The sequence below is a fragment of the Pituophis catenifer genome, unplaced genomic scaffold (assembly GCF_029215685.1).
Source record: "Pituophis catenifer annectens isolate HBS135680 unplaced genomic scaffold, rPitCat1.0.hap2 SCAF_13, whole genome shotgun sequence".
Lineage (NCBI taxonomy): Eukaryota > Metazoa > Chordata > Lepidosauria > Squamata > Colubridae > Pituophis > Pituophis catenifer.
In genome coordinates this window covers 7,017,215-7,078,162 of record NW_027256893.1, presented here as the reverse complement: position 1 = coordinate 7,078,162, position 60,948 = coordinate 7,017,215, and the positions used below count along the sequence as shown (strand labels likewise).

Here is a 60,948-nt window from a genome sequence, read left to right as displayed (position 1 = left end):
ATATATTCAGATTCATTGAGAGAGAACTATCCCTCCGGGGGTCATTGGTAACATCGCCTCTCTAACCCACCAAGGACAAATATTTTATACCCCTCAAATATGACATCTTTATAAATAAGATTTTATCGATATATTTCTCAATGAATTACTAAAGAGCAAAGATAGGGCTTGCCCAGTCTACATTTAGCATAAGCACTTTCTTTTTTTAACTCCGTTATTTATTGTTTTATCGTAGAAAATAAAATACAAAACTGCAAACAAACAAAATGAAACAAAACAAGGATATACATTCAACCCTACCGCCACCACAAACATAGTGTACAAAAGTAAAATAAAAAAAAGTAAAAGTAAAATAGTGTTTAATAAAGAATTATTTAAAAAAACAACAACAATAAATTCCACAAGTTTTTTACAACTTTTTGTTAATCTCAAAAGAAACATCTCTGGCTTCAGGTGTATATTAATATTTAAAATTTTCTGAGTTAATGTACATATTTGATTGCAATTTTTTATGTTTATTTTTTTATGTGACTAAGCATAATAAAAAATCTTCTCTTGTTCAACATAAAAAAAAATAGTGTACAAAAGAAAAGAGGAAAAAATGGTCAGTTAAATTTAACTTTTAACATGTGGGATCCACCCCGGCTGGATGCTGAAAGAAAAGAAAAAGTTAATTCTCCTCTCCTTTTATTTATGTATATATAAAAGAAGGAATAAAAAAGCAGTCAACAAGCTGAGGTAAACATTACGCTAATCTTCAAATCCCTCTGTTAACCATCTGTTGTTGTATTTAGTATGTAGAAAGTCCACAAATGGTTTCCAGTCTCTTGGAAAGCTGTCTAATCCAGTATCTCTAATCAAAGCAGTTAATTTTACCATCTCTGCTAATTCAATCAATTTTAAAATCCAGTCGATATCCCTTTTTCTTTCCAGTCTTAGGCAAGTATAATCCTCGCAGCCGTCTCCATGCGAAGGGATAGCACTCCAAATTGTTTTTCGATTGGCTTGTCCATCATACCATAAAGAAAAGCTTCAGGATTCATTAATATTTGCATCTTAAATATTTTTTTTGCCTAAAGCACTTTCTAATTTTTTTTCCCCTTTCACCTCTTGTACCCTCTCGGAATTCAGTCAAATGATTTCTGAGCCACAATTAACAAAGCCTCACCTCTGTAATTTCTGCATTCGCTCTTCCTGTTTTCTCTGTGGTGAAGTAAAAAATGAGGGAATTCTTATTGCTTGGCAAAGAAGCCGTCTTCATCCATACATTTTATCAAGCCATGGAGACTTCTGTGTAAGGAAAAACATCCATACACAGTTATCTCATTACACCCTCCACATCAGAGGTGGTATTCAGTTGGTTCGCAACAATTCGCGCGAACCGTTGGTGGAAATTTGGCCAAGGTAGTGACAGCTGGCTGGCCACGCCCCCAAACCACTCCCCCGGTCACTGCTCACTCGCTCGCCCCTCCCACCATGTTCATTGCCTTTCAAATCCAATGGGATGCGCATTCACGAATAACATGGCGGTGACAGCAGCAGCTTTTTCTGCGACCTTCAGTACTTTTGGGCAGTCTGCAGCTGGGGGCCACCGAAAACTCTGGTCAGCTGTCCTTCCGGACTCTGGACTAGCCGTCATGGAAGGTAAGCAGCCTGAACAAAGAGGCAGTGGTTGTGGAGGAAGTGGGGCAGGGGACGCTAAAGGAGAGGAAACGGGGGTGACTGGCGAACAGGAGGTGGGGGTAGATAGGTGGAAATTCCCCCCAAAAAATATTTACCTTTTCCTGTGGGTGTGGCTAGGTGGGGGGGATCATGTGACCGAGTGGGCATGTGGGTGGGTGTGATGTCAAGTTGGCCACGCCCACTCAGTCACATGCCCCCCATCTAGCCACGCCCACCAAACTAATGAAAATTTTTGAAACCCACCACTACTCCACATGTGCAACTCACAATTTTCCAGCATGCTCAAAGTATTTTTTGTTTAAATTTCCTATCCATCATGACTCTGACAAGAGCACAGAGAAAGGTGACAAAAATGATGGGGGGGGGGGGGGTGAAGGCTAAAACATATGAAGGTTTGCAGAAATTGGGTATGTCTAGTCGAGTGAAAAAAGGAACTATGGGGTGACATGATAGTGTTCCAAGATTTGAGGGGCTGCCACAAAGAAGAGGGGGCTCAACCTATCCTCCAAAGTACCAGAAGGCAAGACAAGAAGAAATGGATAGAAGATCATCCAAGAGGGATCCAACTGAGAACTAAGTGGAAATTTTCTGACAGTGAGAGCAATCAACCAATGGAATAGAAGTTGCCCTCAGAAGTTGTAGGAGCTTCATCACTGGAAGCTTTCAAGAAGAGACTGGACTGTCATCTGTCAGAAATGGTGTAGGGTCTCCTGCTTGGGCAGAGGAGTTAGACTAGATGACCTACAAGGTCCCTTCCAACCAGGGGTGGGTTCTAAAAAATTTTATTACCGGTTCTGTGGGCATGGCTTATTTTGTGGGCGTGGTTTGATGGTCATGTGACAATTCTTTAGTATTTAGCAGAGGTACTGGTCTACCAGGCTTTTAACTTCTTGCAGAGCTGTACCGGTCTACCCATTTGTTCTTGGAGGCACCGGTCTACCCATTTGTTTTTGGAGGCACCGCATTAAGAATAACGCAGGGGCAGGCAGCTCCCGAACAAAAAGAACTGGTTTGGTGATGTCATATCGTCACCGCTACCGGTTTGGCCGAACCGGGAGGAACCCACTACTGCTTCCAACTCTGTTAATCTGTTAATCAGATCAAGATCAAAGATTTAATCTGCTCCATTGGCCTAACGTTTTAAAGCAAAACGGCCATCTAATGATCTAACCAAGTAACAAACCCAGCCTCTGTAAACCATAGTGGGTATCTTAGCACAGGGGTGTGAAACCAAGCATTTGTGACTTATCTACAAACTGTGCTTAAAATTGGCTCGCCAACGAAGCAGGAAGTGACTACGAATGAATATACTGAAGGATCAAAGAGAAGGCAACACAAAATACTGTACTTGTACGGAGCCTGATCAAGGCATATGTTGAAATGAATAAGGAATGTCACCGGTTAGATCTCATCTAGAACATTATGTCCAGCTTTGGATGTTTAAGAAGGCCAAAGATACGAAGGGTCAGGGTCAAAGAAAAGGAGCAAAACCAGTCACAAGCAGAGAAAACAACCTCCAGAATGGCTTCAAGTTGGAGAAAGGAATGGACCTGGCAAATATTTGTCACAGGGAAGAGAGCAAAGCAAAGAAAGAAAAGCACCAGACCAAGCTAGACCTAAAACAGGTTTTACTTCCTAAAAATGTTCGAAGACAGGGAAACAATGCTTAAAAGAAAGGACATTATTCACACTCAACTCAACTCTGACCCTATTTCCCCCCTCCTCTCAGGCTGTGTCATAAATCACATTCTCCAACGAGGCACTTTCACGCCTGTAGAAAACACGCCTCACAGGCCAGCTCTGGTAATCTGAGATCCAACTTTGAGGAAGGTATGCGTGGAATATGCTTTTGAACCTGGCTGCCAAACTGCTCAGTCAGTTCTCCCCACTTCCTGTCCATAGCAACTTGAGAGCAGACCAGAAATGCATTGCACGTTGACACGGAGCTTGGGAGACCATTTTCTCTGGCAGAGTGCTTGAGCCACCACAGGTGCCCCCGATATGAGTGACATCAAGCTGACCATGCCCACCCTGGCCACACCCACTCCCCCCTGCCCCGAGGTCAAATGCAACCCTGATGTGGGCCTCAATGAAATCAAGTTTGACACCCCTGCTTTAATACATTTTTCTTTTTTCAAAAAATCACTTGGGACCGCTTCCTATTTTAAAAAAATATCGAGGATCCCAAAACAACTTTTGTTTGTAGATCAATATTTACCATATTGAAAATTAAAATTGGCACATTTGCTGTCTCATTTCAGGGTTGTTTGATGAGATTTTAATTGTCAGCACGTCAAGAGGCATTTATCCTAGTGCTGACATAAGAAGAAGAATGCAGGCGTCTGCAACGGGACAGTTGCCTTTCACCTACTTATTTCCTCGGGAGATAATGTCCCCTAGGAGATGGATGGGAGGGGGGAAATTCTTTGAATTGGAGCAGTAGATTAGGGGTGAATGATTGGGAAGATGGCCAATGAATGCAGAGGAGTGGGGGAAGGAAGAGGAGGGGTTTTGGGTCGGCACGTCAGTGCCGGCTGCAACAAGTCGATGTAAAAAGTGCTGTGCTTAATAAAATGGAAGTTTGTTTTATAAAAGACTTTGTTTGCGATGCAATTTATTTGAAGACAGCCTGAAAACCTGACATTAATCTTTTATTATTAATAGGAAATAACTTTGATTTCGCAGACCCCTGAGAAGTTCTCTGGGGATTCCCAGAGGTTCTTGGACCATATTTTAAGAAACAGTGGCTTAATGTATTCAGTATACCAAATCATTGCAGTTTACTAATGCCAGTGTCTAAATACAGCTGATTGGTTTATTCAATACAGAGTGAACAAATATTATGGCTTAGCAAGAAGTGTGAATCCAAGCAGAATGCATGTGCAAATATTTATATGTGCTTGGAGACAGCAGAAATGTATTTAAAAAAAACCCTTATCCATCCAACAAAATTTGAATCTCAGAAAAGATCTTCCTAAATTAAAAAAAAAAAAAAGTTGACTTTCTAGAGTCTCTAATAACCCACCTGATCCAATTGAATATTGAAACTTTTCCTTCAATAATAGCTACAGTTGATTCAATATTCTTCAAAATCTTTTCCACTTCAAGTCTTTGGAGTGATACAATGACAATCCCAATGATTTAGACATAGCTTTATGATAGTTTCCAGCTGGATAAATACCAACAACTATTTTACAGGAGTCTTCAGGGGGAAAAAATTGAATAGGAAATGACATTCTTATAGAAACTACTTGGAGAGAATGTTAGCATAATAAAGGAAGCAAACTTTTGAGACATGCATGTCCCAAATCTGCCCAGAAATTTTAATTAACTGGCCTTAATTATCTTGTGAACTGGATGGACTGAATTTGCACGTGGTATGTTGAAGTACTTAAGGGAAACAAGTGTCTAATAGCAACTAACTGTTGGTTCGCAGACTCCTTTTATATATCACCCAAAACTAAGAAAGTTCTGATCATGGCCCGTGACAGAGAAATTAAAAAAAAAAAAAATCTAGAAGCGCTTGAATATTTTTTCCCACAAAATGGAATAACAGAATAACAGAGTTGGAAGGTACCTTGGAGGTCTTCTAGTCCAACCCTTTTAGAGTAGAGTAGAGTAGAGTAGAGTAGAGTAGAGTAGAGTAGAGTAGAGTAGAGTAGTGTAGAGTAGAGTAGCGTAGGGATAGGGAGAGAGAGAGAGAGAGAGAGAGAGAGAGAGAGAGAGATAATATCTGGAAGAGACCTTGGAGATCTTCTAGTCCAGCTCCCTGCTCAAGGAGGAGAACCTAGGACAAGCTGAGTCCTAAATATCAATCAGAATGGATCTGGAAGCGAACCCCAACCAGGAGACCCTATACCATTTCAGACAAGTGGTTGCCTAGTCTCTTCTTAAAAGCCTCCAGTGATGAATCACCTACAACTTCTGAAGGCAAAGCTGTTCCACTGGTTAATTGTCCTCACTGTTAGGAAGTTTCTCCTTCATTCCAGGTTGCTTCTCTCCTTGATTAATTTCCAACCAATGTTTCTTGCTCAAGCAGGAGACCCTATACCATTTCAGACAAATGGTTGTCTTCTTAAAAACCTCCAGTGCTGGAGCACCTAAAATTGTACCGGTATTTCAAGAACAGGTCAAAAACACTTCAGATGAGGTCTTCTAACAAACATTCTTATCTTGCTCCAGATATAAATGCAAACTGGCAAGGAGTCTGGTGGCGCAGCAGACTAATAGCCTGTTATTATCATTCAGCTGCCTGCAATTACTGCTAGTTCGAATCTCCCCAGGCTCAAGGTTGACTCAGCCTTCCATCCTTTCTAAGGTAGGTAAATTGAGGACCCAGTTTGTGGGGGCAATAAGCTGACTTTGTATAAATATACAAAAGTATGAAGGCTATTGCTTAATGCACTGTAAGCCGCCCTGAGTCTCCAGAGAAGGGCAGCATATAAATAAAATAAAATAAAAAAAAAGCTTCTTCACCTAAGTAAGCATATTAAGAACTTTCCAATTTAAGAATTGCAAGAAATACATTTTTTTTGGAAAAACAACTGTATCTTGATATGAACCTTGTTTTATGTTGCATCAACTTCAGAGGAAGAGAAAGGAAATGGAGAAATGGAAAAAAAAATATGTTTGCTTTGGACTGGAGATAATCTTATTTATGTCTTCTTAACCACACCAAAACAGTAGTTTTAAAAGTCTACCCCTGACCTTTTAAAATCATTTTTCTTTTTAATTTTATTTTTATAACACAATATAACAATACAAGACATACAACATTTATAAACAAGCTCTCTTTACAGCTATTGCATGGTGATCTTCTTTGTTATTCACAATTTCCCCTTCTTTCTCTTTGTATTATTCCAATTTACTACTTGTCCCCGACATTTTAATTACTATATATACAATATATTTCTCTCATTCATATCTATTTCCTATTTTTTTTATTGTAACATATCCTTTCTTTCTTTTTTAACATTTCTATCTTTCCCCCCTAATTTTCTTCTTCATTTTTCCTTCACTCCAATCATTTGTACCATTATACCATTTGTACCTATAGTATTCTGTATCCTCTTTTTCTTTAAGTTCTTTTGTCAGTTTGTCCATCTCGGCACATTCCAAGATTTTTTTTATTAGCTCTTCTTCAGATGGTACATTTTCTTTCTTCCAATTCTGGGCATAGACTATACGAGCGGCAGTTAAAATATGTAATATTAAATATTTTATTTCCTTCGTATATTTTTCTGTGAATTTTTTTTAAAATTTGATTTATATTTATTTATTTATTTATTGCGATTTATATGCCGCCTTTCTCCCTAGGGACTCAAGGCGGCTTACAAAATGACAACTTCAATACAAATCACAATACAATATCAAATTAAAATCAGTAACCCAATTAAAAAACGATTTAAAATTATACCAGTGTACCCCCAAACGGATCAGTTTAATTGGCGGAAGAGCCACGTCTTCAGCTCGCGACGGAAGGAAAGAAGGTCGGGGGCTGTCCTGAGCTCAGTGGGCAATCCATTCCAGAAGGTCGGGGCTCCCACAGAGAACGCCCTCCCCCTGGGGGTCGTCAGCCGACATTGTTTGGCCGATGGCACCCTGAGGAGGCCGACTCTGTGAGAGCGCACAGGACGATGGGAGAACGGCTGGAGATGGTCCTGCAAGTACCCCGGGCCTAAGCCATGGAGACTTCTCCGGAGACTCAGGGCAGCTTACAATGTGTTAAGCGATAGCCTTCATACTTTTGTATATTTATACAAAGTCAGCTTATTGCCCCCACAAACTGGGTCCTCATATTCCTAGTAAGAACATCTCAGGTTTTCCATTTATCAGTTGTTGTATTATTTTCTCTATAATCATAAAATCATTTTTCTTATGCCACAGGATAAAAAATGACAAAAGGGTAGCTTTGTTAGGTTCCTGAGAAATCCATAACCACTCTTATGGATTCTAGATAAGGAAAGATTCTGTACTTTGGGTTTTATAAAGATCCAATTCTTCTGGGAAAAAATGGTTTTTTCCTTCTTCTCAGTCTTGTACTCAAAAATCCAACAATGATCACTACCAAGAAGATATATTTCTCCATCTCCAAGCTCAGAGATGTTCTGGGAATCACTGCTACCATATTTACACTTGCTCCGAAGCTGGAACTCATAAAATGCATATACTTCATTAACAGATTTGCAAAGAAAATACAGACTGTCACCTCGTCTTAGGAAAAACAGACCGGGCACTCAAACCACAGTCATCTACAATGGCGAATTCCAAATATCAAAACTCATGCTAGCGAAGCTGGGGAAACAATGCAATTCAGGGATGAGAAAAGTAAGGTCCCTTCACATAGGCAAGAAAAAGCAAATGCACAGGTATAGAATAGGTGGCACCTGGAAAGGATGCGAAAGGACAAGATGAAATGTCATTGCCAAAACTACAATATTTTTTAAATTATTTTTTAAATAATTCAATTGAATGGTTGGTTGTTCCGCAGCGAGTTGGCTACGGTGAGTTATCGTGTAGCAAGTTGGCCATGACAAGTTGTCTCTGTTGTGGCCTGCCGGCCGCCGGCTCCTTCAGCAGCCAAATCAGAGGAGGAGGAGGAGGAGGAGGAGGAGGAGGAGGAGGAGGAGGAGGAGGAGGAGGAGGAGGCAGCGTGGGAGTCAGAGTCAGCATCAGGGCAACCTGAGACTCCAAGGGGGAAGAGGGAGTGGAGTTGGCACAGAGAGAGAGACGGGGCGGAGCCTGGACCATCCATCAGCCCTCAGATGGAGAGTCAACAGCCCCCAGCTCTGGAGGTGGCTGATGAGGAAGAGGAGGAATAGCTGGGTCCAGTGCCTGACACACGGATGCTCAGAAGGCAGAGGAGAGGAGAGCAGTGGAAATCTATGGGCCAATCCTTGGGACGGAAGAGCCACTGCTGCTAGTGAAGCCCCACCCTAGCTCTGGAGATAAAAGGCAGGGGGTGGAGATGAATAGATGTGGCAGACAACTATTCATCTTCTGGACGGATGGACTTGTTAGCCTGCGGTGAGAGAGAAACCCTTTTGCACTCCTAATTAAAGGAATCTTTGAGTTCACTTCAGAGGGTTTGTCGTGCTTGGAGGAGCTGGGTCAGAACAATCTCATTCCAGTATGGGAAAAACCAGCCAACACGAGTTGAGAATGAAGACAAGCTAGGCTAAATTCTTAATTCTCTTTTATGGTTTCTTATTGTCAGCTGGAAAGAAGTTGGGAGTTCTCTGCATTTGAAGAGTGTGGGTGATCCCAAGCCATGCTGAAAGAATATGGGGTTGGCCAGATATGCCAACGGCGATTCTCCTTGGAACAAATGATCGCAGCATTCCTAAATCTAACCAGGGAATATCGGCGTTCAAAATCTTTCCTTACACATTGCTTCTTCCCTCCCTTCAGCACCTGCTCCGCAAATTACAGACCAGCTGGGGTGTGGGTGGTAGGTGTCAAAATCTGGAAGATGAAGGATTTGGTGTTGCAATTGAAGCCCCATCCTTTTGCCTATTGAAATCATCGCTTGCAGTAATCCAAGAAGTTCCATCTTGACAGGAACAAGGAGGTTTAAGAAAATTGGACATGGTCCTGCTTGCATGAAAACAAGAATTACACATCTTCCACTCTGCCACAGCATATTACCTCAGTAATATATTTGCTGGCCTCCCCAGTCTGATCTCCTACAAGTACCTGTGAAGAGTTCTGTTCTACCTACAGGCAGAAAGGCGGGAATTGGAAATTCCACATCTGGAGGGCACCAGATGTGGCACAGCTGTTTTAGAAACACTATTTAACCAACTTGGATGGTCTGTTTATGCAAACATGGTTCTCCCTGTGCCAGCAATGGGGTTTTTTTCCCCCTGCCAGGTATTTTTTACTTTCAGACATCTGCTGATTTTATTCTGGAAGAGAGAGAGGGGAGAGAGACGGAGGGAGAGAGGGAGGGAGGGAGAGAGAGAGAGTGTGTGTTTGAGATTGCTGAAGTGTGATATTTTCATCGTTTAATATGTGAATAATGAGCGATATGGTGGCCTAGTAATGAAGATCCTCATCTTCCATTCAGGAAGTTAAGAGTTTAACTCTAGGTAGTGGCAGATGTTTCTCTCTCAGGACGCAAAGAGAAAATATCTGCTGTGAACTCAGCATAGGAGTCAGGAAGGGCATCCGGTCAGTAAATGCTCAGCTCCATTTAGTCACCCCGACTCTACCCTGAATTAAGGGATGACAGAGTCGTAAAAAGAAAAAGAAAGCTAAATACATGAATCCTACTAATGAAAGAGAAATAAATGCCATTGATGGTGCCCATTAATATAATACAAACCAATTCTGCAATGGACTGCACCAGGCAGTCTTCATTTATAAAAAAATAAAACACAGGTTTAGAAAACCAAAATATAATATTGGCATGACTCAGAGCCATTAAAAGGCTTTAAAATAAAAGACTTTATTATTTGCTCGTAGATTAAAGACATGGGGATGAAGATATTTTTTTGACTGAAATGTCAAGAGGCAGTGATACTGAAATTGTTTGCCTTTGTCTTGAAGGAGGAAGCCATTTCTTCATATTTCTTTTTTCATTCTTTTTTTTTTAATTAATTAATTAATTTATTTTTTAATTTGATTTATATGCCGCCCTTCTCCGGAGACTCAGGGCGGCTTACAATGCGCTAAGCAATAGCCTTCATCCTTTTGTATATTTATACAAAGTCAGCTTATTGCCCCCACAATCTGGGTCCTCATTTCACCTACCTTAGAAAAGATGGAAGGCTGAGTCAACCTTGAGCCTTGGCGAGATTCGAACCAGCAGTAATTGCAGGCAGCTGTGTTAATAACAGGTGCTTAGACCACTGTACCATCAAGGCTCTTCTATTCTATTTTTCTCTTCCTTTTTTCCTCTGCACTTTTAATTTTTAAAACGTTTTTCTTAGGGTTTTTAATCTTTGTATTTTCAAACAGTAATAAAAAATTATTTTTTTAAAAAACGACTTTGAAAGGGCAGGACTTCCACCATTTCTTATACAATTGGTTGGAATTTTATTTTTCTCATATTTTATGAAGTAAAGCCTTACTGTTCTGTGTGGATCGTTTATTGTAGTTTATTCAGAAAAAAAAACCCGGTTAAAGAAAGTTGGCTGAATAAAAGGCATGGACGCAGTCTAGACTTTTTTTTTAATTTTTTTTTAACCGTACGATTTTTGAAATGACAGACACAGGATTTACATGTGCACGTTTACATTGCCTGAAAATTAACCCACACATCTTTAATTCATTCTGATATAACTTGCAGGAGATCTCCTAGCACCAAACCTGCTTCATTTCACAGTTTTCCATTATTCTCTGATCCATTGCCGATGAATAATCCCAGCTGCGCTTCCACATTACTCATCGGAGAAAAAAAACCCTGAATTCTGACTCTCTCTCGTCTTTTGTGCCACCTTGATTTCAGGTGCAGAGAACCAAAGATATAATTTGCTCCGGAAAGTGGGCCAACTGCCTTGTTTCTTGCTTGAAGCCATTAGCAACATCACTCACTTTTACTCCCAGTGGTTTACTGGGAAAGCCCTGTCCTCAAATGACTTTTTAATTCCCCACAGCTCCACAAGCCACTTTGGCACAACGCAAAAATTAAAAACCTTGTGCTCTTCTGCCTTTGAGGAAAAACAAGAAAGGTTAGAGCCTACTCAGGCCGATATCATGCTAAAAAATAGCAAATCTTGATGCTTTTCCTTCAGGTAAGTGGGCAGCCCCGTTCTTTTTCATCCAATCTAGGCATTTATTGACTTATTGATTTAAGAGGATGGACAGCTCTGAAAAGTAACGCAAGGCATCCCTGTTGGACGGATAAGGCCACAGTGTAAAACTGAGTTGAGATTTAGATTTAATTCACTGGGTTCGCCTGGAGCCTTCTCAGCAAATGGCTGCCTTTACTGCTGGATAATACGGTCACCACGGTCTCAGCAGCCTGTTCCCCCAAACTCAGACAAGTGTCAATCAAAGCACGGGTCCGGCTTGTCAAAGTCGGGTATGACGCGATCATTTCGTAATCTGCCCTGGGTAAAAGCTGCTGGGCGCGTAAGATGTCCAGGAGGTGGTTTAAACGCCCTTCGGTCATGGAACTTAAGATGGTTTCTCGTTCCAAGGTGAGGATGGAGCTGTTTTTTTCTTTGCAGGTAGGACCTGAAAGGCAGTGGAGCAAAGATTGTGAGAATGCAAGCGTGAGACATTTCTAATGTCCGAGCAGTGGTGGCGCAGTGGTTAGAATGCAGTACTGCAGGCTACTTCTGCTGACTGCCGACTGCCAGCAGTTTGGCAGTTCGATTCTCACTAGCTCAAGGTTGACTCAGCCTTCCAGATTGCTGGGAGACAATATGCTGACTCTGTAAACCACTTAGAGAGGGCTGGGAAGTGGTATATAAGTCTAATTGCTATTGCTATTGCCCTTCCTTCCTTCCTTCCTTCCTCCCTCCCTCCCTTCCACCCACCCATCCACCCATCCACCCATCCATCCATCCATCCATCCATGATGCACAATGGTTAGAATGTAGTATTACAGGCTAACTCTGCCCACTGCCAGGAGTTCAATTCTGGCCAACAAAAGGTTGACTCAGCCTTCCAACCTTTCAGATTGCTGGGAGACAATATGCTGACTCTGTAAACCACTTAGAGAGGGCTGTGAAGTGGTATATAAGTCTAATTGCTATTGCTATTGCCCGCCCGCCCTTCCTTCCTTCCTTCCTTCCTTCCTTCCTTCCTTCCTTCCTTCCTTCCTTCCTTCCTCCCTCCCTCCCTCCCTCCCTCCCTCCCTCCCTCCCCCCTCCCTCCCTCACACCTGCCTGGCTTTGCACACATTGCGCTATAAACTATGATTTATAAATCACATTGGGGTTGTGCAATATGTTAAGTCACAACTATTATGATTTAGCACACCGGAAAGCAAGCAAAATAAAATGAGTATTACGCTGTCGGTGTTTCTCTTAACGAATCAATTAAAGTGGAATGCACCGTCTGTTCCTACCCACAATCCTGGTTTAGTTTTAATTCTCACCTATTAATGAGCTGTTGGGCCAATTGTTTGGACAGTTTTTGCGACAAGTCGGTTCTCCCATGGTTTGTGGAAATGGAGCCTGGTAACCTTTGGACTCATTGCTGAAGGGCTTAGTTTTATTGGTGCTTATCTTTGAATGGGGTGGAAGAACAATGGATGGAAGACTTGATCCATTGCTGGCACCTGTAGATAGATCTGCAAGAAAGAATGCCAAACAATAAAGGACATGTTGAGAGGAAACACATGAATTGTTTTATTGGTCAGTAAATGGTAGAACATCCATCTATTCAGTTCAATTCATACCAAAAAAGGAATACATTGCATAGAGTTTGCTTGTTTTTTAGATTTACAACCAATCAAAGATTCTCGGCGGCTTCCACAATATGTAACAGAAAAATTAAAACACTCACAGTATAACTAAAAGATCATAACTTCACAATCACAACAATTGAGAAAATAAAAATCAAGGAAGGGATGAAGGAATAGTGATAAAATACGTGTGATGAAATTCGTGTACTGAATGAAGGAGAAGAGGAGGAATGTTGACACAGCTTCAAAGCTTTTCTCAATGTGGAAGTCTCAGACTTTTGATTCCCATCCCAGAATCGTGCTACACAGTGAAGGTCAGGTCTTGCTGTCTCCTGACCATCGTAGGGCCATAACAATTTTTTTTTGCTAAATATTTTTATTGTTTTATATCACATATTCCATTTCTATGTTGAACATAGTGTGTTTTCTAGGTGTCCAAAGTGTTAACATATAAACATCATCATCATCATCATATATACATAAACATATATACAATAATAGAGGGACGCGGTGACTCAGTGGCTAAGACGCTGAGCTTGTCGATCGAAAGATCGGCAGCTCAGCGGTTCGAATCCCTAGCGCTGTGTAATGAAGTGAGCTCCCGTTACTTGTCCCAACTTCTGCCAACCTAGCAGTTCGAAAGCACATAAAAAATGCAAGTAGAAAAATAGGGACCACCTTTGGTGAGAAAGTAACAGCGTTCCGTGTGCCTCTGGCGTTTAATCATGTCAGCCACCTGACCACGGAGACGTCTTTGGACAGCGCTGGCTCTTCGGCTTAGAAACGGAGATGAGCACTGCCCCCTGGAGTCAGGAACAACTAGCATGTATGTGCGAGGGGAACCTTTACCTTTTTTATATTCGATAAAATCAATCGTTATTGAAAAGTATACTACCACCTAGCCCTTACACTATGGAAACTGGCTGCCATTGGCATATCTTTGCTGTTGTTATTCCCAACAGCTTGTAGGAGATTTGGGTGTCATGTAGCTGTAAGTATGTTTTTATGCTTTTAAATCTGTTTGTTTTGAGTTAATAACAAAGCTAAAATCTCTTTCTTCACTGGTATACTCATTGTCTCTAGATCCAAAAGAACCAATTGCTTGGGCACCTGACAGTGGTGAAATCCAAATTTTTTTTTACTACCGGTTCTGTGGGTGTGGCTCAGTGAGCGGGGCTTGGTGGGCATGGCAGGGGAAGGATACTGCAAAATCTCCATTCCCATCCACTCCAGGGGAAGGATACTGCAAAATCCCCATTCCCTCCCCACTCCAGGGGAAGGATACTGCAAAATCCCCATTCCCTCCCCACTCCAGGGGAAGGATACTGCAAAATCCCCATTCCCACCCCTCTCTGTGGTCAGCCAGAGGTGGTATTTGCCGGTTCTCCAAACTACTCAAATTTTTCGCTACCGGTTCTCCAGAACCTGTTGAATTGCACTCCTGCCGTATACGTCACTCGTCACTTCCCGCCTGGACTACTGCAATGCTCTCTACATGGGGCTCCCCTTGGGGTGCACCCGGAGGCTGCAGTTGGTCCAGAACGCGGCCACGCGGGGGATTATGGAAGCGACGGGGCGCTCACATAAAACACCTCTCCTGCGCGAGCTGCACTGGCTTCCTGTGGTCTTCCGGGTGCACTTCAAGGTGTTGGTGACCACCTTTAAAGCGCTCCATGGCTTAGGGCCGGGGTATTTGCGAGACCGCCTGCTGCCGCCAATAGCCTCCCACCGACCGGTTCGCTCACACAGAGAGGGCCTCCTCAGGGTGCCGTCGGCCAGACAGTGCCGGCTGGCGACCCCCAGGGGGAGAGCCTTCTCTGTGGCAGCACCTGCCCTCTAGAATGACCTACCCCCTGAGATACGCACGATATCAGACCTCCTGACTTTTCGTTGGGCCCTGAAGACACACTTGTTCCATCTAGCTGGGCTGGCTTGATCCCATCCCCTTAGTTTTTAATCGAAATTCGGTTTTAATTGGGTTGTTTTAAATTCGGGCCAAAATTATTTAATTGTTTTTTAAAATGTTTTTTAAATTTTATATACTATGTTTTATCCTGGCTGTACACCGCCCTGAGTCCCGCAGGAGAAGGGAGGTATAGAAATATAATAAAATAAATAAAATAAATAAAATAAATAAAATACGTAACATTAGAAAAATATCTTGATGTTTCAGATTCATTATTTTTTTTTCATCAGATTTTCTAATGTCTAGGAAGCAGCAGTCCAATCCATGCATGCATATGGAATCAGCAAAGTGTTTGTAACATGCATTGGGGAGATTTCCCACTTTTTTTTACACCTACACACAGACACACAAAATGAGGTGTTCCTGATCTAATCTTAAAAACAGAGTAGAGGAGAAATCAGATGGGAAATACTCTAGGATGACCTTCAAACCCCAGCTTTGTTTGTTCAGACCTGTTTTACATCCTGCTGACATGTGACACTCTTGTTAGAAAAATAACTTATAGGACCGGCAGACAAGTTTCAACTATCCACCTATTCCTCAGCCCAGAGAGTCTGGATGAACTCGCTCGAGTTCAACAGTCAGCCGCAGAGCCAACTAAAGAAGAACAATAAATATCTGGACACCCAGAGGAAGGATGTTGTAGATGATGATCATTCTTTGGCTAAAGGGAAACAATATACTTGTTGGGATCTTGATTTCTGGGTATGAGACTGGCTCCATGTCTTAAACATCCAGATCATGGATGTCCCAAAGATGTTTTTTTTCCCAAAAGTGAATGGGAATCTCTTGTTTTTTTTTTTTCCTTTGGAAACATTTCACTTCTCATCCAAGAAGCTTGGATTCATTCATGCATGTAGAATCAACAAAGAGGAATCGCCACCAAGAAAGTCCATTGTCTTTTTGGAAAAAGCACCTTTGGAACACTGGCTACATGTCTTAAATTCAAAAAGGGTCTGTTTATAGGTTTATCGGGGGGGGAATTAGAGCGTAGAATAGATATCTTCTGTTGGGCTTCTGCCAATGACATTTTGAACACAATTCTTCGATGACCAAGTCAAACCAGGATAGACATGGTTTAATCCAAGGGTTGGCAATCTTAAACACTCAAAAGAGCCATTTGGACCCGTTTCCCACAGAAAATAAAACACCGGGAGCCACAAAATCCTTCCCGTGCCTGGCTATTTCCTGAGCGACCACAAAACTAGCATATGTAGTTGAATTAAACGTTCTGTTTTCTTCTGAAACTTTTCTTTTCTTGGATTGATCCATGGTTGGCCTACCGGGGGTCAAAAAGCTCAATAAATTGCGTGCCAGCGGGTGTCTCACATTGGCGGTTATTGACACATATTTTGAGAGACAGGGAGCCACAGCAGAGGGATGAAAGAGCCACATGCGGCTCCAGAGCCACAGGTTGCTGACCTCTAGTCTAATCTTTGCGGTTGGATTGCATGTTCTTTAAAACCACTCGTCTGGTTTGCAAAACCGGTTAGCCAAATGGCCTAACGACAGTGCTTGCTTTTCCTTCCCACTCCATTCATTTTTACGTTTTTAGATAATCTTCTATTTTAATTTCTGTTTCACCCTTAACACTTGTGGTTCACCGTGAACACTATTTTAGGTGCATTGTTAGCATTCGATAATGATTTATTTTCTATTTTCCAATTCAATTAATCATGACGTTCTGTCTGGTTGCATTTCCCAAGGAGAAACTGCATTCCACAAGGAGATTTTTTTATATTTTTTGATAATCTTCTAATTTCTTCTTATTTCTGTTTCACACCACAACAGTTGTGGTTCACCATTAACACTATTTTAGGTGCATCGTTAGTATTTGATAATGATTTATTTTCTATTTTTTCTAGTACAATTAATCATTATGGTCTGGCTGGTTGCATTTCTCAAGGAGAAATTGCATTCCACAAGGAGAATTCACATGCCAGGGGTGGGTTCTAAATTTCTTTACTACCAGTTCTGTGGGCGTGGCTTATTTTGTGGGTGTGGTTTGATGGCCATGTGACAATTCTTTAGGATTTAGTAGAGGTACTGGTCTACTAGGCTTTTAACTGCTCGCAGAGCTGTACTAGTCTACCCATTTGTTTTTGGAGGCACCGGTCTACCCATTTGTTTTTGGAGGCACCGGTCTACCCATTTGTTTTTGGAGGCACCGGTCTACTCATTTGTTTTTGGAGGCACCAGTCTACTCATTTGTTTTTGGAGGCACCGGTCTACCCATTTGTTTTTGGAGGCACCAGTCTACTCATTTGTTTTTGGAGGCACCAGTCTACCCATTTGTTTTTGGAGGCACCAGTCTACCCATTTGTTTTTGGAGGCACCGGTCTACCACCACACTGCCTTTTAATACTGATCAGCTGTAGGGCGGCCCTTTGAATCCCCGCGGCAAGAGTTTAAACGATTTTTTTCCTTCTAGCCGATCAGCTGGGACTCGGGAAGCAGTGAATAGATTGGGGGCGGGGCCAAATAAAAGGTAAGAATAATGTGTGGGGGGTGAGAGGGCCCAGGTCCCGAACAAAGAGAACCAGTTCAGTGACATCATATCGTCACCACTACCGGTTCGTCCGAACCAGGCCAAACCGGGCCGAACCAGGAGGAACCCACCACTGATATACACCCATATTCACAAACCATGGCCTTTTCATATCATTGCCAACGTCTTGCTGAATTAGATGTGTCTCTGACATTTCCCCCCAGTCTCACTGCACCCTTGTTTGGACTCAACACCTCCCACTTAAACTGGTTTAAGAATTAACACAAACATTACCTCTTCCTAAGGCTGTCTCTTGAGGTGTATTGCTGACAAGGACTGTCTGGTTCAATTTATTCCCTGGATTTCCTGTTTCGCATGATAAGCTCTGCGGTTTTAACACAATTTCCTTGTTGGGCACATTGTTATTCTGAGGACAGATGATCTAAACCAAGCAACGAGAAATGACATCATTTGCAATAACAATATCAACCAAAATGCTTCTCTTTCTAGAGCTGCACATATTTAGAAAGTTGTATGAGTTTTAATGAGAAGATGAAACAAACCCTGGTATACCGTAGTAGCCAAAATTGTGGAAATCTTTTGGGAAAAGTGTAGTTTTGAAGTTTGATGGCTAATAACACCACTTTTTTTTTTTTTTTTGGAATTTCAAGATAATCCTATTCCACTGCTGGAATGGCCTGGGAATAGCCCAGACCTTCACCCAATTGAAAATCTATGGAGCTGACTAAAGAAACTTATTAATCAGAAGCAACCCAGCAATATAACCCAGTTAATAGAAGCCATCATTCCATCTTGGTTTCACATGATAACAGCTGCAGAACTCAAAGACTTGGTTCACTCCATGGGAAGACCTTGTAAGACTGTCATTCATGCTAAAGGTTACCCAACTAAGTATTAACTGACATGGTGATCATTTTTGTATATCTCATTTTTTCTATGGGGATCATTTTTGTATGTCTCGTTTTTTTCTACGTGTTTCACTTTTCTTCTTTATACTGTAACTGCTATTCTAATAGCAAATCCTTCATAAAAGTCATTGCATTACATTCTTGATTAAATTATCTTTCCATTGATATATCATTTTATGGTACTACTCCCCAAAAAAGTGGGTGTTATTAGCTAGTTTTAGAAAATATACTTTTCCCAAAAGGTTTCCACAATTTTGGCCATTACTATAGGTAAGTTCTTAACTTACCAGCCCAATTGAGACCACGATTTCTGCTGCTAAATAACACGGTGGTTAAGTAAATTTTGCCCCATTTTATGACCTTTCTTGTCACAGCTGTTAAGTGAATCACTGCAGGTGTTAAGTTAGTAACATGGTTGTTACGTGAATCTGGCTTCCCCTCTGCGGGAAGGTCGCAAAAAGGGGATCACAAGACTCCGGGACAATGCAACCGTCATAAATATGAGTCAGTTGCCAGGCATCTGAATTTTGATCACATGACCATGGAGATGCCACAATGGTTGTAAGTGTGAGAAATAGTCCATACTATGAACCACTTCCTGGTCATGAAGATTTACTTCTACCTAGCAAACTCCTGGCTACTGTGAAAATATCCACATTGCCATGTTCTACATCCAAAAAAAGATAAACATTCTGGTACCGTGTTTCCCTGAAAATAAGACCCTGCCTTCTATGTTTTTGAACCCTGAAATAAGCGCTTGGCCTTATTGCCATGTGCTCAAAAACCCGATTGGGCTTATTATCAGGGGATGTCTTATTTTGGGGAAAACAGGGGAGAGAGAGAGAGAGAGAGAGGGAGAGGGAGAAGGAGGGAGGGAAGGAGGGAGAGGAAGAGAGAGAGAGATGATAGATAGATAGATAGATAGATAGATAGATAGATAGATAGATAGATATGGATAGATACCGTGTTTACCCAAAAATAAGACCCTGCCTTATATTTTTTTGAACCCTGAAATAAGCGCTTGGCCTTATTGCCATGCGCTCAAAAGCCCAAATGGGCTTATTATCAGGGGATGTCTTATTTTGGGGGAAACAGGGGAGAGAGAGAGAGAGAGAGAGAGAGAGAGAGAGAGAGAGAGGGAGAAGGAGAAGGAGGGAGGGAAGGAGGGAGGGAAGAAGGGAGAGGAAGAGAGAGAGAGAGAGATGATGATAGATAGATAGATAGATAGATAGATAGATAGATAGATAGATAGATAGATAGATAGATACCATGTTTCCCCGAAAATAAGACCCTGTCTTATATTTTTTGAACCCTGAAATAAATGCTAGGCCTTATTGCCATGCGCTCAAAAGCCCAATTGGGCTTATTATCAGGGGATGTCTTATTTTGGGGGAAACGGGGGGAGAGAGAGAGAGAGGGGGGGGGGGGAGGGGAGAGAGAAGGAGGGAGGGAAGAAGGGAGAGGAAGAGAGAGAGAGAGAGATGATAGATAGATAGATAGATAGATAGATAGATAGATAGATAGATAGATAGATACCATGTTTCCCCAAAAATAAGATCCTGTCTTATATTTTTTTGAACCCTGAAATAAGTGCTTGGCCTTACTGCCATGTGCTCAAAAGCCTGATTGGACTTATTATCAGGGGATGTCTTATTTTGGGGAAACAGGGTATTTTCCAGAATATTTAATCCCCAGAATTGTGGGTATATTTGTACAGATATTTGGGCTGGTTTGGCACCGTATATGATTTTACCAGATAAAGGAAAAAGATTCTATCACGTTGGAAAAGTATTGGTATTCGCCCAAACTCAATTCATGTATGCGATTGCAGGCACCATCTTGATTTCTGCTTCGTCGTGAAGATGCCCCTGCTGTAGGTAGTCCTTGACTTACAACTGGTTGCTTATTGACTAATCAAAGTTAAGACAAACTCTGAAAAAGGGATTTATGGCCCGAATTCAAAGTTTTGACATTCAAGCCAAATTTTTTTACTACCGGTTCTGTGGATGTGGCTTGGTGGGTGTGGCATGGCTTGGTGGGTGTGGCTTGGTGGGCGTGGCAGAGGAAGGATACTGTAAAATCTCCATTCCCACCCCACTCTAGGGGAAGGACACTGTAAAATCTCCATTCCCTCCCCAATCCAGGGGAAGGATACTGTAAAATCCCCATTTCCTCCCAATCATCTGGGACTTGGGAGGCAGAGAATAGATGGGGGTGGGGCCAGTCAGAATTTTTACTACCGGTTCTCCAAACTACTCAAAATTTCCGCTCCCGGTTCTCCAGAACTGGTCAGAACCTGCTGAAACCCACCTCTGATTCAAGCCCTCCTCGGGGCGGTGTGATTGCATTTTAGGTGTTTGTCAGCTAGCCCACATTTACAACTGTTGGGGAATCCTGCAGTCAGGTGACCACAATTTGTGACGGTTTTGCCAGAAACTGGAGTTTACTTCTGGCTTTCAGCAAAAATCTCCCCACAGCAAAATCTGCTTAATGACTGTTTAACGACAGCTGCAAAAAACTTCATAAAATCAAACGTGGTCATGTGGCGTCCTGCATTACGACCATCCTGATGTCAGCCCTGGAGGCCACCTTTTCTTTTGGATCTTCAGGGCTGACACATTTTGTGCTGTGGGAAAGTGGGAGGTGGGGTTGCATGGATTTGTAGAGGTATTTAGCCATAACAACATTCTTTTCTCTGAGAGTCAAGGACGTTCAGCCTGCACCTGGAGAGGCATGACTGGGAGGCATCTCCAGTTGGGACAGTGGATTGATAGGACCATGTGATGGACATGTGGGTGCAGGGGAAGGGACTTTGACTTTCTTTTGGGTGGAGAAAACCTGGGAGCTTTCAGATTCGGGTTTTCCCAGATGTGCCAATATGACATCTCTAATAAAATACGATCTTTGAGGAATTGCTTGCCTCAGAGTCTTACTTGGTTGGGGGGGGGTGTTACTTGGAACCCTGAAACCTGACCTACGACCAGAATTGGGCGCTTACTTATGGTTGTATGTAGAGGACTACCTGTAATCCAATATGAAGGACAATAGTTAAATTTAATGCAAATTTCCTAAGCTGTCTTCTACTCACCTCTAAATTGCGCATCCCTGTTTCAAGCAGGTGAGAAACTGGACCTTTAGCAGCATTAATTGCACATTCCTGAAAGACACAAAGGACGCCGTGAGATTATGTTTCTTAGACTTCTGCTTCTTAGAAAACATCTTCTCTTCCATTTCGTCACCTAGCGATAGAAATTTGGGGCTTCATCTCATCACGAAGATGAGATGAGCAAACTAACATATGAGATAAATGAGAAAGAGGATTCGGAATACTGTACAGTGTGGGGACTTTGGTATAATTGGATGGAAGATCGCACAAAGAAGGGATAAGAGATAGTGTAAATATTAGAATAAATGGGTAAATTATGTGACACTATAATAAAAGAATGTATCCAATTTGTATATAAAGTAAGACTGTCTAACCGATTTTACTTGCATTGTACTAGAATATAATTCAATAAAAATTTATATTAAAAAAAAGAAATTTGGGGCTTCATTCTGTTCATAAGTTAAGGACTATCTGTACTTTCAAAAAAGCTCGATTTAATTTCTCATGCTGAAGAAAGAAGGGAAAATGCCAGCATTGCTATAGCGGATGGTATCGTATGGGGTATTTCAAGCACAACAGGGGAATGATCATGATTATCCTAATCATAATTAGAGGATTTTGTAACCAAGCCTTTTTAAATGGTGGTTTTTGAAACAAAATGATCCACAGCCAAACAAAAGGGGATCCCAAACCCTCTTTTAGCTCACCTTGGCATGAATCAAGTTGTAAACTGCATCAGAAATCACCTCCTTTGAAAAGGTACCGAGGATGTCCTTTAGAAATGCTGCACATTCTGTCAACAGAAAAAGTCAGGAATGATATTTCATTTGAGAATAGAATAGAATAGAATAGAATAGAATAGAATAGAATAGAATAGAATAGAATAGAATAGAATAGAATGCCGAATGGGAATGGGAATGGGAATGGGAATGGGAATGGGAATGGGAATGGGAATGGGAATGGGAATGGGAATGGGAATGGAATGGATGGAGTGGAGTGGAGTGGAATGGAGGAGAAGAGAAGAGAAGAGAAGAGAAGAGAAGAGAAGAGAAGAGAAGAGAAGAGAAGAGAAGAGAAGAGAAGAGAATGCCGAATGGGAATGGAATAGAATAGAATAGAATAGAATAGAATAGAATAGAATAGAATAGAATAGAATAGAATAGAATAGAAGAGTTGGAAGGGACCTTGGAGGTGTTCTAGTCCAACCCCCTGCTTAGGCAGGAAACGCTCCACCACTTCGGACAAATGGTTATCCAACCTCTTCTTAAAAACTTCCAGTGTTGGAGCATTCACAACTTCTGGAGGCAAGTGGTTCCACTGATTAATTGTTGTAACTGTCAGGCAATTTCTCCTTAGTTCTAAGTTGCTTCTCTCCTTGATTAGTTTCCACCCATTGCTTCTTGTCCTGCCCTCAGGTGCTTTGGAGAACAACTTGACTCCCTCTTCTTTGTGGCAGCCCCTGAGATATTGGAAGACTGCTATCATGTCACCCCCAGTCCTTCTTTTCATTAAACTAGACATACCCAGTTCCTGCAACCATTCTTCGTATGCTTTAGCGTACAGTCCCCTACTCACGTTCACATTTACAAAGCTTCCCTCTCATCAGTCCTATCCATATAATCTTTGCTTGAGTGTGGTTTTTTTCTTGCTTTCAAGCCAGCAAGACTTTCACAGAGCTATCTCAGAATAACAAAGCATTTCTCTAGAGCAGCGTTTCTCAATCTTGCCCACTTTAAGATGGATGGACTTCAACTCCCAGAATTCCCCAGCCAGCCATCACTGTTTTTTAGGAGCAGGGAATCCCCAATTCTAAATCAGGTGTAAGAAAAGTCAACTCTTTTTCAACAGTTGAGAAGAATATTACCTGCAGCCCTGGGTCTAAAGTGAGGTTCTTGGTGCCAGCAAAGAAGCATGAGCTGCACCAGCCTCTTCCGATGAGGCAAGACACTTGGTAAGAAGGCTGCTTCGATCCCTGGGCGCAGACCATTGCAGACCCCAGTTATAGCTTGAAGCAAAGTCTTTTTTCCTGTAACAAGACAAAAAAAGAAAAAGTCCTGTACAGAAGAACACTGCTATTATACCAGCGATGTCCAACCATGGCAACTTTAAGACCTGTGGACTTCAACCCCCAGAATTCCCATGGCTGGCTGGGGAATTCTGGGAGTTGAAGTCCACAAGTCTTAAAGTTGCCATGATTGGAAACATCTGGCCTACACATTTATACTGGAACAGATATATAAATGACATGAAAGGAAGTTTTTTTAAAAAAAACCCACAAGGGGGCAGCATTAAACCAAAAATCAGACTTCTTTCTTTCTTTCTTTCTTTCTTTCTTTCTTTCTTTCTTTCTTTCTTTCTTTCTTTCTTTCTTTCTTTCTTCTCTCTCTCTCTCTCTCTCTCTCTCTCTCTCTCTCTCTCTCTCTCTCTCTCTCTCTCTCTCTTTCTTCCTCTCTCTCTTTCTCTTTCTTTCTTTCATTCTTTTTCTCTCTCTTTCTTTCTCTTTCTTTCTTTCTCTCTCTCTGTTTCTTTCTCTCTCTCTTTCTTTCTTTCCCCCTTCTCTCTTTTCTTTCTTTTAAAAAAGCAGTTCTTCACAGAACTTGTACAAAGTTTCAGCCACAGATAATATTTTTGCAGTTTCCATATTAATAATCTGGCTGATTTCTAATAGGCAGAACACCGAAACGCACACGAGTGAAGCAGTTTAGAAGCAATCCCTTGTCACACGTGGCCCAAAGCAAATGCGTGGCCCCAAAAACAGCCAAGCTTTCTCGGGAATTCTGGGAGTTGACGTCCACAGGTCATAAAGGGGCCATATTTGCCCACCCCTGCCTTAGATTGAGCATTTTATTAGATTGCTTACCTGTCAGTGGCTTTTGTCGACTTAGGAGTTCCCAACACATCATCCCAAAACTAGACACAAACAATGAAAAGGAAAACCAGGTGTTATTTGGTAACATCACAGTTTCCCCAGCCCGATACACCTGTTATATTGGGAGTCCAAATTCAAATGACTCCTCAGCATCTCTTCACCTCAGAGAGCCCCAAAGACCTTTCATTTCAACCCCAAGCTACAAATATTCTCCTTTATTGATAAATATGAGCACATCCTTTTGTCTGAAGGAATTATTGTCCCCCTTATCAAGTTCATGTGTAGTATTAGTAAACCAGTGGTGAAATTCAATTTTTTTAAATTACCGGTTCTGTGGCCGTGGCTTGGTGGGCATGGTGCGGCTTGGCGGGTGTGGCAGGGGAAGGATACTGCAAAATCTCCATTCCCACCCCACTCCTGGGGGAAGGATACTGCAAAATGCCCATTCCCTCTCCACTCCAGGGGAAGGATATTGCAAAATCCCCAAAAACTCTCGCGACAGTTTCCAAATGTTACAGAAGCTGAGAATTCTTGGATTTAACCAAGTCTGTTTTGATTCAAAATCTGAGGGTACAATGCAGTAAAGACTAAATTCTTGGCCGATCTGTTGCTTCTGAAGAAGCCATAAGTGAGACACAGCAATAACTCTCCTGCACTTGTTATTCCACAAATAACAAAACATTCCTTCTGTATTTCCATCCTGCTACACTTCCCACGCCTCCAAACTCAGTTTTCCTCACAGCTGGAACACAGCAATCAGTAACAGCATCTTGATGAGGAAGAATCAGTTCCAAAAATACTCATTACTCCATTGCTAGGAGTCAGTAGGAAAATTTACGACTTCCTTCTTCCTCCAGTTTTGAAATCTAATACAAGCTTTCTATGAAAAGTAAAGAAGTAACTTGGTTGGGCTCCTGATCAGACGGTGCACCATCTCTGGAAGGTTCCAGGTTTGTTAATCCTGCCATATAGTCGAGCCTTGAACAAACAATGCCCTAAGATTCTTTTTTTAAAAGAAAGACTCACCTATAAACATCTCCTTCTTGTGAGAATTGACCTCCCTGAAGTATTTCAGGAGACAGGCAGAGCAAATCCCAGCAACTACCCTCGTTACAGTTCTGCAAAGCTGCCCTCAGCTGCTGTTTTCTCCAGGTGGGTTGGCCAAAATCTGAGATCTGCAAAACAGGATTAGATTAGATTAGATTAGATTGGGATTGGGATTGGGATTGGGATTGGGATTGGGATTGGGATTGGGATTGGATTGGATTGGATTGGATTGGATTGGATTGGATTGGTATCGGGATCGGGATCGGGATTGGGATTGGGAATGGAATAGAACGGAGAGGAGCAGAGTGGAGCGGATCAGAACAGAATAGAATGACAGAGTTGGAAGAAACCTTCTAGTCCAACCCCCGTTTAGGCAGGAAACCCTTCGCCATTTCAGACAATTGTTTGTCCAATCTCTTTTTCTCCAGTGTCGGAGAATTCACAACTTCTGGTGGCAAAGCTTTCCACTGATTAATTGTTCCCACTGCTAGGAAGTTTCTCCTTTGTTGCTTGTATCGTTACGATTTATATTGATATTGTTTCCTGATTGCTTATTTGTACCCCATGACTATCATTAAGTGTTGTACCTTATGATTCTGATGAACGTATCTTTTCTTTTATGTACACTGAGAGCGTATGCACCAAAGACAAATTCCTTGTGTGTCCAATTACACTTGGCCAATAAAGAATTCTATTAGATTCTATTCTGTTCTGTTCTGTTCTGTTCTGTTCTGTTCTGTTCTGTTCTATTCTATTCCATTCCATTCCATTGCTATTCCGCATTCTATTCTATTCTATTCTATTCTATTCTATTCTATTCTATTCTATTCTATTCTATTCTATTCTATTCTATTCTATTCCATTCCATTCCATTCCTATTCTGCATTCTATTCTATTCTATTCTATTCCTATTCTGCATTCTATTCTATTCTATTCTATTCTATTCTATTCTATTCTATTCTATTCCATTCCATTCCATTCCATTCCTATTCTGCATTCTATTCTATTCTATTCTATTCTATTCTATTCTATTCTATTCTATTCTATTCTATTCTATTCTATTCTATTCTATTCTATTCTATTCTATTCTATTCTATTCTATTCTTTAGTTCTAGGTTGCTTCTTTCCTTGATTATAGCCTAACCTTAACCCAATGGAAAATCTATGGAGCCGACTAAAGAAACTTGTGAGTCAGAAGCGATCCAGCAATAAAACCCAGTTAATAGAAGCCATTATTCAATCTTGGTTTCACATGATAACAGCTGCAGAACTCAAAGACTTGGTTCACTCCATGGGAAGACGTTATAAGGCCATCATTCATGCTAAAGGTTACCCAATTAAGGATTCACTGACCGGGTGATAATTTTTGTATATCTTGTTTTTTCTATGGTGATAATTTTTGTACATCTTGTTTTTTTCTACGTGTTTCACTTTTCTTCTTTATACTGTAACTGCTATTCTAATAGCAAATCCTTCATAAAAGTTATTGCATGACATTCTTGATTACATTATCTTTCCATTGATATAGAATTTTATGGTACTACTACTCCAAAAAAGTGGTGTTATTAGCTAGTTTTAGAAAATACACTTTTCCCAAAAGGTTTCCACAATTTTGGCCACCACTGTATAGTTCAGGAAGAGCCCTGGGTGCAATTAAAGTTTTATTCTGATACCAAGTCCAAAGGAATGCGGGGGGTGGGGAAAATGTTTGAAAAGCCTACCTTAGCTCTGTATTCAAGATCTAACAACACATTGGAAGGTTTGAGATGGTGATGAAGGATAGGAGGCTCCAAATTGTGAAGATAGCTCAGACCGATGGCAACATCTGACAGGATCCTTATGCTCAAAGGAACAGGCAGATCTGGATAGAGTTCACGCTGGGGGAATGCAAAGTGTTTATTGAATACACTGTTTTTTGAAAACATTGATTTAACACGTGGACCATATTTCCATATTAAACGTATTTAGAGATTTGCAGGGAAATCCTGAGCTCCTCTTTCTGCTAGTGAAAATCGATAAATTAACCCAGAATGTTTTGCTTCTTGTGAGAAGCTGGTTTGGTGTAGCCTTTGCAAGCTAAGACGACCGACCGACATTTGTTTTTGATTTAAGAATGGTAGCTTATTTGAAGGAACTAGCTGAAGTCCAATTCTGGTGTGCTAAGATGCCGAATCTATGCCCTGTCCTATTCAAAGAACTTCTCTTCTGGGCAACAGCACCTTATCTGAGCCTCTTTCTCTTTATGCTTCATTGTCAGGATCCCAAAATCAAGAAAGACATCTGGTGTTTCTTCCCAGTAGATTTCTTTATTATTACAGCCCTGTAGACAGAATCTTGCCAAACTGAAACATGCTGCTATCTACAATAAGCCTGTACTCTGGGAACTGTTAGGGAGGAGACGTCCTCACCCTCTTTCTCTCACACAAACTATCAGAACTGAGTTGCCTCTTACTCAATGGGGAAATCCTCTGCGGATTGCCACTGGTTTGCCACTTGCACATGTGCGATGCGCACCAAACACACTGCATGCCAAACGCACACTTCATGTGAAAAAAAGAGGCTTAACAAGGTAAGTAGAACAGCGAGGGGGAAAACAGCTGTGCCGCGCAATTTAGATTTGCTAGAAAGCAGGATTTTTTGCTTTCTAGCGAATATAAATCGCGCGGCACAGCTGATCGTCGGAAATACAGGTTTGAACGAACCGGTAGCTTTTTTTTACTACAGGTTCGCCCAAACCCACCCAAGCTTTTATCACTACCAGTTTGCCCGAACCAGTGTGAACCAGTAGCATTTCACCCCTGCTCTTACTCCTCTGGAATGCAACCCCTCCCTCCAGGGAATCCAGCCACTTACTACATCCCATCTCACCCCTCCAAAGGAGACCCAGCCAAGGGTTTTTTTTTTCTCTTGCCTTCTCTGACTTACATCGTGAATGAGCAAAGAGAGAGATCCATTGTGCATCCATGTCGTTGCAACCCCAAGGAAACCTTGGAACTGGCAAACACCCAAAAGCGGCAAGAGATGGTTGCATTGTAAACGTTGTGTGCTTGCTGCTTCTTGAAGCAGGGCCTTGAAGTCTCTGCAAGGGGGAAAAAGATCTGCATGTCAGACCGTTTCAACAGAACAAGACAACTTCATTTGTTACTGCAAAATGATCTATCCGTGTGTGCTTCCATTTTCCCCCTCAAAGTGGTATAGTTGTCATGACAGGAGGGACACCATGGCAGCTGCATCTTTGTGCCTCAGTTATTAAGTCTTCTCGTTCCATTCCATCATAACTGTCACTGAATGAGTGGTCCTTAACCAAGGACTATAGCAGTGATGGTGAACCTTTTCAGCACCGAGTGCTGAAAAGGCAGTGCACGTGCGTGGCACTAAGTGCCAAAAAGAAAGCATTTTGTGCACGCTTGTCAGGGATGCGTCCAGGAAGAGGAGCTGCCCAGGGGGCATGCACATGCCAGATAAGGTACTTCTGGTTTCCAGCATGCGCATGCATGCCGGCCAGGAAGTTTTCCAGCTACTGCCGCGCATACGCATGTGCTGATCAGCTGGCAGCCCACATGTTCTGCATTGGGGGGGAGGAAGTGTTTATCTCAGACTTTTGAGATGGGAGGGGCTAGAATGAGGGGCAGCACCAATGAGAATTCTCCCTGCTTGAGTGTCATCGGTCTCCGGGCATAGTCTCCGGAAGGAGGAGAGACAATTTCGTTGTATACATGATGTACAATGACAATAAAGGCTATACTATACTATATTAATTCTGCAGAGAGAGAAAAGCGGAGAAAGTAGAAGAGGGGATCTTTGCCTCAATAACCAACTTGGGCTTCTTCCCTCTGCGGAACTCTCTCTTCCAGTGGATGAAGTCAAGGGAGACTCTGCCAGGAGACCGATGACGCTGCAGAAGGGAGAATTCCCATTGGTCCTCCTTGTTTCTGGACACCCCCAATTCCAAAGTTTGAGGAAGCCCCATTCCCGGCTCACAGACCAGCTCTTCCGGTTTCCTGCACTGCCGCATGCACTAAGGCCAACTGATTGGCGTGTGCACATGTGCACCAGAAACCCGGAAGAGGAATGGGAGATGCCGCCCATGCCAGACAACATGGCTCCACGTGCCACTTTGGGCCACGCGTGCCATAGGTTTGCCATCATGGGACTATAGTAACTTTTCTTCAGGCTCCTTGGAAGAAGGGTGTGCATGAGGATAAAAACCAATCAAGATGGTATCCACAACACAACACACACAAAAGGGGGACAGGGCTTCAATCACATCATGGACAACCTCTTGAGTTTTCTTCTTTAATTGTCTTAAAAAAAAAACTTTTCATGGAAAGGCAAAGCACAAATGGACTGCAAACAACGGCATGATAAAGTAGCAACAATCCTGCACTGCAAGAAATACCGTTTGCCTGGACGCAAGAACTGGTAGGACCAGAAACCAGACACAGTAATACAAAACAAAGAAGCTAAAATGCCCTGGGACTTTAGAATTCAAACATGCGGGCACCTGCTGCTTAACACACCAGACTTAACAATTGCCAATAAGAAAGAGGGGAAAAAAGTCTGGGTAATAGATGTGGCAGAACCTGGAGACAGCAAAATAGAAGAGAAGGAACTGAAGAAGATTAACAGAATGCAAAGACCTGCAAATAGAAATGGAACGACTGTGGCAAAAGAAAGCAAAGATAGTTCCAATAGTCATAGGTGCCTTGGGTGCAATCCCAAAACAATTGGAGCAGTACATGAACATTATTGGCATTGACAAATTCACCATTAGTCAATTGCAGATGGCAGCTTTACTCGGAACAGCTTACATCCTGCAATGATCACTCTAACACCTGAAACATCTGCCTTTGCCAGGTCCTTGGGAAAGACTCGACAGGTGGACAACAGTGCCAGATTCAGTCTGAACATCTGGCTGACTGTGCAATGAATCATAATAAAATTTTTAAAACCCAACCTTTCTCCTGCTCTCTGGTTGCTCAACAGCTTCACAGAGACATCTGTGTTCCAAGCCATGTGGAAGGCTTTCAGCGAGATGCCGAAGCCTGTCCGACTCAGGGAAATGTTCTCGAGATCTTTCTGGGAAATGATGGGCACCAGCTTGGACATTTTAGGACAACTGAAAAAGAAGTGAAGCTGTTACAAAAAAGAAAAAGAAGAAGAGAAGAAAACTAAAATCGCAATGAACCAAGAGCCTTTATTGTGGACACTTACCCGCAAAATCTACAATGTTGCAACTGAATGATAAAGCCCCCAAAAAATGTTTATATAAAGTGATAGTAAACAAAAGTACAACTATAGGGTAATAGCAGGATGATAAGAAGTTGGCCTAGACAGCAAAAGGGGAACTGAAGTATTTATGTGCCGTTAAGGTCTTCAAACTCAAGACACAGCAACAAAAACCACAAACAGGCACAAGGTTGAGTCGTGACCGGCTGTTCAAGTCTGCAAATCTTCCTAATTTGCGACATCAAAAAAGGGCAATGAAAGTTATCTTTTAAACTCAAAATAATCCTGTATTAGTCAAAATCAGGATGTCTTACAATCATGTGTTGTAGGACAGTGAAAATGTGCTTGCTTTTCAAAATTGGAATGCAGCCACAGAAGGTTGAAAAGTTCTTTGGAAAAGCATCAAAGCAGAATTGAAAACCACTGAACCCTTTTTTTCTTTTCTTTTCTTTCGTTTTCTTTCTTTCTTCCTCTTTCCTCCCTCCCTCCCTCTTTCTCTTTCTCTTTCTCTTTCTCTCTCTCTCTCTCTTCCTTTCCTTCAGAATTTAGGTCTTTTCCTTCTGGAGCTGTGGAGAAAGCTTTTTTTTTTTTTGGTCATCCTGTTTACTGAAGATTGTCACCTCCTACAGCTGATTGTGCAAAAAAACAAAAGCAGAACCAACCCATTGCAGAATCTGTACAGGCTTAAGGGCATTGGTGAAAGAGCTTGTGAGTACAGCTTGCACAAGGTTCTAAACAAAGAAGTGGATTTTCTAAAAAGTTTGACAGAGTTGCTTGGTAGTGAGATGGGCAGCATATGCAGTAAATTAAGTACAATATTTTAAGTACAATATAAAGTCTTCTGCTTGGGTGGGGGGTTGGACTAGATGACCTACAAGGTCCCTTCCAACTCTGTTAATCTGTAATTCACAGCCTGGTTGTGTTCACAAGGGCCAAGAAACTTAAAAAAGGCATTGCAAGGACTGTCCATGGCTTGATCTTATCTAAGGGATGCCAGGAGGGAGAGCATTTGAGGAAAACTTAAGAGAAAATGAGCTCACAGTCTGTAATCCAGAAGCTTTAATCATGCTTAATCTTAATCTTTCTTGGTTTAGTTTGTTTCAGACAAACAGCAGGAAAGAGAAAGCTGGCAGAAGAGAGAAAATTCCCATTAGGTATGCTGGATTCACTGAACCAACATGTGATCTGCTTAACAACCATGAAGACTTGTTTTACAGCCATCTAAAAATAAATCAAGTTTGGTCACATGATGGCCCATTTAACGACTAAAATTCTGGTCGTAAATTGAGGAATACTGATACACAAGTAGGATCCGTCTGAACAGCCATCTTATGTGGGCTCCTTTATTTGAAATATAAATACAATGCCTAAGCAAACCGATGTTTGAACCGGTATATAAAAAGAAACCAAAAGGTTTGATAATATTTTGGACAGAAAATAAAAATAATTAGAAACAATGTTGGATTATACCCAGTAAAATCATAGGCAGTAAAAATGCTCTTATAATTTCTCATTTTTTGAAAAAAAAAAATCCCCTAAATATCAACCATACAGTCCTGAAAGTGTCCAAGTTGCCTGAATTGGAAATTTCCCAAGGAAAATTTTGATTCTGGAAACTTTTGCAGAACCTATTTTATTCTGGAAAAGTTTTCAACACGTTCCCGGTGTTTCCTTGTCCCTGAGCCAAAGGATGGATAGTTTTAATCTAGGACTCTATGTTAGGTAATGATTGGCTTAGCATGTTGCATGAATCCAGCCTGACTGGTTAGTTTTGATGAGGTGCTGTTCAATGCCAGTCCCCAAAATGGGTCAACTCAGCACCCAAATTAAGTCTGGGTACTTAACATAATAAGCACCTCAGATGAAGTCAGGATGGGAAGCTAGAAGTTGGCTGGACTTGGAATACAGGAATAACAGGCTTGGGAGATCTTCTAGTCCAGGGGTCTGCAACCTTAAACATTCAAAGAGCCATTTGGACCCGTTTCCCACAGAAAAGAAAACACCGGGAGCCACAAAACCCTTCCTGTGCCTGACTATTTCCTGAGTGGCCACAAAACTAGCATATGTAGTTGAATTAAACATTCTGTTTTCTTCTGCAACTTTTCTTTTCTTGGATTTATCCATGGCCTACAGGGGGTCGAAAAGCTCAATAAATCATGTGCCAGCGGGTGTCACACATTGGCGGTTGTGACGCATATTTTGAGTGACAGGGAGCCCCAGCAGAGGGGTGAAAGAGCCACATGCGGCTCCAGAGCCGCAGGTTGCTGACCCCTGTTCTAGTCCAAACCCCTGCTCAAGTAGGAGACTCTATACCCATGATGGCGAACCTATGGCATGTGTGCCAGAAGTGGCACGCAGAGCCATCTCTCTGGGCACATGAATCATTGCCCGGCCAGCTGGTCTTCACATGAGTGAGAGTACTGGAAACTGGAAGAGCAGCTGCCAGGTGCGCATGTGCACGCTGGAAAAGAGCAGCCACCCGATTTCCAATGTGCACATGTGCACCTGCCAGCTGGTCTTCATGCATGCATGCGCACCAGAAATCAGAAGACCAGATGGTCAGTGCTCATGCGCGTGCCAGAAACCAGAAAATCAACTTCCCGGCGCGCGCATGCATACCGGGTGGCTGATCTTCCGGTTTCCGGCATGTGCTCCCATTTTGGTACTCAGTCCCGAGAAGGTTTACCAACACTGCTCTATATAGGGTGCCGTCGGCCAAACAGTGTCGACTGGCGGCCCCCAGGGGGAGAGCCTTCTCTGTGGGGGCACCTACCATCTGGAACGAGCTCCCCCCAGAGATACGGAAGATCCCGGACCTGCGCACGTTTCGCCGTGCTCTCAAAACTTTTCTATTTCAGCAAGCTGGCCTGGCCTAACTCCCATCTTTTAAATTTTTAAATTTTTTAATTCGTGATTTTACAAATTGGGTGTTTTAATCTGTGTTTCGGCCGAAATATTTAATAATTTTAAGGGATTTTTTTAATATTTGTATTATCTGTATTTTATCTTGGCTGTTCACCGCCCTGAGTCCTTCGGGAGTAGGGCGGTATAGAAATTTGATTAAAAAATAGAAAAAAAAAATACCATTCTCGACAAATGGCTGTCCAATTTCTTCTTGAAAATCTCCAGTGCTAGAGCGTCCACAACTTCTAAAGGCAAGGTAGGATATGACCAGGTTGAGTCCAAGGGAGGAGTCATCAGTCACGAGTCCCTTCGTGCCCACAAGAGCTCGAAGTCCATCCGACCTTGAATTCCTTCCACCCTTATCCCAAAGGTGCTTTTTTTTCAAGAGGTGACTGGACTTTCTGTTTTTTTCTTTGAAGACGTTTCACTTCTCATCCAAGAAACTTCTTCAGCTTCTTGAATGAGAAGCGAAACGTCTTCAAAGAAAAACCAGAAAGTTCAGTTGCCTCTTGAAAAAAAAAAAAGCACCTTTAGGACAACCATGACCTGGATGACTGAGAATCTCCATAGACTTCCATTCTTATCTACCGCCAATTTCCTTTGGCTGTTAGTAGTTCAGATTCTTGCAAAAAATCCATATACTCGTTTGAACGGTCTGTTCCTTCCGATTTCCCTTGGTGCTTGATCGGCAAGCCATTAGACTAATTAATGGTTCTCACTGTCAGGCAAGTTCAAGGTTGGACTTCAACTTTCCAAGAACTCCCCAGTCTGTATGTACGGTAGTAGCACAGCAGACTCACGGAAGTCTAACAGTTCCTTACCCCTGCCGCTGTATCTCCTAAGACACCTGTTTTTATCCAGCATGCATCTTTGAATTGCAACACAAACTTGGCACTGGATCTCAGCGAAACTGAACGTCTAATTATGGAAGTTCGCTCACTGCTGTTAGACGGAGAAGATTAAATCCCAAAAGATGCTGCCTGCAATGAGGAAGGAAACTCCCACACTGGGAATTAAAGGCAGGAAGATATTTTAAAAATAGAAAGAAGCGAAGCATTGTTAAATCGCATCACTCTCAGAAGCCAACGTACAAGAAGAATTTGAGGCAAGACAGGTAGTCCTCGACTTACATCCGCAACGGTGCCCAAAATTTCTGTTGCTGAGCGAGACCGTTGTTCAGTGAGTTTGCCCCATTTTACAACCTTCCTTGCCGCTGTTGTTAAGGGGGTTGCTGCGGTTTTTAAGTTAGGAACCTGGTTAAGTGAATCTGGCTTGCCCATTGACCTTTTGCTTGTCAGATGGTCACAAAAGGGGATGACGTGATTCCGTCATAAATATGAGTCAGTTGCCAAGCTGTTTAAATTTTGATCGTATGACTATGGGGATGCTGCATCGGTCGTTAGGTGTGAAAATGGCCGTCACTTTTTTCAGTGCTGTTGTAACTTCAAACAGTCGCTAAGAGAATTGTTGTAAGACAAGGATTACCCTGTTTCCCCCAAAATAAGACATCCCCTGATAATAAGCCCAATCGGGCTTTTGAGCGCATGGCAATAAGGCCAAGCGCTTATTTCAGGGTTCAAAAAAATATAAGACAGGGTTTTATTTTCGGAGAAACATGGTATTTAATCTATCTAATCTATCTAATCTATCTAATCTATCTAATCTATCTAATCTATCTAATCTATCTAATCTGTCTGTCTGTCTGTCTTGTCTGTCTGTCTGTCTTGTCTTGTCTGTCTGTCTGTCTGTCTGTCTGTCTGTCTGTCTGTCTTGTCTTGTCTGTCTGTCTGTCTGTCTGTCTGTCTGTCTGTCTGTCTGTCTGTTTATCTTGTTTCCCCCCCAAATAAGACATCCCCTGATAATAAGACCAATCGGGCTTTTGAGTGCATGGCAATAAGGCCAAGAGCTTATTTCAGGGTTCAAAAAAATATAAGACAGGGTTTTATTTTCGGAGAAACATGGTATTTAATCTATCTAATCTATCTAATCTATCTAATCTATCTAATCTAACTAATCTATCTAATCTATCTAATCTGTCTGTCTGTCTGTCTGTCTGTCTGTCTGTCTGTCTGTCTATCCTGTTTCCCCCCCAAATAAGACAGCCCCTGATAATAAGCCCAATCGGGCTTTTGAGCGCATGGCAATAAGGCCAAGAGCTTATTTCAGGGTTCAAAAAAATATAAGACAGGGTTTTATTTTCGGAGAAACATGGTATTTAATCTATCTAATCTATCTAATCTATCTAATCTATCTAAATCTATCTAATCTATCTAATCTGTCTGTCTGTCTTGTCTGTCTGTCTGTCTTGTCTTGTCTGTCTGTCTGTCTGTCTGTCTGTCTGTCTGTCTTGTCTTGTCTTGTCTGTCTGTCTGTCTGTCTGTCTGTCTATCCTGTTTCCCCCCCAAATAAGACATCCCCTGATAATAAGCCCAATCGGGCTTTTGAGCGCATGGCAATAAGGCCAAGAGCTTATTTCAGGGTTCAAAAAAATATAAGATGGGTCTTATTTTCGGGGAAACACGGTACCTGTAATTTAAAACCAACAGAAGAGTTCTTTGGTATTCCCTCAATGGAGAATTTTGGAGCCTTTTCCTCCAGAGCTGAACCGCTTTCCATAATTTGAATTGGCTCTATAAACAGCTTCCTGGGAAAAGAAATTGGGGAAAAAATAGACTTATTCTTATCTTCTCTGTTTTGACGCATCTGGGAAGTTCCAGGGACCAAAAGTTTAAATATGGGAATTGATTAACAGAGTCAGATAAGCTTCTACGAAAAGCTATTGAATCATTTTTTTTTTCCTGCAATATTTACTTTCCTCTCCTGCTTTTCTGCTGCAGCTTTCTTCCCTGCCTGCCTGCCGCCTTTGGCAACAACAGAATGAAAAATGTTATATATTAACTTATATAGACTCATAACTTATATTAATATATTTTATATATTAAACTGAAGCCTATACAGGTTAGTCTTTATTTATTTATTTATTTATTTATTTATTTATTTATTTATTTATTTATTTATTTATTATATTTCTATACCGACTTTCTCCCGTAGGACTCAAGGCGGTGTATAGTCAAGAAAAATATAGACACACAAACATCATAAAATTGCTAATTAAAATTATTACTTAGTTTGGTCAATTAAATAAAACCCAGAATTAGATAACATTTAAAAAAAAAAATCATTCACATGTTCATATGTTTAGCCCCGCCTGTTGAAACATCAGAGTCTTGAGGGCACGGCGGAAAGCAATTTAAGTCCTTGAATTCTGGAATTGAATCCCGCAGGTCTTAAAGTTGCCACATTTATGCTGGCCCTGCTATAGTATAAGATTTCCGTCTGAACTCTATTGGTGTATGGATTAACCAACTTTGTAAATTACAACACAAACCAGGATTGTACCCTGCTTCCCACCTTGTGCTAAGCATGTTAAATGTGAGCTATTCAATAATCCATAGTAGTGTTTAATTATGGACCACCTCAAATCAACTAGGTCTCTTAATAGTGATTCCAGAGTACATGCAGGATCATGGGTTTTTTAAAAAATATTTTCCTTATCTGATTTTTGGAGTGGGCGATAATTTTTTTTTTAAATTTTTTATTGTGAAAGTATTATAATACAATTCCAACATTTCCGGTTCCATGGTGTTAATACATATATACATATTATTTACTTGTTATTTACATAATATTACCTCGTTACATTAATTTGAAAGGTATTACCCATAGTAATGCATAATTCTTTGTAGATATATATACATATTATTCACATGTAATGTTAAATGTGAGCTATTCAATAATCCATAGTAGTGTTTAATTATGGACCTCCTCAAATCAACTAGGTCTCTTAATAGTGATTCCAGAGTACATCCAGGATCATGGGTTTTTTAAAAAATATTTTCCTAAAAGGCTACATCACCACCTATGTGGCGTCTTCTGTGGCATTTTATAGTCCTGTGGGAACCTAAACATCATGTCTTGTTCCACAAATCAAGGTGATGTGATTCGCAAGGAAGCTTCACGGTGACTTCCTGAACTGAGAGGGGTTTGAATCGATGGTCAACATGCCTTCTTCCAACTACATAGATCTGTGATTCTGTGATTTGAAAGAACAATCTGACTGTCAACCCTGAAGTGAGCCTGGCCGAGGCCATCTTAAAGGCTTCAGGGTTGCCACAAGGCAGAAGATGGGACAGGGAGTGGGGTGGAAATAGATGTGGTTTTGTAGCCAAAACAAAAAACTTTTCCTGTGGGAACCAAGAACATTCTAACAGGTGGATAGCCATAGGAGGAGTAAAGTAACCAAGCAACCTGCCAGCATCTGGATTGGAAAGCGTGACTTGGGGGAAAGGGGAAAACTTTATTTTTAATTAGGTGAAAGCCGCAGGAACTTTCAGAGTCGGCTTTCACCAGTTGTGTCAATATGATGTATCCTAAAATTGTCCTTTCAGGAATCTACCTGCCTCAGAGTTATACTTCCTATGGATCAGTGGTGGATTTCACTTACCTTTGCTACCGGTTTGCTCGCGTGCCATTTCTACGCATGCGCAGAGCGTATTTGATGACGTCCGGGCGGGAGGGTGGAACCTCCCGCCACCACTGCTACCGGTTCTCCAAAACCGGTGCGAACCGGTAGCAACCCACCACTGCTATGGGTGCATTACCTGGAACGCTGACACTGAGTTTATCCATGTTATACATAACCAAAGAGTTTTGTGAAAGGCCACGAAAGGCGCCGAAGAGCCAGTCCAACTGACTCAATGAAGCAGCTGCTCCTTTGTCTATCACATTTTAGAGCTAAACTTGAGACAATCCATCATTTCCTTGTTTGTCTGGAACGTGGGGAATTCAAAACTCTTTTTGTTCAGTTTAAGAAGGGAGGGGAATTAGCCAAGTAAATCAAAGGTAGTTAAGTATTTATGCCAGGGGATTTTTGTTAAAAAAAAATGGGACTGATGAACTGAAGACCAGTACGGTTAACTGTTAACCCTGATCTCCTACCTACCAGGAACCAAATAGTGGTCTAGACCAGGGGTCTCCAATCTTTCGGACCTCAAGGACCACTAAATTCATAATTTTAAATCCCACGTTCCACTTACATGATCTGCCTAATGACTGGGTGGGTGGGCGTGGCAAGGTGGTCATGTGACTGGGTGGACATGGCCAGCTCGATGTCACTCATGTCGAGGGGCACCTCACTGGTCTCTACTCGCCCCTCCCCTCCCAACCACACCTCGCCTCCCCACCCGGGCTCCTTAGGGCCCCAACAGGAAGCAGTTGCTGGAGCTAAGCAGCCACCATGAGAAAGAGTTGGCAAAACAGCTGGCTCACTTCAAATTGGATCTGACTGAGAAGGAGGCTCAGCAGAAGCACCTCACTGAGGACTACGAGCATAGGCTTTCCAAGCAGAGGGAAGACCTGCGGGAGTGCAAGGCCAGGTACCGGCGCCTGGAGGCTCAGCGGGCTGAGATGGTCAGCCAGTTCCAGGCCATGATGCAGTCCCACTGGAACGAGGCCCTCCAGCTCTTCGCCACCAGCGGCGCTTCCCTCCAGCCTTCGCCCAAAACCCTGGCACCAGGAGGCTGAAGCAGACCCCAAGTCAGAATTTCTTCCCCCCTCCGACCCACACAAGAAGACCCCGAAGGGGGAGACTCTCTGCAGCAACACAAACGTTCATTGCACGTATCTGTCCCAGGGGCCATAGTTTGAGGACTCCTGATTTAGTGCAATATAAAAAATGCAAATAATTTTTCTGCGGACCACCAAAATTTTCTCGTGGACCACCAGTGGTCCACAGACCACCAGTTGGTGACCGCTGGTCTAGACCACAAAGGAATGCAAACAGACTCAGACCGTTCCACCCTTCCTGTTCAGAATGAGTTGCTTCAATGTCCGTTCCTTCCATCTTCATACTTTCACTTTTCCTTTCCTATCACATTAATGAATCTGCAGGCAAGAAGCTACCAGTGCTACTTAGTTCTGAGTACCAAAAATAATGAGTACCAAAAAAAAAAAAAAAAAAAATTCCCATAAGGAATAATGTGGTGAGTCACAAGACAGCCGATACTGACAAGTTCTAGCTTGTGCGTTGAGTACCAAACAAACAATGAGTAACGGGACAAAATTTTCAAAGTTTCAAAGAAAGCAGAGGAGAACAATGTACCGCTGTATTTGTACTGAGTTAAAGCTCATTTACAGCTATGAGAATTATGGCATAAATATATAGGTAATCCTCGACTTACGACCACAATGGAGCCCAAAATTTCTTGTGGCTAATCAAAACAGTTGTTAAGTGAGCTTTTTTTTTATTTTTTTTTAATTTGATTTATATGCCGCCCTTCTCCGAAGACTCAGGGCGGCTTACAATGCGTTAAGCAATAGCCTTCATACTTTTGTATATTTATACAAAGTCAGCTTATTGCCCCCACAACTGGGTCCTCAATTTACCTACCTTAGAAAGGATGGAAGGCTGAGTCAACCTTGAGCCTTGGCGAGATTCGAACCCTGCAGTAATTGCAGGCAGCTGGTCTTAATAACCAGCTTAATAACAGGGTGCCTTAAACCACTGTACTACCAAGGCTCGTTGGTAGTACATGAGCTTTGTCTCATTTTGCAGCCATTCTTGCCACAGTTGTTAAGTGAATCACTGCGGTTGTTAAGTTAGTAACATAGTCGTTAAACGAATCTGGCTTCCCCGTTGACTTTGTGAGAAGGTCGCAAAAGGGGCTCACAAGACCCCAGGACACTTCAACCATCATAAGTAGGAGTCAGTTGACTAATTTAGTTTAGTTTAGTTTAGTTTAGTTTAGTTTAGTTTAGTTTAGTTTAGTTGCCAAACAGTCTAAATTTTGATCGTGTGGCTGATGCTGCAACAGTCGTAAGTGTGAAAAATGGTCATAAATAAGTCACTTTTTCACTGCTGTTGTAACTTTGAATGGTGACTAAATAAACAGTTGTAAGTCAAGGACTACCATGTAAGAGATTTGGAATGGTCTTTCTATACAAATCCAGGAATGGGGTATTTGGAAGTCAACCGTTTCAGAAAAATGTTGGAAACCATTTTAGTTGCCTTGTGGCAAAAAGCACAGGTAGTCCTAGACTTATGGCCACAACTGGGGCCAGAATTTGTTATGAAGCAAGGCAGTTGTTAAGTGAGTCGCACCTGCTTTTATGATGTTTTCGCCCTGGTTGTTAAGTGACTCACTGCAATTGTTAAGCAAATCACCGGATCGTAAAGCAAATCGGGCTTCTCCTGTTGGATTTTGCTGGTCAGAATTTCCCCTGGGAAGATCACAGAGAATGATCACATGACCCTAGGATGCTGCACCCATCATAAATGCTTGTCAGATGCCAAGCACCTGAGTTTTGATCATGTAACCATTGGGGATATTATGACGGTGTGGGGACTAATCATAAATCACTTTTTCCAGTGTTGTTGTAACTTCAAACAGTGGCTAAATGAATGGTTCTGAGTCAAGGATTTCCTTGGGCCACTTCCTCATGGCCAGTCCTAGGAAGGAGGCAATGGCCAACTATCTTTGACATCTTACCAAGGGATTTGGCCAGTCAACAGATCCAAAGGCACACACAGAAAGGAGTAAGGAGGAGGGAGGAGAGAGGAGGGAGGAGGAGAAGGAGGAGGAGGAGGAGATGGAGGAGGAGGTGGAGGAGAAGGAGGAGGAGGAAAAAAAGGAGGAGGAGGAGGAGGAGGAGGAGGAGGAGGAGGAGGAGGAGGAGGAAGAGGAGGAGGAAGAGGTGGAGGAGGAGGAGAAAGAGAAGGAGGAGAGAATTCTCTATTGGTACAAAAGAAGATCTTGATATGTTCAGACCCCTCATATCCTGGACATAAATTGTTTCAACTCCTACCCTCAAAACGACGCTATAGAGCACTGCACACCAGAACAACTAGACACAAGAACATTTTTTTCCCGAACGCCATCACCCTGCTAAACAAATAATTCCCTCAACACTGTTAAACTATTTACTAAGTCTGCACTACTATTAATCTTCTCATCGTTCCCACCACCCATCTCCTCCCACTTATGACTTCATGACTTAATTTTGTTGCTTGTATCCTTACAATTTATATTGATATTGTTTCCTGATTGCTTATTTGTGCTCTATGACCAGTGGTGGGATTCAGCCGGTTCGCACCACTTCGGGAGAACCGGTTGTTAACTTTCTGAGCAGTTTAGTGAACTGTTTGTTGGAAGAAATCATTAGGGCAGAGAACCGGTTGTTAAATTATTTGAATCCCACCACTGTCTATGACTATCATTAAGCATTGTACCTTATGATTCTTGATGAACGTATCTTTTCTTTTATGTACACTGAGAGCATATGCATCAAGACAAATTCCTTGTGTGTCCAATCACACTTGGCAAATAAAAAAATCTACTCTACTCTACTCTACTCTACCCTACCCTACCCTACCCTACCCTACCCTACCCTACCCTACCCTACCCTACTCTATTCTATTCTATTCTATTCTATTCTATTCTATTCTATTCTATTCTATTCTATTCTATTCTATTCTATAAAGAAGCTCTTGATGACTTGGCTGATCCAGCTCCCAGCACAAACCTTAAAAATGTTGCTCCAACCTGAAACAAAGTTATCGCAAGGCCAACGTAACACAACAATTAAAGCATGGAACCATGACTGAGAAAGTCCAGATTCAAACCCCATTCAGCCAAGATATCTCCAGACCATTCCTGACTGGCTTGACAAACTTCATGAAGCTAACTTTTAAGCAGAGTTTGTGGAAGAAACCACAATGGGCACTACAGACCTAAAAAAAGAGAGAGAGAGAAGTGGGAAGAAAAAACCCACACACACAAAAAAAAAGGAAATCATAGAATCATAGGATTGGACGGGATCTTAGAAGTTATGGCCCAACCAACTCCTTCCCCCAAGGTAGGAGTCTTCATACCATTTCAGACCAATTATCTTTCTTGAAAACCTCCAGCTATGGAGCAATTTCAGAAATAGGGGAAATCCCTAAGAGGTATTGAAATTTCAAGAAAAAAAAATTGCTGTCATCCCCACATCTCTTGTGACATCTAGCAGCAGAGTGAGCTGCAAAAATACTTGAAGGTGCATGGGGGCCACACTTCAAGGCACTTCAAGTAGCCCATCCCTTAATTACTCCATTTTACCAGCATCCTCAACCGTAAGTATCCATACCTAACCCACAACTGAAGTAATGAAAATATGCAGAGAAGAGCAACAAAGAGGATAAAGGATCTGAAGGCTAATCCATACGATGAACTGTTTAATTCAGAATAGAACTGGAAGGGACCTTGGAGGTCTTCTAGTCCAACCCCCTGCTTAAGAAGGATACCCTATACATTCCAGACAAGTGGCTGTCCAGTCTCTTCTTGAAAACCTCCAGTGATGGAGTACTTACAACTTCTGAAGGCAAACTGTTCCACTGGTTAAATGTTCTCACTGTCAGGAAGTTTAATTCCAGGTTGCTTCTCTCCTTGGTTAGTTTCCATCCATTGTTTCTTGTCTTGCCCTCTGGTGCTTTGGAAAATAAGATGACCCCCTCTTCTTTGTGGCAGCCCCTCAAATACTGGAATACTGCCATCATTTATTTTATTTTTATTTATTTATTCATATTTAAATTTCTATACCGCCCTTCTCCCGAAGGACTCAGGGCGGTGTACGGCCAAGATAAAACCCACAAACATAAAAGTTAAAAGCAAATTAAAAGTATTAAATAATTTGGCCGAAACTAAAATAACATAAAACAACCCATTAAAATAACATTTAGGCCAGTCTTGCCTGCTGAAACAAAAGCGTTTTGAGGGCGCGGCGGAAGGTGCGAAGGTCGGGAATCCTACGAATCTCCGGGGGCAGCTCATTCCATAGGGCAGGTGCCCCCACAGAGAAGGCTCTCCCCCTGGGGGTCGCCAGTCAACACTGTGTGTTTTTTTTTAATTTGATTTATATGCCGCCCTTCTCCGGAGACTCAGGGTTGCTTACAATGCGTTAAGCAATAGCCTTCATACTTTTGTATATTTATACGAAGTCAGCTTATTGCCCCCACAAACTGGGTCCTCAATTTACCTACTTTAGAAAGGATGGAAGGCTGAGTCAACCTTGAGCCTGGCAAGATTTGAACTTACTTTAATTGCAGACAGCTGGTGTTAAATTGCAGTGCCTTGTCTGCAGAGCTATCCAGGCTCCAGGTTTGACTGTCATGTCACCCTGAGTCCTTCTAACGAGATATATCCAGCCTATTGAAGGGGAACATGATAGCAGCTTCTAGAACTTCTAGTACTTGAGGGGCTGTCACAGAAAATAGGGGGGTTGACTTATAGTATTCTCCAAAACACCAGAGGGGAAAATGAGAATGGGCAGAAGCTTGTCAACGAAAGATCCAACCTAGTTGGAGAAGGGGGGGGGAGAAATTCTGACAGTGAGAACAAGTAATCAGTGGAACAGTTTGCTTTCTGGAGTTGTGGGTGCTCCCTCACTCAAAAATAGACTGGACAACCATATCTAGTTTAATGAAAAGAAGGACTAGGGGAGACATGACAGCAGTATTCCAATATCTCAGGAGCTGTCACAAAGAAGAGAGAGGGTCAAGCTATTCTCCAAAGCACCTGAAGGTAGGACAAGAAGCAACGGATAGAAACTACTCAAGGAGAGAAGCAACTCTCTAGAACTAAGGAGAAATTTCCTGACAGTGAGAACAATTAATCAGTGGAACATCTTGCCTCCAGAAGTTGTGAATGCTCCAACACTTTAAGAAGATGTTGGATAACCATTTGTCTGAAGTGGTGGTAGGGTTTCCTGCCTATAAGCAGGGAGTTGGATTAGAAGACCCTTCCAACTCTGTTATTCTATTCTATTCTATTCTATTCTATTCTATTCTATTCTATTCTATTCTATTCTATTCTATTCTATTCTATTCTATTCTATTCTACTCTACCCTACTCTACCCTACCCTACCGTACCCTACCTTATCCTATTCTATTCCATATTCTATGCTATGTATGCTATGCTATGCTATGCTATGCTATGCTATGCTATGCTATGCTATGCTATGCTATGCTATGCTATGCTATGCTATGCTATGCTATGCTATGCTATTCCATATTCTATTCCATTCCCATTCCCATTGACCAGTCTAGCTTTGATAACTTTAAGATCTATTCTATTCTATTCTATTCTATTCTATTCTATTCTATTCTATTCTATTCTATTCTATTCTATTCTACTCTACCCTACCCTACCCTACCCTACCGTACCCTACCTTATCCTATTCTATTCCATATTCTATGCTATGTATGCTATGCTATGCTATGCTATGCTATGCTATGCTATGCTATGCTATGCTATGCTATGCTATGCTATGCTATTCCATATTCTATTCCATTCCCATTCCCATTGACCAGTCTAGCTTTGATAACTTTAAGATCTATTCTATTCTATTCTATTCTATTCTATTCTATTCTATTCTATTCTATTCTATTCTATTCTATTCTATTCTATTCTATTCTATTCTACTCTACCCTACCCTACCCTACCCTACCGTACCCTACCTTATCCTATTCTATTCCATATTCTATGCTATGTATGCTATGCTATGCTATGCTATGCTATGCTATGCTATGCTATGCTATTCCATATTCTATTCCATTCCCATTCCCATTGACCAGTCTAGCTTTGATAACTTTAAGATCTATTCTATTCTATTCTATTCTATTCTATTCTATTCTATTCTATTCTATTCTATTCTATTCTATTCTATTTATTTATTTATTTATTTATTTATTATATTTCTATACCGCCTTTCTCCCGTAGGACTCAAGGCGGTGTACAATCAAGAAAAATTAGGTGGCGTAAGGCTCTATTTTACCGTAATTAGGTGGGGTAAGGCTCTTGCCTTGAACAGAAGGATGGACTAGAAGACCTCCAAGATCCCTTCCAGCCCTATGATTCCATGTTCTATGAAGCTTGCATTGTGACAGACACAATAACCACTGCATCCCTTGATCTCTCTCCCCTTAGCCACCTGTGTTCCCAGCAAATCAGATTGGCAAAGGCTGTCCTGATGCCCACTAAACATCTCATCTCCATGTACTTTCTGTCTCTGTCTGCAGGACATGATAACAATAATAAAAAAAAGAAGATGGTGGCTGTAACCCTTCATTTTTTATTTTTATGTGCATTGCCCTTGGGACACACAAATAATGACCCTTGCATTGCATCTCCATAGCCAATGTCTTGAACTTGTTTTACTCTACTCCTTGGTCATGCCTGACATTTCCTCTATTGCTTTCCTTCGGTTAAATGGCAGATTTTAAATCCCCGAAGGCAGAGCTACTCAGTGATGGTTAGACTAGCAATCATCAACATCTTTATCCTGGTCATTTTTTTCCCCAATTTTTTTTTATTTTTATTACTTTTATAAATATCTCAAATCAATGTGTGATTTGAACAGTGTGGCATCTGGGAGTCGTACATTGTAATGCAAATAAAACTAATAAAATTAATCATAATTATTATATTCTATCGGCTTATGTAATAATAATAATAATAATAATAATAATAATAATAATAATAATAATAATAATAATAATAATAATAAACATTTATATTATGTTACAGTCTATCATTGTTCAATCATTCCACAGTTTCTCTTGTGGCTTTCATTTTGTTATATAAAAATGTGTATAGTAAAATTCCCCCTTCTCTTTAATTCTATCACTTATTCTAGCTTTTAATCATGTCACCCTTTATTAAATGGTCATTATCCTTGAAGGCATGGCAAAACCACAGCCTTATTATGCATCCAGAGGTGGGTTTCAGCAGGTTCTGACCAGTTCTGGAGAACCGGTAGCGGAAATTTTGAGTAGTTCGGAGAACCGGTAGTAAAAATTCTGACTGGCATCTATTCTCTGCCTCCCGAGTCCCAGCTGATCGGGAGGAAATGGGGATTTTGCAGTAACCTTCCCCTGGATTGGGGAGGGAATAGAGATTTTACATTATCCTTCCCCTGGAGTTGGGAGGGTATGGAGATTTTATAGTATCCTTCCCCTGGATTGGGGAGGGAATGGAGATTTTACAGTATCCTTCCCCTGCAATGCCCACCAAGCCATGCCCACCAAGCCACACGCACAGAACCGGTAGTAAAAAATTTTGAAACCCACCACTGCATGCATCAATCAACGAGTCACCGAACAAGCACTAGGAAGCTCAACAAATAAGTGAAACCAAAAGCTGAATCAAAACCAGCTAACAGCAAATACCTTTCCTACCTCAAACAGCAACCAGAATCTTGTGGAACCTCTAAAACCAGGAAATCCTCCCATCTGTGACCTCAAACCCCATCATTCCTGACCAAAGGTGATTTAAAATATCCAAACCATCTTCTAACAAGTCATGAATTGGGAGCTTTTCTCGAAAGGAAAGGAAATGCATTTTGTTGACAATTGTAAAAACCGTTCCTGATTTCCTTTTGTGCAAAAAAACTGACAGTTTATATTACTAATCTCAAGACAATTATTCTCTGACATCACAGAGTAAACATGCCTACCACCCCATTCTATAGGACTTACTTTTACTTGTAAAACCAATTTGTGACTGGCCACACAATGGTTTCTAAAAAACAGTTTGGGATGAACCATTTGCATTATTATTATTATTATTATTATTATTATTATTATTATTATTATTATTATTATTTTGCAAAAAACGAAAGGATTGAAAAGATTACATTCCATTTCAAATGTAACTGTAAAGAAGAATTAGCAAAAAAAAAAAATCCTTTAGAGAAATAAAAGGGAAACTTTCAAAGAACCTTTTTAATCACCTGATTTCCCCCCCTTTCAACTTAAAAAAAAAAAAGAATCCATGAAAAATCATACAGCAATACATGTCAGGGTAATAGCCGTAAAAGGGACTGGACCATTACACAAAACACTTTGAAATGACGTGGCACAGACACCTTGAAGAGAAAAAAGAAGGAGAGGGAAAGAAAGAAAGAAAGAAAGAAAGAAAGAAAGAAAGAAAGAAAGAAAGAAAGAAAGAAAGAAAGAAAGAAAGAAGAAAGAAGAAAGAAAATAATTTTTTTCCCCGGATACGGCAAGAATAACTTTCCATATCTCATTCTCAACTGATCAGCCCAAGAAGCTTTCCAACTGTACGTCATTCTTTCTGCTCGTGGTTTAATGTTTCTTTGCCTTATCAGAGTTTGCAAAATATTTACTTTTCTAAGCAATAAAACAAACGTACATTTTGCCACTTGCAATAGTCGGATGGCTGCTTGTGAAACAAGGCAGACCAAACCACTCTTTGAATTGTGGAATGCAGAAGAAACTCTCTGCAGGAAAAATCTGGACTTACCTCCAAGAATCCAAGCAGAGGAATGGTCTTAACCAAAGTTTGTGGACCAAATTTCTAGCAGCCGGATCAGCAAAACAGCCTCAAGCTCAGATGGCAATGAGTCAGTTGCACTGTAAAACTCCTCCTCCGTTCAGCTGACCGAGGCCCAAAATCCCCCGAGGCAGTCCAAGTTCTCATTGTAACTCTTTCATGCCTAATATGAGTTGCAGCTCATTTTCCACCAACGTTGTAAAAGTCTCCAGAACATCAATGATGGAAAAATCCAGCAACATCACTACTTAGCTCTTACTAGTTTCAGTAATTTCTGAAAACTTGGAGTGAGTTTATGATGTCCCGAACATCTATAATTGTTCCCAAAGCTGGATAAAATCTAATCTAATCTAATCTAATCTAATCTAATCTAATCTAATCTAATCTAATCTAATCTAATCTAGTCTAGTCTAGTCTAGTCTAGTCTAGTCTAGTCTAGTCTAGTCTAGTCTAGTCTAGTCTAGTCTAGTCTAATCTAAATAGAGCTGGTAGGGACCTTGGAGGTCTTCTAGTCTAGGGGTCGGCAACCTGCAGCTCCGGAGCCGCATGTGGCTCTTTGGGCCCTCTGCTGTGGCTCCCTGTCACATGATCCCACCAGTGGCCAGCCCCACCCCTCTCCCTCCCCTCCCAGTCACTCCTAACCTGGCCTGAGAAGGTAAGGGCGATGGTGTGGGATGGAGAAGCGGCAGGGCAGAGACAGGGAGATACAGAGAGAGAGGGAGAGAGAGATACAGAGAGAGGAGGAGAGAGATACAGAGAGAGAGGGAGAGAGGGAGGGAGGGGAGGGAGGGTGATGTCAAAAGGATTTTGTGGTTCCCGTTGTTTTTTAACAACTGGTTCTCTGCCCTGATGACTGGCTGGATAGGCGTGGCTAGAGGGAGTGTCATGTGACTGGTGGAAGTGAGTGACATCGAGTTGACCACGCCCACCCAGGTTTTGTGGCTCCCGGTGTTTTCTTTTCTGTGGGAAACGGGTCCAAATGGCTCTTTGAGTATTTAAGATTGCAGACCCCTGTTCTAGTCCAATATTGTGCTCGAGCGGGAGACCCTATACCAGTGATCGCTAACCTTTTCTGGACCGAGTGCCCGAAGCATGTGTGCGCACCCAAACCTCCCAAATACAATGTGCATGCAGCCCCTGTGCATGTGCCCCACCCCTGTGCATGCGTGCATACCCCCGCCCGTGCCTCGCCCCCCGCCGTGCCCCACCCCTCACCCATGCCCCACTCCCCCACTTCCTCGTCTGTGCCCCACCCCCACGCATGCACATGCAGCCCTCCCACACATGCCCCACCCCCCACACATGTGAGTGCAGCCCCCCGCACGTGACCCACCCCCCACGCATGCGCAGCAGAGATTCAAAGACCAGGTGGTTGGTGGGAGGCGCGCGCACATGCGCAGCAGAGGCAACAGCTCTCTGTGCTACGTACCATGGCACCCGTGCTATAGGTTCGCCATCATGGCCCTATACCAATCCAGACAAGTGACTGTCCAGTCTTTTCTTAAAAACCTCCAGGGATGAAGCACCCACAACTTCTGAAGGCAAGTTCTGTTCCACTGGTTAATTGTTCTTTTAGGAAGTTTCTCCTTAGTTCCAGGTTGCTTCTCTCCTTGATTAGTTTCCATCCATTGTTTCTTGTCCTGCCTTCTGGTGCTTTGGAAAATAAGTTGACCCCCTTTTCTTTGTGGCAGCCCCTCAAATACTGAAATACTCATCATGTCACCCCCAAGTCCTTCTTTTTCTCTAGACTAGCCATATCCAATTCCTGCAACCGTTCTTCATATGTTTTAGTCTCCAGGCCTTTAATCATTTTAGCAGCTGTTCAATCTTTTGATATCAATCTTTTGATATCTTTTGACATCAAGATGATAAAGTGTTTCTCTCATGCAGTGACCAAAGCAAAAGGACACAGCCTTCATCTTTTCCAGCAGAAGAATGTCACAAATTGTTGCTTTAGTGTATTGTTTATGCACAACAAATTGTGCATTTCCTGCAGATGAAATTTAATATTTACATGGTGGTAATGCATTTGAGGGACTCAGTGGCTCAGTGGCTAAAATGCTGAGCTTGTCAATCGAAAGGTCGGTAGTTCAGCAGTTCGAATCCCTAGTGCTGCGTAACGGGGTGAGCTCCTGTTACTTGTCCCAGCTTTTGCCAACCTAGCAGTTCGAAAGCACGTAAAAAATGCAAGTAGAAAAAATAGGGACCACCTTTGGTGGGAAGGTAACAGCGTTCCGTGCGCCTTTGGCGTTTAGTCATGCTGGCCACATGACCACGGAGACGTCTTTGGACAGCACTGGCTCTTCGGCTTTGAAACGGAGATGAGCACCGCCCCCTAGAGTCGGAAACGACTAGCACATATGTGCGAGGGGAACCTTTACCTTGACTTTTTTTTGACTTTGACTTTTTTTACATGGGATGTTAGATTGTTGGGTTGAATAATTTAGGGATCAGTATGTTCTGGAGAACAGATGTTTGTTTTAGTGTGTTAGGTGAAGTGAATCATCACCTTGAAAGAAGCAGACAATCGTTTTGAAGTATGTATACATACACATGCTACTTACACACAATAATTGTGTTTTGCTTATCTGGTTTTACCATTAGTATATTAGCTTAGTTGTGGAACTGATTCATTCTCTGAGTTTCTGGGAATGGCAAACTAGCTCAGCCATGTTCACACAATACACTGAACCAGGTGTATCCAGCAGGTTCTGACAGGTTCTGGAGAACTGATAGCGTAAATTTTGAGTAGTTTGAAGAACTGGCAAATACCACCTCTGGCTGGTCCCAGAGTGGGGAGGGAATGGGGATTGACTCAGCCTTCCATCCTTCCGAGGTAGGTAAAATGAGGATCCACATTGTGGGGGCAATAACCTGACTTTGTATAAAAAAGAACACCGCTGGGGGGGGGGGGCGAAACGCATTGTAAGCCACCCTGAGTCTCCGGAGAAGGACGGCATATAAATCGAACCAATAAATAAATTTTGCAATATCCTTCCCCCAGGAGTGGGGAGGGAATGGGGATTTTGCAGTATCTTTCCCCTGCCATGCTCACTAATCCACGCCCACCAAGCCACGCCCACAGAACCGGTAGTAAAAAAAAATGGATTTCACCACTGTACTGAACCACTCAAAAACTATCCCAGATTGACATATTTGACAAAAGCTTTTCAAGACACTTAAGAGGGATGGGCAAACCCAGCCTTTGTATGCTTTTGGAGAGCCTCTTGAAGTCCATATGAAAATGGGAATCTGAGGAAAGATTATTTATTTATTTATTTATTTATTTATTTATTTATTTATTTATTTATTTATTTATTTATTTATTTATTGGTTCGGTTTATATGCCGCCCTTCTCCAGAGACTCAGGGCGGCTTACAATGCGTTAAGCAATACTTTTTGTATATACCTGCATAGTAGGGCTTTCGCCCCCCCCCCCAAGCGGTGTTCTTTTTTATACAAAGTCAGCTTATTGCCCCCACAATCCGGGTCCTCATTTTACCTACCTCAAAAGGATGGAAGGCAGAGTCAACCTTGAGCCTGGTGAGATTTGAACTAGCAGTAATTGCAGGCAGCTGGCAGCTAAGTGCTACTTAACAGCACTTTAGTCCACTGCGCCACCAAGGCTCCTTAATATTCTGTTTGGAACAAGTTAAGGACAATAATAATGTAAATTATTATTACCATAGTATTCTATGTACTACCAAAGAGCCTTGGTAGTACAGTGGTCTAAGGCACCCTGTTATTAAGACCAGCTGCCTGCAATTACTGCAGGTTCGAATCTCACCAAGGCTCAAGGTTGACTCAGCCTTCCATCTTTTCTAAAGTAGGTAAATTGAGGACCCAGTTGTGGGGGCAATAAGCTGACTTTTTTTTTTTTTTAATTTGATTTATATGCCGCCCTTCTCCGGAGACTCAGGGCGGCTTACAATGTGCTCAGCAATAGCCTTCATCCTTTTGTATATTTATACAAAGTCAGCTTTGTATAAATATACAAAAGAATGAAAGCTATTGCTTAGCGCATTGTAAGCCGCCCTGAGTCTCCGGAGAAGGGCGGCATATAAATCAAATTTAAAAAAAAAATGCTTTTCTAATTGCATTTCTTGCTAACCTCATGAGTGAGTGGGAAACCCAACCATTGTTCATTTTCCTTGGGTACACACAGCATGTGCATCCTTGGATAGAAAGTTTAGCCAGCTTTAAAGTTGCTTAAATGGCAGTTTGCTGGCTACTTAAGACCAACTTGTAATGTCCTGTGCTAATGACTCAGGTTATTTTGGAAGGTAGAATATAGCACTGTTTTGGAAATATGCTAAATCTATGTCCAAAAATAGCCCAATTAGAGGAAGTGTGTTAAGTGAAGCAAGAGGGAATCTCCTCAACAACTTTTCATGCTTCTCAACAACTCATCCTCCACCCTCCTGACCTCATACACTATTTTTGGACATGGGTTGAGATCTACCACAGAAGTGTGCTAGATGCATATTAAAAGTTTGTATAATAATAGGGTGGGAAGGAACCTTGGAAGTCTTCTAAGTCCAACACCCTGGAGACCTTATATCATTCCAGAAAAATGGCTGCCCAATCTCTTCTTGAAAACCTCCAGTGGTGGAGTAGCCATAATTTCCAGTGGCAAGCCATTCCACTGATTAGTAGTTCTCACTGACAGGAAATAGCTCTAGGTTGGATCTCTCTTTAATGAACTTCCATCCATTACTTCTTGTTCTACCTTTAGGTGCTTTGGAGAATAAATTGACAAAGAAAATAATCTGGGCTGCATCCAGTTTTGGTCACCACACTATAAAAAAGATGTTGAGACTCTAGAAAAAGTGCAGAGGAGAGCAACCAGGATGATTAGGGGACTGGAGACTACAACATATGATGAACGGTTGCAGGAACTGGGCATGGCTAGTCTAGTGAAGAGAAGGACCAGGGGAGACATGATAACCGTCTTCCAATACTTGAGGGGCTGCCACAGAGAGGAGGGGGTCAAGCTGTTTTCCAAAGTACCCGAAGGCCAGACAAGGAATAATAGATGGAAACTGACCAAGGAGAAATTCAACCTAGAAATGAGGAATAACTTTCTGACAGTGAGAACAATCAACCCATGGAACAGAAGTTGCCTTTGGAAGTTGTGGGAGCTTCATCACTTGAGACTTTCAAGAAAATATTGGATTGCCATTTGTCAAAAATGGTATAGGGTCTCCTGGTTGAGCAGGGGGTTGGACTAGATGACCTATAAGATCCCTTCCAACTCTGTTAATCTATCTGGGCTGCTGATCATTAGCACCAGGCAGAGGTTGTGATGAGCATTGGAAGGCATTCTTTCCTTCAGTACATCACTCACTGTCCCTTGGCTGTGCCTGCGACCTGTCACTTGAACGGAAAGGGGAAGAAACAGGCAGAATTCTTATCAATTTCCTTCTAATCTCTTCCAAATCGATAACCCGGAGTTAGTAGTGATGGTGGGAAGTGGGCATAGTCGAAGTCTTTGGTTGAAAGCGTTATAAAATGGCACTTTTGTTGAAGGTGGTGCAACATGGCGCCCTAAACCATGATTTGCAAATGACAGTAGCTGGGATCACATCATGGATGGGTTCTAAATTTTTTTACTACCGCTTCTGTGGGTGTGGCTTATTTTGTGGGCGTGGCTTGATGGTCATGTGACAATTCTTTAGGATTTAGCAGAGGTATTGGTCTACCAGGCTTTTAACTGCTTGCAGAGCTGTACCGGTCTACTCATTTGTTTTTGGAGGCACCGGTCTACCACCATACTGCCTTTTAACACTGATCAGCTGTAGGGCGGCCCTTTGAAGCCCCACGGCAAGAGTTTAAACAGTTTTTTTTCCTTCTAGCCGATCAGCTGGGACTCAGGAGGCAGCAATAGATTGGAGATGGGGCCAAATAAAAAGTAAGAATAACACGGGGGGGCGGGGGGGCAGAACCGGTTCAGTGACGTCATATCCTCACTGCTACCGGCTCGGTGGAACTGGGCCAAACCGGGAGGAACTCACCACTGGATCACATCTGCACTGAGGCCAACCAAGTGTACCAAATGTGGGTCAGCTAATGTCCCAAAAATGCTCCACATATGCTCGGTTAATGCTGCCCTATCCCAATCCTTCAGAGTTGAGATATTGTATGTGTGTGTGAGCAATGCAGACTGAGTAAGTACAATAACTGAGTCAGAGTATCAGATGGAAAAACACGGCTGATAAAAGGCATGTTGGTTACCCACATACCACAACCATTACAATATCCAGAAAGCAAGGCCTAGAATAGCGAACAACTGGGACACCAGTCTAGTTAATCAGGTTGGACGTGTTTTCTTTGGCAGCATCTAGCCGAGACATCAAACTATCCAGCTTCGTTCTTTCTTGCTTTCTGCCACAACTCCAAGAAGATCAGCATCTTAACCCTTAAGTCAACAAGGGAAACTGTTTGCACTTGGGAAAAATGTAGTGGTTAAGGCATCAAACTGGGAGACTGGGAGTTTCAGTTCTGCCTTAGGCCTGAAGCCAGCTAGGTGATGTTATACTGGATGTTTCAGTGGAGCTAACTAACCGCACCACACACCGCTTCGACCGAAACGGCAACTCCAGTAAAAGAAGAGGTGGAGGACTTCGTATTTACACACATAATGACTGGTGTACTAACAGTCGAGTTACTTATACACACTGTTCCTCAGATGTGGAATTTTTAACTGTCATTTGTCGGCCATTTTATTTACCCAGAGAGATTTCTGTTATAGTTATCCACACTGTCTATATTCCACTTGAGGCAAATGTTAGCACAGCGCTCTCTAAGTGACATGATGCCATCGAGAGGCAGCAGCAAACTTATCGTGAGGGCGCTTTTGTCGTGGCTGGGGATTTTAACCAAGCCTGTCTACAGCCTGTTCTCCCTATGTTTGTGCAGTATGTGCAGTGTATCACCAGAGGTAAGAACATTCTAGAGCAGGGGTCTCCAACCTTGGCAACTTTATGACTTGTGGACTTCAACTCCCAGAATTCCTCAGCCAGCACATGCTGGCTGAGGAATTCTGGGAGTTGAAGTCCACAAGTGGACTTCAATGTGCTGGCTGAGGAATTCTGGGAGTTGAAGTCCACAAGTGGACTTCAATGTGCTGGCTGAGGAATTCTGGGAGTTGAAGTCCACAAGTCATAAAGTTGCCAAGGTTGGAGACCCTGCTCTAGACCATATGTATTCAAACTTAAGACAGGCATATAGAGAAATCCCCCTGTCCCATCTGGGTACATCTGACCACCTCTGTCTGCTACTGTGCCCCCCTTAGGAAAAGGATATGGCCAGTCAAGAAAACTGTCAAAATCTGGCCGGAGGGAGCACTCCGCCAGCTGCAGGACTGCTTTGAGACTACCGAGTGAAGTATATTTGAACATTTGGAGCTGCAAATGTTCAAGTATACTCTCCATTCCTCTGCTCACAACAAAATACCTTATGCCACCAGCCTCGAAATTTTGGGCTTAGACAACTTAGAACTTCGCCGTCTTCGGTCTGACTTAAGCATAGTACATAAAATCATCTGTTACAATGTCCTACCAGCCAACAACGAATACTTCAGCTTCAACCAAAACAATACAAGAGCACACAATAGATACCAACTCATGGTAAACTGATCCAAACTAGACTGCAGAAAATACGACTTCAGTAACAGAGTGGTCAACGCCTGGAATGCACTACCTGACACTGTGGTTTCTTCCCCAAATCCCCAAAACTTTAACCTTAGACTGCCTACTGTAGACCTCACCCCATTCCTAAGAGGTCTGTAAGGGGCGTCCATAAGCGCACCAGCGTGCCTACCGTCCCTGTCCTAATGTTTTCTTTTACTCGTATCCTTTTTATGTATTAATAATTATGTTTACGCTTGTATCTGTCATAAAATACATGCTTGACGAAATAAAATAAATAAGAAAAATAAAGACTTCACTGACGCTGTACTCTCAGACATTAAAACATGCACAGACAATGTAATAGTGAATAAGCACATCGGAGTTTACAATAATCGTAAACCCTGGATGTCAGCAAAGGTACAATCACTTCCGAGAGCTCGAAACTCCACCTTTAAGGCAGAAAATGAAGAGAAATACAACGAGGCCAGGGCAAACTTGAGGAAAGGCATTAAGGTGGCTAAACAGAAATACAAACAAAAGGTAGAGAAGCATCTGGAAGATAATAACTCAAGACAGGTGTGGCAGGGGTTCATCTATTTTTCACCCTTACAACTGTTGCAGCATCCCGCTGATCAGGTGATCAAAATTCAGATGCTTGGCAACTGGCACGTCCTTATGACGGTTGCAAAATAGGGCAAATCACTCTTGCTGCTCTGAACTAACTTCCTTTTGAAGCTTAGCCACAAATGCAACACAGAAACCATTCTTATGTACCAATTCTATTGCTTGCTAAATGTTTGTAGCTGCAGTTTAAACGCTCAAGAGTTCCACGTTAAAACACTGATTGATCTTATAAAACTGCTTATATTCTTCCACCTCAACCAGAGATAATCCGCTCAAGTTGGGCAACCATATACCTTTTCCAGATAAATAAACACTGATGGTGTAACCTGGTTTGGTAATCAAACATCTACAAGAACAGAACAAAACTCAGCGAGCACCGAGGACCCCACATAAACATATTTTCCTCCTCCTCTCTTCTCTACCTCCTTTCTGTTACTTCTCATCTTCAGCTCCACCAGAATTTTGTGACTGGCCAAGCATGGTCAATGGGGTGGTTGATTCGGGTTTTCCCCAATTTTATTATTCTGATTTCCCCTCCCTTCCTCTTCCTCATTGCCAAGTTTTTGGCAACACTGCTCATATAATGGACTGGAAAATCCCACGTCATCTGGAAAAAAAGTTTTGCCCGAGAACAATGAGTTTGTTATTCCTCTGCAGATCGTAAAAACAGCCTTCTGGATTTGCTGGACACAATTTGCAGTCCTGACTTTCACTTTTGTATTTCATGGATTGTCACACAGGGCTGATGATTTTTCATGGCCAGAGTAAAAATTGGTTCTCACTGTTAATTAAGTCTAATTATTCAGTCATGGGCTGATGCAAATTATTTCCTCTTTGCAGAAATTTAACATGTCTCTTTTTCCAAAAGTACCATATTAGAATAGAATAACAGAATTGGAAGGGACCTTGGAGGTCTTCTAGTCCAACCCCCTGCCCAGGCAGGAAACCCTACACCACTTCAGACAAATGGTTATCCAACATCTTCTTAAAAATTTCCAGAGTTGGAGCATTCACAACCTCTGGAGGCAAGTTGTTCCACTTATTAATTGTTCTAACTGTCAGGAAATTTCTCCTTAGTTCTAAGTTGCTTCTCTCCTTGATTAGTTTCCACCCATTGCTTCTTGTCCTGTCCTCAGGTGCTTTGGAGAATAGCTTGATTCCCTCTTCTTCGTGGCAGCCTCTGAGATATTGGAACACTGCTATCATGTTTCCCCTGGTCCTTCTTTTCATCAAACTAGACATACCCAGTTCCTGCAACCGTTCTTCATATGTTTTAGCTTCCAGTCCCCTCATCATCTTTGTTGCTCTTCTCTGCACTCTTTCTAGAGTCTCCACATCTTTTTTACATCATGGAGACCAAATCTGAATGCAATATTTCAACTGTGGCCTTACCAAGGCATTTTAAAGTGGTATTAACACTATTAGATCGACCTTCAGGTGCCTTCTTTAAACACTACCCTTACAGTTAGTCCTTGAGTTAGAACCTGAACAGAACCTGCCCATTGGGGCTATAAATTGTAAAAATGGGTTGGTGACATGATCTGTTATTTATTTATTTTTTTTGCAGTGGTTGTTAAGTGAAGACCACAGTTATACAGTACACTGGGGTCCCCAATCCCCAGGTTATGGCTCAATTCTGGGTCATGATCTATTTAGAACCGGGCAGTGTGAGAGGCAGGTCGATGAATACACACGTACAACTCCACTTGCACAAGGAGCACCCCCAAAGGATTATCGTTTCTCTTGTGTAAGTGGAGCTGCTCACTCATGCATGCACCCCAAAAATTTATTAATTTATTATATATTTTATATATATTATACTGTAGGAAGTTAGCACCCACCCCTTTCCTAGAAGAATGAAATATTTTAGGAAATATTAAAAAGGCAGAATATGATGTTTCCCTGGATGAGAAATGGAGAAGCATGTTTTAAAGACGAAGCAGCTCTCACCTTCTTGCTCTCCCCCCACCCTTTGTCCTTTTTTTTTATTGAAAAGTTTTATGAAAAATACAAACATTTTCACCCCCCCACCCTTCCCCCCACCCTTTGTCAATGGACCAGAGGCAGAAACCCAATTCCCTCCCACCTTTGTCAATGGACCATCATCTGCAACACAATAGGACCCATCTAGCAACAGAAACTCACCACATGGCACCTGAGAAGATTACATCAGCCAGCAAGACTAGCTAAGAGCCCCACCCCCTGGGAGTCTGACAACCAATCAGGATACTCTTTCGGGACCCCAGGAAGTTCAAAGCCAGAGAGGGCATAAAACCCGGGGACTCGCTGCATCTCGCCTTGTTTCTGTTCAGGAACTCAAACCATGTGATCCTGTCCACCATTAAACCATCTTTCCAAGCAGCCTCCATGTTTCCAGTGTCTTTTTCTGCACTTGGAGCTGAACCCAGAAGGATAATTCTTCTTACAATATATATTATGTATTTTATTATATACGTATTTCTTTTATTAGTTGTATTGTTTTTTTATATGAGGTTTTTATATTCTTGTAAGCTGCCTTGAGTTGCCATGTGAATAGGGGGCAATATAAATTCCCTAAATTAATTAATTAATTGACTAAATGAATACTTGTAAATTGAGGATTACCTGTAGTATGGATCTCTCTAACCTGATCATCCTTTGATCATCTTTCGGTGGTAAAGAAAGAGAGAATATTGAATGCTGGAATATTGAATGCTATGTAAAGCACAACCTGAAAACTAAAATATTATTCTGGTGATTAGTGGGACCTGTAAAGATAGATTTAACAGATTAACAGAGTTGGAAGGGACTTTATAGGTCATCTAGACCAACCCCCTCCCACTCAAGCAGGAGACCCTACACCAGTTCTGACAAATGGCAGTCCAATCTCTTCTTGAAAATCTCAAGTGATGAAGTTCCCACAACTTCCAAAGGCACAAGATAAAACACATTATATTGCATACATTTAAAAGATTAATCTTAGTATCCTGCCCATCATATTTTTTTGCTTCAACCACATTAAAAATGGCAATTTTTAATTTATGATGTTTGTGTATCTATATTTTTCTTGACTATACACCGCCTTGAGTCCTATAGGAGAAAGGCGGTATAGATATATAATAAATAAATAAATAAATAAATAAATAAATAAATAAATAAATAAATAAATAAATAATAAATTGAATGGCAAGGAACGGAGGGGATTTCAAATCCAGAATAATATGGATCTGGCCCAAAGTAACTGACTTCTATTTATATTTTTAAAATGACCTCAGCTGATATGGAGATATGGGAAAGGGAGTTTCCCCGACAATGCTTAATCTACAAAAACAGTTTACCATTTAATTCATTGCAGTTCTTACCAGGCTATTTTTCAATAGAGGAACTTCCCAAAGATCATTCTTAGCTAAATTTAGAATACGATGAAAATCTTTGAGAGTGAAAAAAAAGAGAAGCAGGAAAAGGGTGTGTATAAGATTATAACAGAAAACATTGAAGGAGGAACTCTTAATACTCTAGAGAGCTAAGACAAAATATTGCACCTGAGGGCAAAACAAGGATAGACAGACAGACAGACAGACAGACAGAGGATAATAGATAGATAGATAGATAGATAGATAGATAGATAGATAGATAGATAGATAGATAGATATGGATGGATGGATGGATGGATGGATGGATGGATGGTGGATAGGTGGGTGGGTAGCAGAGGTGGGTTTCAGCAGGTTCTAACCAGTTCTGGAGAACCCGTAGTAGAAATTCTGACTGGCCCCACACCCATCTATTCTCTGGAGGCTTTCAAGAAGAGATTGGACTGCCATCTGTGAGAAATGGTTGGGCAGGGGGTGGGATTGGATGACCTACAAGGTCCCTTCCAACTCTCTTAATCTGTAAACGTGAATCATGATGACATCACAGAAATGACAGGAGTTACTTCATCAGTTCCATAACATGCCAGCGGGGGTCACGAGATTATGCAGTGTTATCCTGGCTTGCATAAGAGATCTATCATGTGGGGTGACAGAAGGTCAGGCAATCAGCACAGGATTTTTCAATTTTTCTTTCTAAAAATAACAGCTACTGTTGCATCATTTCAAGGTTTTTAACTCCATTGCTCTATTTCTCTCCAAACAAATATTTGCTTCTGCTTTGTCACCCGGTACTTTCAGGAATACTAAATGGGTCTGATTGGGTTTGGATAGTTTTAATATTGCTTCTAGTGCTTCATAAAATAGCAATCGCACTTAGACTTATATACCGCTTCATAGTGCTTCACAGCCCTCTCTAAGCGGTTTACAGAATCAGTCTATTGCCTCCAACAATTTGGGTCCTCATTTTACCCACCTCATAATATTAAAAAGGTAGCTAAATTACAGATTCATGAATTTGAGATGGGCAGGCATGTCAGTTGAAATAATAAAGACATGAATAAGAACAATAATCACCCAATTGTTGCTAGTTGAAACATCTGGGAACTGTAATTTAGCCATAGGAATTTAGCAATATTTAACAAGAGCCGCGGTGGTGCAGTGATTAGAATGCAGTCCTGCAGGCTACTTCTGCTGACTGCTGGCTGCCTGCAATTTGGCAGTTCGAATCTCACCAGGCTCAAGGTTGATTCAGCCTTCTGTCCTTCCGAGGTCGGTAAAATGAGCGCCCAGATTGTTGGGGGCAATAGGCTGGCTCTGTAAACTGCTTAGAGAGAGCTGTAAAGCACTGTGAAGTGGTGTATAAGTCTAAATACTA

At 41.8% G+C, this 60,948-nt stretch overlaps 1 protein-coding gene across 1 annotated transcript; it reads right to left on the bottom strand.

Moving 5' to 3' along the window:
• Positions 1-10,880: 10,880 nt before the first annotated feature.
• On the bottom strand, positions 10,881-30,683 carry LOC139323512 (receptor-interacting serine/threonine-protein kinase 2-like). The gene is made up of 12 exons (XM_070952899.1): positions 30,662-30,683; positions 30,405-30,566; positions 28,373-28,526; positions 27,169-27,324; positions 25,427-25,575; positions 24,392-24,441; positions 23,396-23,557; positions 22,239-22,324; positions 21,514-21,582; positions 17,791-17,938; positions 12,734-12,928; positions 10,881-11,865 (listed from the first exon to the last, which is right to left on the bottom strand). The coding sequence occupies exons 2-12, from the start codon at positions 30,554-30,556 to the stop codon at positions 11,567-11,569; spliced, it is 1,620 nt and encodes a 539-aa protein (XP_070809000.1). The 5' UTR covers positions 30,557-30,566; positions 30,662-30,683; the 3' UTR covers positions 10,881-11,566.
• Between the last annotated feature and the right edge of the window lie 30,265 nt (positions 30,684-60,948).

Excerpts from the sequence above, each read along its gene's own strand:
- LOC139323512 (XM_070952899.1), bottom strand. The coding sequence starts at position 30,556 with ATGTCCAAGCTGGTGCCCATCATTTCCCAGAAAGATCTCGAGAACATT. Across the intron at positions 28,527-30,404 it reads AACCAGAGAGCAGGAGAAAG|AGACTTCAAGGCCCTGCTTC; the intron begins GTTGGGTTTTAA and ends TCCCCCTTGCAG. Across the intron at positions 24,442-25,426 it reads CAAGAAGGAGATGTTTATAG|TTTTGGGATGATGTGTTGGG; the intron begins GTGAGTCTTTCT and ends GTTTGTGTCTAG.